The sequence below is a fragment of the Molothrus aeneus genome, chromosome 1 (genome assembly GCF_037042795.1).
Source record: "Molothrus aeneus isolate 106 chromosome 1, BPBGC_Maene_1.0, whole genome shotgun sequence".
Lineage (NCBI taxonomy): Eukaryota > Metazoa > Chordata > Aves > Passeriformes > Icteridae > Molothrus > Molothrus aeneus.
In genome coordinates, this window is record NC_089646.1 from 90,789,036 (window position 1) to 90,849,983 (window position 60,948).

Genomic DNA, 60,948 nt, shown 5'->3' on the forward strand with positions numbered 1-60,948 from the left:
GAAAGCTTAAACAGTGAAGCACGTGCTCCAGATAACTTCAGGCAACTCGAGTAGCTCCATTACCAACACTTCAGACAATCCTGAAGTAGAGCTTTGTGGTAAAAGGACATCCTGATACAGAAGTCTTAGCAAACCTAAAAAGCACCAGTGCTGTTTCTATGTACAACTTGAATGACTGGACTCCCTAGGAGATGAAGCATGGGAGACAGCACTGTAATACAGAATGTACACAGAGAGAGTGTATTTATTTCAGAGTTTTGTCAAGAAGCAACAGGACCAAACACAGTCTGATCTCAATACATGAGCGTGTATTCTCTTATCAACAGCTGTGTCCAGCTTTCTTGAAGAGCAGCTCTCAGTCACCCTTCCTGTGTGATGATCTGCTAATCTCCTGTGCAGATGCCACATGCCTGATGTACCCCAAATACAATGCCTTGCTCAACTTGGAGCAGTTTCCACTTGTCCCACAGGAAAAAAGGGATTTGGACATTTCTCCCAGACTACAGAACAGAGGCAGTAGCTTGAACTACTTGCCAAATGCCAAAACCCCATCATAAATGACTACTGTGTGTATGCATGGCAACCTGGATTTACTAGTCAGGTGCAGAGGAGACACTCTGGGCACACGGTGGAAGCTCAGTGAATCCAGAGTGTGTCAGATTTGCTGCACACACAGAGCCTGCATGCTTGGCAAGACCGGCATGTCCTGCTTGTCAGTCACTGCACGTGCCCAGCATTGTGTATCTGGGTGCTGAGCTGTTGGGCAGCTGAAGTCCGTTTGCAGGGTCACCATCTGTGCATACAACTGACTTGAGGGTAGCAGTAGGACAGCCCTTTGGAGACAGCACAAATCTACCTGTGAATCCCACCACATTCCTGATCCAACAGCCCTGCAGCCAAAATGATCATGGAACTGTAGAGAGTAGCAGGTATCATTGCAGGAAACAAAGGGCTTCCCTGTTAAGAAAAATAGGGATGGACTGTTTGTGAAAGGAAGTGTCAAATTTCTACCCTCTTTCCCTCAGTTTCATGAAACTGCTTGAGTACATGGTGAGTAGATCTCCTTAGTTTTGCCAAGGATATAAAATCTGCAGAAATATTATGTCACTCTCAACCTCACAGTTTAAAATTACAAGGCAACAAGTACAATGGAGATGGTTTAGTCATAAATAGGCTGTCCCAAATGAGTTGGTCCATCTACAGGAGCCAGTGCTATGCAGAGACTGCCCTGAAAAAGGTGTACTTTCATTAATCCAGCATAGCCTTCTGCATAGACCAATTGTGTCTTTATGGAGCTAATCAGAGCAGAGCACATTAATCCAGACACTCTTCTTATCTTGCCAGCTGCTCCACTGAGATGCAGAACACACTTGTGCCCCCTCAGTCAGCCACAAGACAATCGCATGAATGTCTGCTATGAAAAATTCATTTTTAATACCCACTCTGTAGCTGGCAAGCTATCATTTGTTACCAGTCTCATGGAGTGACTTCAAAAGATGAAGAAAAAGTCCTTGCAAAACAGAGAATCTGGCTGCACATTTAAATATGACAAACACAAAGGTGGATGTATTAACCAGACCTTTTCATGGACACAAAAGCAGAACGTGCATCAGGGAAATAAAGCTGGTATCCAGTCTACCCAGTTGATAGCAAGGTTGCTACATGAGTCAGTTCAGATACTTTAACAGGGCATTCACATGAATCAGAAAATAAAAAGAGCTAGGGAACACAAAGTTCCTTCTTACTTGAAACAGCCTCTTAACAAGTGCATCTGGAGTGTGAAAGTAAACCTCTCCTGTTGGGGGGACAAAAATCACGAACTCTTCCTTCATGAAACTGCTGCTGGAATTTGCTCAGACCCGGCCTTCATATTTGATTACACTTCTGGAAAATTATTCTATTTATATACAGTGGGAGAGGTAAAACTCACTTCAGTTTCCATTTGAAAGTTGTCCTGTTAATGTCAGTATTGGCTTTTCTTGTTTCAGAAGTCAGACTCTGAGCATTTCATGGCTTTGCTATAGTGGTCTGTTTAGGAACAGTGATTTAGGAAGGGTATTCTCCAATTTAGTTCTCCCAACAAAACCCACACCACTACCCCTCTCCTGTGGTGCACTTGAGAGGGGAGTTGGAGGCACAAAAGGCAGAGAATAATGTGCAAAGAACAATTTCCTGGAAACAACAATGAGAAAAGAAAACTAACAGTAACAGCAACAATATTATTAACAAAAGTGTGCAAAAAAGTGATTCATGCCAAAATGCTCACTGTGGAGCCCACAATTCCAGCCATGCCACCCTGATGGCAAGAGAGCCTTTCCTTTCAGAAGGGAAGTCCCTTCCCTTAGGCCCCGAAATGAGGTACAGAATAACCTCTAGGTCCTAGTCATGCTCCCTCCTGGCTACTGCAAAATTAACCATGTCCTGGCCAGAACCAGAATATGCTCATACTGGAGAAAACTGGGGTTTCAAAGTAATAAAACTGTAAAGCACAGCAGCATTTTCTGATATTAAACCTTACACTTAAACATTGGGTTTGAGCCTTTTAAAATCTTTGGATGGCGTATAAATTTTGAAAGTATTCTCTCCTTGTAACACTACCTTTTGATAGTTTTGTCAGGATTAGACTGAAGCAATCTTAAGCCTTTTTTTTCTCCTTTTTACCCAAAAGGAGCTGGAATCTGTTCTGGAGCCTCATTTGTTACATCTGGAGCTACCATCAGGCTTTTGATCAGACCAAGCCTTACAGATGGAAAAGTTCTACTTTAAAACTCCTCTCATGTTTGGAGATGTCAATAAAGTTCTTTTAAAGTGTCAGAAGTGATTGCTCTGTTTGTAGTTTTGCTAATACCAATTACAATGGTATTGTCTCCAGTCAGATGAAGGTATAAAGAAACAACTAAATAAGCCCTTCTCATTCCCCTACCCACTCAGACACTAAACTGCACACAAACACCTAGGCACAGAAAGAGATGCACAGATACACATACATGCTACTCTGCTTCTTTGGAAGGAATACATTAAAGTATTGGCCCTGTGGAATAATGAAGGAAGTATGTAAATACAGCACTCTATTCTTTCAAGAAAAGCTTTAAAAATGCACATACTCCACTCCCCCTAAATTATGGTAGAAGATGGGTCATAATAGCTAATGTAGTAGGCAAGGAGGGAGAATTGAGCACAATTCCCTAAACTCGATAAAATAAGCAATTACTCTTGTTATCTGAATGGCTCTGTCAGTGGAGAAGTTGTCTGTGTCATAACAGAATCTAACAAAGGCTGTTGCCTTTAAGCATCAAAGGCTTTGGCCTTATTATCTTTCTAAGATGTGCATGTATAATAAGTTTTCCTAACAAATGGTGAGGAAGCATCTCTGGCAAAATATAAAATGGTGATAAACTATGTCCAAATGATTAATTCACAGAAATTCTCCATCACACTGCAGCTACATGTGCCCGTCTCTTCTGTTATGCCCTTGGAGATTTTCATAATAAACGTATGTGCATATTTTTCATGGCCACTGATATTTGAATTGCAACCTGCTCCCATGCAGAACATAAAACACTTCAAACTGCATAATGCTGACTAAATTATAAGTTCTCCAGTGGCCTGAGGTAGCAAGGGCCATAATAATGAGTGTGCTTAAGTGGATTGTGTAGATTTTTTTCCCCTTTAATTTTAATGCCCTAACTTGCTGCTGCCTTTTCTAAAACTAGAGATTGTCTCATACAATCATAACAACAGGGAAATAGAAACTACATTATGCTTTGAAAAAACGTGGCATGCAAAGCAGAAGCTCCACTCATCAAGCACAGTGATAGCTGATTCAGCCCTGTTGGTCACATGGATAGAAAATGCTTTAGTGATTTTGTCCATACTTGTAATTATATTTGAGCTGTTCTATGTATAAAGTCATGGATAGAAAGCTGCAACCCTTCCAATCACATTCATATTGCACATGTAAAAAAAAAAAAACAAACAAACCCACATATGAAGTATCATTTGATTAAAAAGATAATGAAACTAGGTAAATGAAGCCTGCAAAATACTGAGAATTTTACTTACAGTATTTCAATAGGTCAAAGTGGACAGCTGTATGAGCTGTAACACCTAGCGATTTTGCAATGTTTATAATGTTCTAGTATTGGTTATTTTTCTTTGGTTTACACAAAAGACAAATAGATGAAAATGCTTACACTGCAGCAATGCTTACTTCCATGGTAATTGGAAAAATATATACACACCATGCTAATATCCACAGATGTTTACAGTCAGGCAGATAAAAAAAGCCAGGGCACATGTTAACTGCTTCTATCAACTTCCCCCACCTCTAAACAGAGACCAGTTTTGGCCAGCACATTGAGGAGCAAGGAGCTATTGACTTCACAAATCAATGCAAAGGAAGACAGGCTCCTCAGAAAATCCTTTTCAAGTGCCCCTCTTTTGCTCCACAATGTTTTGAGAAGTTCATTTCTACATTCCCTGCTCTACAGGATTGAGGTAGATGTTTAAATTCACTTCTCACAGGACTCAGACTGATCCCCATCTGCACCTAACCACTTCACCTAGCCTAAGGTCTGAGCCTTCTTTGCAGATGACTGCAAACTTATGCAGTTCAAGTCAATATAGCTACACAAATCTTCCTCTGGCAACAGGGGCCTCTTACTCTGAAAAGGAAAACATGGAGTAAAATACTTTGGAAACAGTATCTAGCAGTACCTTAAATGGAAGAAGTGAACATGATGGCTTTCTGCCCCACCTCCAGAATTTCTCCAGAATCCAGTGTGGAGCTCCTAGGTCAGCAAGCGTGGCTCTATCAGCATAGCATCATGACATACATCACAGCCAAAATAGCCACAATATACAGAATATCACCATACAATTTCAGAAGGCTTCAAAGCATCCACTCTTTGTAGCTCTTCAATCCAACCTTTTATACCCTCCATCTTACATACCTTACACCTGTGTGCCCTCTGTGCCCTTTGGTGATTGGTCAGCACACCTCAGCACTCCATGTCCCGTTACCTTCAATGCTGCTCACCTGTCCTGCACAGCTGCAGCCCAGTGGGGATGAGGCTCCATCGCAGCCCCACTCCCAATCACCACAAACTGTGTGCCTACAGCAGTGGCTCTGCCAAATCTCTAGAACAGGTAAGAACTCCTGAAGCAACACTAAGACCTCCCAGGAAGAACTGTCTCACACATTGGACATATTCTCCTTCCATAACAGAGAAATGAATACATTTTTCATGTGGCTGATTAATTCCCCAAAATGATTAATATCATTTTGGATACTGTTCAGCTATTTTATTTACTCAAAGTGAGTCCAAAGTGAAAAAGTAAACTACTTAGTTGTCAGAGTACAACCCTACTTGTTGCAGTGTCTTGACCTTCTGCAGCTCTTTTTCTCACTTTCATTTAATATTTTATGATTCAGTGATTGGGTTGCAAATATGAATTAGATTTATTTATTTATGTATTTGATCTGTCTTCACCCCAAAATGAAAGCATGGTAAATTCACTGAGTAATAGCTTGGCTGAGGTTGGAAGGGACCTCTGGAGGTCATGTGGTTCAATCCCCCTACTCAAGGAGGGACACCTAAAACTAGCTGCCCATTACCATGTTACCATGACTGTTGAGTACCTGCAAAGATAGAGACTCCCCAACCACCTGGCTCTGTCTTCTTTTCACCTTCCATTCAAATATTTTATGTGCTGACAAAATTCCCTTAGTGGTCCTCTGCTGGACTCACCAGTTTTCATCCCAGCTCACTTTCTGTTCAGCCAACCTATACTTCATCACCTTCTGCGTGACAATCTTGTGAGAGCCGAGGTCAAAAGCCTTACCAAAATTGAGGCAGACAATATCCACTACCTCATCTACCACAGCAGTCATTTCATTATAGAAGGTTATCAAGTGGTCAAGCATGACTCCCTGGGGTAATCACTTGTCCTTTATATGCCTGGAAATTGTTTCCAGGATTAGCTGCTCCATCACATGCAAAGGAATTGAGGTGAGGCTGTAATCGGCTAGCAGTTCCTTGGGTCTTCCTCTTGCCCTTTCTAGAGACAAAATGACACTTGCTTTCCTCCAGTCCTCAGACACTACTACTGACCATGTCATTCAAAGATTATCAAGAGTAGTGTCTCAATGATGACAGTTCCCTCAGATCTGATTGGTGATCCCACTAGAGCTCATGGACTTATATATGTCCACTTTGATTAATTATTTTCTAACCTGAACCTCTTCCATTAAGGGTAAGACTTCTTTGCTCCAGTCTTCCCTCTTGGTCTCTCAGTCCTCAGATTTCTGAAGGTAGGTCTTTCTGAAAAGACTGAGGTGAAGATGGCACACTCAGTGACTCAGTCTCTCCCACAGCTTGTGTCACCAGGGCTCTTGCCCCATTCAACAGCAAGTATGTATTTTCCCTAGCCTTCTTTTGCTAATTATGTACTGTGAGAAGTCCTCTTGCTACCTTTAACATCCCCCACTAAATTCAATTTTAGACAAATTTTAGCTTTCCTAACATAATTTCTGCATGTTCAGACAGTCTCTCCTTTTTATGTTTGAGTTTTGCCAGGAACTCCTTGTTAACTCATATAATCATCCTGATATTTTTGCCTGACTTCCTGCTTGTTGCAATAGACTGTTCTTGACCTTGGAGGAGATAATTCTTGAATATCAAACAGCTTTCTTGACCCCCTTTTCCATTCAGGGCCTTTTTCCATGGGAGTCTGCATGAACAGTCTCCCTGCAAGGCCAAAGTGTCCTGATGTCCAGGGTCATGATCCTTACTCTCCTGATATCCAGGGTCATGATCTTGCTTTTTGCCCTACTCTTCTCAGTATTCTGAACTCCACTATCTCATGGCCACTGCAGCCAAGACTGATTTCAATTTTCACACCCTCAGCCTTCCTCATTTGTAATTATGAGGTCCAGCAGAACACCTGTCCCCTCTCAATCCTCTATCATTTACATCAGGAAATACTATCCAGCTCCTAAAGCTGAATAAAATGTTTTCTTTGTCATACAAAACCTTGATTATCCCCAGAGGTTTTTCAGAGAAGGTTTGAAAATAAAGGTGTGTTTCAGGAACTCTCATTTACAAAACAGTATGTAAAATAGTCAGGTTTCAGTACCTTTTAATGAACTTTGTTTAGTCCTGCCTTCAAAAGTGGAATATTTATACCACCTTCCCCAGTAAAACAGTGCACCACTTATCTCTTGGGCATTCATATGTGAATCTTGTCAAGATCTACGGCTGAGTTTTCAAGTGTCAGATTTAGGATGAAAGATTTTCAGAGAAGTATCTCACAAACAAACTTTCAAGAGCTGATTGATGTTTGAGACACCTTGCTCTCACTAAGACAATGTAGTTTGTTCAAATTAGTTTACAAGATTTCTCATTTCAGCTCATTAAAAACACAAATGCTGGATGATAATAACTTATGGAGGGTGCTTTTTATGTATCACTTTGGAACTTGCCCTGTGTTTAAATGCTAGCACTCTTAGCATTTATTATGTGAAAAGGGTTGAGTTTAGAAAAGAGAAGGCTTCCACATAGTACTTCAAAAGAGTATTTAAGTCATGTCTTTAATGTTCTACCTATAGAAGACACAGAAGTCTTAGTAAAGACTGTGCATGTTTTAAACATGCACATTTTCAATCCCATAGAACTACATGTGTTTTGAGCACCTATCTCCTCCAGATAAACTAGATAAATCCTCTTCTAAATCCAAACCTGATGACTGTGATTATTCTTCAGATAAAAGCTCATAATAGAACAGAAACATATTTTTCAAGCAAAATATTACACAAAATGGTTAAACCAAAAGGCTTATTTAACAAGGCCCTGTTTGCATGGGTCAGCCTCCGTGTTAGAGGATTTCCTTCCTGCTAAGAAATAAATTCACCTTTCTTCCCAAAAGCATCCTGAATGAAACACTTATCAAGAGCAGGAAACAAGCTGATAACCTGGTGGCCACCTGTCAGTTGGGCACTGGTCCAGTGTTACTGACTTCACAGAGGCTGCAGAAAAAGCTGTAGTAGAAGCCGTAGGCCACAGAAATCGGCTTGTAGTAACTTTCAGGTGTAACTGACATAGGATTAATAGATCAAATTTCCCAGATGGAGTAGTTTACTTATGGTGCAAAATTTTAGGTGTCCCCATCGCGGAACATCATCTCTTTGCAAGCTGAAACAAACTGTAGACACATGTTCCTGTTTCTTAAATTACCCTTGCTCTGATGTCATCCATGACATGATTTTAAGACTGCATAAATAAAATACATGCCTGAATGTTAACCAAGCACTGAGAAGAAATATGAGTATGAACTGGTTCTGCTCGTGACTCTAAGTAAATGTAAGCATTGTAAGACTTAGTTTCTAGCCTCTGTGTAACACCCAGTAAAACCCTTGGCCTGGGTCTGTGAAGAATTACCTAGAGCCAAACGGAAGACACAAAAGATGGGTACTTAAATTAACTCCTTGCACATGCCCAAGTAGTTAGGCATCTCATTCTGCTTGGATTTACAGTAATGCCTCCCACATGCTAGAATTACCCAACAGCTCTCCAATTTTTATCTTAAAGCCAGTCAGACCACTTCTTTATCCCACATCTTGCCACCAACTGAACAAGTTTATTAGCTACAGCTCCTATGGTTCAAGAGATGCCATTGTCGCTATAAAATTTTCATATTAGCATAATCAAGCAGTTTCCAGAGCAGTTTGGCCCACCTTAAGGAGCCATTCCTGAAAGACAGGAAAAGGAATAACTGCTGCATACACCAATATTCTATTGTCAGAATTGTATAGAGCACTTGCTCTTTATGTTGTTTAATTCAATTTGGAAACTGCACCCTTCTGATGATGAAGACAGGTCACAGAGCTTTAGAGATGAAAATGAGCACCTTCAATCCCCTTAATTTATAAAGTATTTAAATCTTTGTACTTCTGCAAGAGCTGTCACTTGCATTATTTGTCCTTCTCTCTTTAATGGATAGTTGTAGTTCCCCTACGTTGATCTGAAATCTGACACATTCTTTTCTAATTAAGGACATCTAATGGGAAAGTTACACTTTCCCATGATGCCTACTACAATAAATCCTTCTAATTATTAATGTATCTAGGCAAGTGACATCTCATTATTTGGGTGAGTTCACAAAACCATTTGACAGGGAATAATGATGACTCAACGCCAAACCTAAATTTGGAAGAATTTAAGCAGATCAGAGATTTTTCACTACCATAAATATTTTTGATTCAGATGGTTTGAACTAACAGATACTCAGACTGGAGGGTTCAGAACAGTTATACCTCTTCCCACTGCAATGCAAATGCTGACTGCAATGGAGAACAACACTGGGGTGTTTTGAAGCATACCTGTGAATATGCTGCTTCTGTCACAGTTCCCTTTCTTGATCTTTCTGTACCTTATTTCTACAGCAAATACACAGCATAATGACTGGAGCAGAGAAGGCACTAGGGCAATTTCAGATAATACTTAAAACTTGATTTGGCATTCACCCACTGGTATAATTTTGTGAGTTCTCCTTTCCTGTGTGCAAACAGGAGAGGGCTTGGATGCCGGTGCCTGTTCACTAAGTTGAGTTCACCCACTATTCCATGGAGCTGTCAGGGCATCAGCCTACACTGAGCAATTGCGTTATGTGGGGAGAAGCTGCAGAGATGCTCCGAGGGCGGCCTTAGTTGTGCCAGTGCGGGTGGGCTCCTCAGCCGCCCTCTCCCAGTAAACTTGGGGGCTCTGCTCAGGGCACAGCAAAAACAAGGCCTTGCAGTCGCTTCAGGAGCATCTCTCACCACCCAAGCCACGCTGTTTCTGCCGAGGCAGCCACAGTGCCGTGTTCCCAGCCCCCTTCCCGGTCCTTGGGGCACAGCTCAGGGCCGGAGGCCGCACCAGTGCCCTCTACTTCGGAGACCCAGAGCGCTCAAACCGCCCCTGGCGCTGGGGACGAGGCCTTCGCCCCTGCTGGGAAACGCGGGGATGAGGCAAGGCAAAGCGAGTGGGAGAGCCCATTAGCTGCACAGCAGCTCTCTGAGGAAAGTGCCACACCGACGGCAGCCACCCTCCGGCCGTGCCGCCGCAGCTCCCGCCCAGCCCGGGCTCCGTCCCTCACTCCCGAGGTCCGGCGGGCGGCGGCCAACGCCGAGCCGGCAGCGCCCCCTGGCGGGCGGTCGCCGCCATGGCGCCCCTGGCTGCGCGGCCAGGCCGGGCCGTGGCGCTGAGGGGCGGCCTGGGCAATGTCACCTCTCGTCCTCTGGCTGTGATCATTATTATCAGGGTGCTGCAGCGCGCCTCGGCTGAGGGGACTGAATTTCTGGGATTGTCGATAGCAATGAATAATTCAAGGCGCTGCCGCGGAGGCTGAGGAGGCCGAGATAAGGGTACCGAGAGATCAGCGGAGGCTCCAACTTTTTTTAAGTGAAGGGGAGAATGTTAAATTCGATCCCTGGCGCCCGGTCCGCCTGTATGAGGCGGTCCTCGCTCAGCAGTTCGCATCCTGGAATGCTCTGTGCACCCCTCCGGTGCCGGTGGGATGCTGGAGGATGCAGGGTCCAGCAGCTGACCTCAGATGGTCCAGTGCTCTGGTCCGGCTCAAGGCAGGGTCAGCCGGGAGGTACAAGCTGTCTGTCCCTGGGAGGTGCGAGCTGTCTGTCCAGGGCTTCATCTCCTCAGGTCTCAAAATCCTGCCAGACTGGGAGCTGCACAGCCCTGTGGACAACCTGCTGCGCTGCTTGGCTGTCTTTGGGGAGAAAAGAATCCCTGATCGGCTGTCTTGTTTCAAGACTGTGGCAATTGACTCCTGTCCTCCCACCCTGCAGCACTGAGAAGAGCCTGACTCCATCTTCTTGACAGCCTCCTTACAGGAACGAGAAGGCTGCTGTCCTCACTAGCTGCATAACTATCAGAGGGTCACATGTAGCCCTCTTTACACCATGCTGAATAAACTCAATTCCCTCAGCCTCTCCTGAAAGGGCGAGAGCTCCAGTGCTCAAGTATTTTAATGCCCTTGCTGGATTCATTCTAGTTTATTCATTGCTTTCCGGCACTGTGGATCCCCAGATTCAATGGAGTGGGGCCTAATAAATGGTAATCAGAGAGGGATTGTCTCCTCTCATTCTGTGGCAGCTGGCCTTCTTTGCAGACAGTCTGTGCTCCTGTCTTATGTCCACCAAGGCCCCAAATCCTTTTCCACAGAGCTGATTCCCATCACTCTGCCTGTATTGTTGCTCAGGGCTCTTCCTTCCCAGGTGAGGGACTTGACATTTGTCTCTGCTGAATTTTGTAAAGTTTCTGCTGGATAAACCACTGAGGTACTATTACTACTATTATCTAAGCTTGACCATCCAACCAGTTTTTTATCTGTCTAGTTATCCACTTATCCAAACTGTGGTATCTCACCTTGGATATAAGAATACTGTGAGACAGGGTGTTAAAAGCTTTGCAAAAGTCAAGGTGCTGCCCTTGCATCCATAAATTCAGACATTTTGTCATAGAAGGCAATCAGATTGGTCAAGCAGTTGGCAACCTTATGCTGACTCTTGCAGCTTTCACCATGAATCTTAGGAAGGAGCATGATCCAAAGCCTGGGGATGGTGGTGCTCCTATCTGGGCACCAACAAAATTGTGACTGTTTTTGTAGTGTTTTTAATCTCTCTTTTCACTTAGAAAATATCAAGAATGTCAAAGAGCAGTCTGCAACTGATGCCAATGTTAATTGTTCTTGGAGCTTTCTGTTGACAGTGTTGGTGGCTGCATAACCAGCTAAGGATGGAACATTACCAGCTGTCAATTGGTGAAGGGAAACTCTGGCAGAAAAGTGATTTATTCAACATCACACATGTTGTTGTCAAGCAGGAGCAGAACTCAGGATGTACTCCCTTCTGGTCACATTCCCAAATTCACCACATAACTAATGCCAAGAACATAGTTTTCCATTCAAACTTTGAGAAAAATAAATACTTCTTCCATCCAGTGACCTCAGCTTGAGGTTTCATTGCATTATAAATATACATGTCTAACACGCATAACAAAAAAGCAACACAATGGTGAAGTGAATTATCTGGATTGCAACATGCACTTGACTCTGATAATAAGCACTTACAGGGAACATGAGCTCATTGGGGAATGTTAAGAAACCTAGGATGACAGACTGAAAAAAGCAGGGACATGAACAGAGACAGCAAAGCTGGCAAAAATATTTTTGTTGCAAACGGAAAGTAAATATTTATTTTATGTTTTTAGGGGAAATTTCTAGATGTGTGTGGTTTTGTTTTGATTTTAAAAATACTACATTTTAACATAAATATAGCTATACAGCTCTCATTCATGTTTAAAACTTTCTGTGCAATTTTTTTAACTTTAAAATGCAAAAAGCATAGGACGGTCTTTCCCCTCTTCCCTTCCTGAATCAAGCTTGTTTCACCTAGGAAATCACTGGTGTGTCTTTGCCAGGCGTCTTAAAGGTACAACACAAAGAATCTAGATTTTCTCTCTGTGTTAAGTAAACTAAAAGGAATTTAGTGCAACATGGGGAGCCAGACACAGAAGGTGAAAAAAGCATAGTATGGGTTTCCATCCTATCATCAGCTCTGCCTTCTGTATTTGCTAGTTGTTTGGCATGTTCTGCTTCTGAAATGGCTGTGCAAGGCTTCTAATGTTGCATATTGTCTCCAGGAGAGAAATGAGGAGTTTCTCATGCTGTGCTTATGCACAGTTCTTCCAAATTAATTTAAAGTAATCACATGTACATAATAGCTAACATATGAGAAGGCTATTGCTAATTTCCACATAATAAACAGGCTACATCATCGGCTTAGTTTTCTTGATATATCTAAACAAGTGAGGGTTTTCTAGTGTTTTTTAGTGGTTTTTTTTTGTAGTTTTCTTTTGTCCTCCTTGTCCCCTCATCTCTACAAATGAACTGCTCTTTGTGTTGCTTTGACCCAGCAGAAAAGGAAGGTATTATGAGTCCATTAATAATATTTGCAATATTTATCAAATAACTACTCATCAGATTAAAATGGCAAGGCCTTCTAAGGTATAGGTATAATGAATGGTATAATGAATGCCAACAGGGAGGCGACTCACCAACAAAATTAAAAAGATATTTAAAGCAACACAACAAACATGTTCTGCAGCTCCTATGTCTAAGAACATACCTATGGTTTCCTTGCATGTACACCGTGCTTGCACAGAAATTATGCAACCAGACATGGTAGGTGGGATACTTAATTTCTAGATTATTTTAGCCCAGATTCTTTTGCAGTTCCCTGCACTTCAATCCACTGTGGCTTGGATGTGGTAGTTACACAGGTACAAATCAGGCCAGTATTTGGCTCTTTAGTTTCAGTACTTATTTACTGAAAGGTAAAAAGGGACATTTCTTTTTATCACAATGTCTCAGCAAGCATCTTGCCACAAGTAGAAAACAATTATTATGTTTAAGCAGTGCTATCACAAAACCCAGCACATTTAGGAGCTGTCATGGGGCACTGCCTAATCTGAGACCATCACTGTCATCTAAATTGAGCAAAGAATAGACACTACTAATGTTAGAAGTCACTATCTTTGTCTGATCATCAAAGCTTACATTTTAGGATACTTGAGAATGTGAATCTCTCCTCCCACAGAGGAAATAAGGAGGAGCTTGGCTGCAAGTAATTATTGCTGTGCAGAAAACAGCACTTGGAGCAATTGGCTTCCCTGGGAGTTGGACCCATGTCTGCTGGCTGGCTGGCTGAATCAAGGACTAGTCAGCATGACTTCACAGTCATCTAGATAAAACACAGGAAACCACCCAGGCCTACACTAAGGAGAGGCATTCTGTTATTGCAGGATTTGCTATCTGTTTCTACATCTAATAGCCTGTTTCCTAACTGTGCACTGACTTGATTTAGTTTTATCGCACTTGGCAGTGTGATGAGTGGCAAGAGTGAAGTTATGTGGGGCTAGGAAATATAGGGTGTGTTGCAGTCTTCCCTATATACTAGGTCCTTTTCCTCAGAGTATTCAGAGCCTAACAAACTCTCAGCATTTTAAAAGGCCATTGCCCACTTCATCATGATGCTGGATTTGCTTGAATGCTGATAACACAAAAGTGCTGGCAAATTTTAGCAGAAACCTGTTCATTCTCTTTGTCCAAGGAATTAGAAGGAAAACTCCAAAGTTTATGTATCTCTGTGTAAACTGAGAAGCAACACAGCATGCCCAAGAATGGTAACTATGAATGCTGTTGCTGTGCAATGAAAACGATGAGATGCTTGGAACAGAGCTGACAAACCACTATGAAATTCACTGTAAGTGGATATCTATAAAGCACCAAAGGACTAACCAGGGTGTGGTATTCATGTCATCCATTGTTTGAGGGGCACATGTAGATGACAAAATATCTTTCCATGGCATTCCAAGAGATGTTGTATGACACTGATAAGTCCATGGGACCTGATGCGGTGCACTCTACAAGTACTGAGGGAGCTGTTTGGTGTCATTGCAAACCTGCTTCAATTATCTTTAAAAGGTTGTGGTGAGTGGCCAAGGTTTCTGCACAATGTCTGCACAATGTAAGAAAACATGTTATCCCTATCTTTATAAATAACAAGGAAAGAGGATTCAGGGAGCTGGACCTTATCAGTCTCACCTTGACTTTGGGGAATGTGATGGAGAAAATAACCCTAAAAATAACTTCCAATTATTTTAAGATGGTGTTTGGGAGTAGTCAGCACAAATTCACAACAGAGGAAATCATGTCTAACGAATCTGATAGCTTTCTATGAAGAGCATCTCACTGGATGATGGGACACCAATGGACAGGGTCCCAGACAACCAGATCTAGGCGGTCTGCTTCAGCAGGGGGACACTGGACAAGATCTACCCCAAAGGCTTATTCCAGCCTCAGTCATTCTGTCATTGTGTAAAACGTATCTGTGGCATTGCTAAGGACTACAGTTTGTGTGTGTGCTTGACACATACACCAAACAAGCAATTCAAATGCATGATAGGAGATAATACAATGTTTTAGGATCATCTATAAACTCGAGCTCTCTTTTGTATTCTTTGGCTCAAGCAGCTGGAGAAGTGGATCTCTGCTTACACTTTGAAGAGAATGACACTTTCTGTTTGCTCTAAGTAAAGGTATATGAGCAATAGATTTTGAACTAAGTCTGTGATAAACAGTAAGTGCTTTGGCGACCTGAGCTGCTGTAGTAAGTGAATCCCAGGGCATTCAATATTAATTCTGAGTACTGAAGAAAACCTGAAAGAGAGGCAGATCCTGGAAAGAAAACCAGAAATCCCAATCTAGTAGTTGTACTTCTATCTCTATCTTTTATTCAATTTGTTTTCCATTTATTAATTCTTCCCATTCTCAGGAAGAATGCCGTTCTTAATGGCAGCAGAGAGTGACTTGGAAAAAACATACGGAGAAATCTGTGGAGAACAGTTGAAATCAGGCCTGTTGTGATCAAACCTAGCACATTGTTGGTTGCTGTCTGTGCAATGGTTTTGTTCCACAACTCAGAAAAACAGGAAATCTGTGTACCAACTAATTGGAGGCTACCAATTCTGTGGGGTAAAAAATCACATCGGCTTATTAAAAACAAGAACTCACAGCCATGCATCAAGTGTATACATGAACACAGAATATTTTTAGGTTATTTATAAGGAAGTGTCTTGAATGGGCCTGCTTTCCAACACTCACATTAACCTGTTTATCACCTTCAAGAACCCTGCTCCTGTACAGGACTAGCCTGTGCTTCTACTGACAGTGCTGATATTCTACTCATCCAGACAGACCAGACAGACCTATTTTGAACATACTTACAAATAAAAACTCAAGAGAAGTAAGAGGCCAATTAAAATGCTATAGGTGCAATGCTGGGAATATGGAAATCATACTTAAAATATCTGTTTGCTTTTGTTTTTATGACTGCGTGTTAACTCCATTAAGTTTTAATGCACACTGTAATGCTGTGAATGACAAGTGGCAAAAATTGCTTTGAAACCACTCCTTGCTGTGACACTTTAGGGAGGACATTGCATTAACAGTTTATTTCAATAATACAAACTTCTGAGAGACTGGAAATTAAGTGTTCCAAATGAGCTTTAAATATAGCACAAGAAGTTTCAGTTTTAATGGACAAAGCCTGTTCCCACTAAATGTACCCTTGTACTGCCAAGAGGGCTTTGAAATAAAATAAAGTGGCAAGTTTGAGGCTATTAGTGTCAGAATCAGACAAGCCAAGCAATTGTAAATTAAGCTGATCTCAGAATTAAAGAAATCTCTTTGGATGAACTCTTATGTTCCCCTTCACTCTGGAAACCAAAGTTGTTCCCTTGAGTAAGTACCTGGCTTCTAAGGCTTTTGTTGAAGCATGAGAAATATGATAGATGACTGCTTGAATAATTTCCAGATAACAAAGTATCTTTATTTAAAATCAATTCTTCATTAATGCTCAAAGTACAGAAAAAGAAAATTAAATTCAAAGACACTTATAAAAGCTTCTTGTAAAATAACAGAACTCCTCAGCAAAATCTTAGGCTAATAACTCCAGATTAGTCAAGCCTATAACACTAGACTGAATCATAACAAAAACTGGTTTTTGTAGGATTTTCTTCTTTGGTAAAACCCAGAAGGTATCACTTTTTATTATGAGGTAAGCAAAGTTTGCCAACAAAGATTTTCATTTAAACTGAAAAGGAGGACACAGAAAATGAACAGTAAACAGGAATAAAAAAAAAAAGCTTTCACCTTTGAAAGTCTGTGACAAATCAGGACAAGTCAATGAAATTACAGTCCCCATCTCTGAATGGTCTCTTTGTCCAAGTGGCTGCAATGAATAACCTGATCATAACCCTCATGTAGTGTCATGTCTGGCATCCTTTCTGGGTGCTTTGGATGCCTTAGGGCCTGGCCAATGCCAGTGGAGGTCTGAACAACTGAATCAAACTTCTGGTCTAGCCCAGTGAGATACTGGGTTTTGAGGCCCTGGTGATGGTACCCACCAGACCTCCGCTGCCTACAGCAGAGTTTAAAGAGCTGCCCGTGCCAGCCCTGACTCACAGACACACAATACAGGACTCTGTCTCAAACTTACCTCCTCTCAAAGGCAGAAAAAGCAACCATGAGCTGTCAGGAGCATGGAGAAATGTAAAATCTTTAGTTATATACTGAGAGCACTCAGGTAATTGGAGCTCCAAGATCTTCTTGCCCTTACTTGCAGAACTTGAGTCTTCAGAAAGATAAATATAGTGTCAGAGGCTTCTGATGAATTGTATTTTAACTGTATGAGGCTTCTGATGAATTGTATTTTAACTGTTTAACAAAAATGATATTTACTAAGCAGAAAATTATTTTTACTTGTAATTACTGTAACTTTCCTTTCAAAACTGCTACAAAATCAAGTTATAAAAATGTATCTTTAAGGATATGCTAGTGTTACTATTAAAAAAAAACCCAGCCAATATCATGTAAATGGTTTTATTCTCAAAAAAATAGTCATCAATATAAAATATTTCAACATTCTTTCTGTTTAAATATTGGTGACAGATTATGCATTTACTCAAATAAAGTGCTGTTTTTACAAATAGGTATTTTGTTTTTACTTTTACTGCTGTTTTAACTTCATAATATTGAATAGATTAAATATATTTTGGTTATTGAAGAATGCAGCATTACTTCTCCTTTGTATTTCTTCCCATGAAATCATTACATTTTCAATCTAGACTACTTTATCTACTTATCCAATCAGCTTATGTATTTCCCCACGTAGAAGGTGGTCACAATTTGCGGTGTCCTTCTTGCCTTCGTCCATGCTTTTGGTTCCTCTTGACTTGTGCCCATGTTGGTCTCCTGTGGGTTCTTCATCTATGGGCATGAGTGGAATGGAACATCCATCTTCTTGCACGTTCACCCATTCTTCCTGCTCTTCTGACTTTGCTCTTCTTAAATTCAGACCACTGATGCCTTGAACAATTCAACACTTAGGTTGAACTATTGAGGCAATCTCTTTGTTATTTTCTTTGCCTTTCTGTTTGTTTTGTATTTTAAACATGTTACTGCAGCAAATCCTATGTCAGTGTAGTCAGGACTAACTTTTCAAATTTTCATTTGTATGGATTTACTTAGTCAGATGCCAAGGTTCACCATAAAAAATAAAACCCACTTTTGTTCCAGTAGCTACCTTTTAGAAGAAACGGCTTCTTGTGGTTTTAAAGAGCAGCCAGGAGCTGTAAGAGGGGAAAAAAAAAGAAGTCTGAAAAACTGTAATCAGCAAGACTCACAACTGTAAACAAGTACTGGAAACAGGCCCACATTTCCCAAAGTACACATTATACCAGTATCTAACAGTTTGATCCTGTAATTCGTTTTACTCATCTTAAGCCATCTCCTTTAAGGAGAAGGTATAAAAAGTCAAACTCATGTGTGAAAAGGTCACCTACTGCCACAAAGTTTCAAGTATCCCTCTTTTCTCAATGTGCACTTTTCCAGTAAGGGATTATCTGAATCCTGTATGATTTTTATATACAAGTCTATATTGACTTTGCTCCTATTTTTACTTCTCTCTCTTCAATCTCTAACTTCCTCCGCTGGATAATTTCCACTGGATATTTTTGAGTCTGAATCCAAAAAAAGAAAAGTAAATGCACAAACAATTCTGTATCTGCAGATACATATGTATCTATCAATATATATATAACATACTATAGTATGTGAAAAGAAACTGGAGGACCAGAATTTCCACTAACTATAGACCGCATGGCATCATATTCTTTTTTCATCCTAGGTATAGCTACTCTTCATTTAAACTTTTGTCTGGAGAATATTCAGTTTATTCTCCTGCCTTTGCTCATTGCCACGACCAGATGTTTGGATTTTCTCTTTTCTTCCCACCTCTCAGAAGTGTTGTTTAGATGGGGGAGAGCAGTTGGATGCCTGTACTAAAAGACAAGGCTGATCTTTCTCTTTCAGACATTTCAATAAACTTGGCATTAAAAGACAAATGAACTTAACTGGTAGTCAGCTTTACCTCCAACCAATCTTAATGGGATTTTTCATAATGAGTTTAAGAAATATCCTAGCAGAAAAAGATTGTGTCCTTCTGAGTACAAACCTTGGATGCTCTCTTGCATTTTTCATGTAATTTTTGTAGAAATGGCAAATTCTGTTGCAAGCCATAAATGGGCAAGGGAACTTCCATGAAGTGTTTCCATTTTTTATCAGAGGATTTACCATGTAACACTTCCTTACACATTTATTATAACTACAATAACTAGCACATAGGATTTTATGTCTACTCTTCTGGAGGAAATTATTTCAGTTGCTTTTCTCCCCCCCCACCCTCCGCTTTTCTTTTTCATATGAATTCACATGACCTTTTTTCAGCTTTTCATTTCTGATTTGGCAAGTTTGTGTTGAAATGCAACTCCGTCTTCTTCGGTGTTGTTTGTTTCAATTAACCTGCTGACCACTGCCAGATCTGTTCAACCTCTTGATTGCACTCAGTTAATGGGAGCATGAATCTTAACGCAGCCCCCCAAAATAAACTAAACAATTAGTCCTGGCAACTAGGCATTCAGAAAGTCCAATTTTCCTTTTTACCAGAATCCTCTAAGGTCACCTCAAACCACAAACAGAAACTCTTCCTGGGATGATATTATTTGTTAAATCCCATTCTCTCAGAAAGCTGGACTTCATGCTGCCACTTGCTGTTCCACTGAAGTTGGAATCCAGACAAAGGATCCAGACATTTTGTTCCACAGAGCCTCATGCCTCCATGGGTTGGTTATCTGCTCTAAATGGCAAAGCAGCACAGTAATTCTCTGTTTGCCGGACACGTTCACTGGGCTATAAAGAAGCAGTATGTTCCTAGTAGTTTCTCTTATCATGGCCAGGGTGCATTGTCAATTTTCCAAGACGTAATAGTAGTCAAACCACCAAAGTGTCCAAACCTGCTAAAACGTTCACTCTTGGAATGAATAATTTTATCAGTATTTTCTAAAAATGACCAACTAATTTCTATGAAAAAAAGAGATAGAGGCAATATTCCCCATACTGTTTGCCTATTCAGAATTCATGGTGCTTCCAAACCTAATGGCTTGGGGGTCGAGTAACCTCTGAATCATTTACACTCCTCTGCCTTATGCAGGTCAGGCAAGGGCTGGAGCAAGGAATTCACACAGCCCAACCTAGTGTCCCTGGCATGGGGTGGGGTGGAAGGATTCCATTTCAGAAACCTTTATGTGGGAGTCCAAGACAGCTTAACCTGAAGTACTAGCAAAAAAGAACATGAAACGAATACACAAAGGAAGTAATTGCAAATTTCTGAGGCAGATGTCCTAGAGAAGCAGAAGGACCAAGCAGCTGAACTGCTTTGTACAGAACACAGGTTGTTGTTCAAATTGTCACATAACTGAGAGGTGATAACAGTGATGGAAATCTTTTTAATGGTTCAACTGGAAATGGAGGGAAACAGAGACCAGTGAGTTGGACAGTAATAGCAACCAGATTAGTAAAAACTGTAACAACCTGAAATTTTGTTGGAAACAGTCAAGAAGGGATTTTTGAAGTCTTGCCTCACCAATCTACTAGAATTCCTTGAAGGTGCCAACAGTCTTGTAGATTAAAGAGGTCCATTTGATGCTTGGATTTTGACAAGGCATTTCACAAGGTTCAAGGTCAGCCTTTAAGATAATAAGGAGCCCACAGGGTAAAAATAAAATTTCTTGTGTGGACAAATGATCTGTTAGGGAGGCAGAGGACAGAGGTTTGCAGTAAATAGTGACTTTTTTCCCATAGTAGAGAGATTCACCACTAGTGTTTCATAGACATCTGCATGAGGATATTCAGGATATGAATAGTATATTCAATATATGATTTTGAAAGGGAATACAGAGTGAAGAGAAAAGCCTTCTTAAGTTATCCATGTAAATAAAAAGACAGGTAAACAGAAGACTTGCAAAAAGACTTCATATAACATCTGTGCCTAAACAATAAGATAGCGACAAAATTTGGTGAAGATAAAGTAATATGAAGATAAGTAATACGAAGTAAGGCAAAGGGAGAAGATGATGCATGTGTGTTTATATAAAATTATAGGTTGTGAGCTCAAACTCAGTAGATCAGTTGAGTTGTAAGAGGTAATTTGAATTAATACCAATTCAGTCTTCAATGATAGCCAACACAGCAAAGCACCAGAAGTAACTAGGAAAGAGCAAGAGAATGGAAAGCAGAGAACACAACTGAAAAACAAACATCTGTCTGTCATGTAAATCCATAATATGCCTATATATTTAATACTGTATGCTAGGCTGGTATCTCCCAGGTCTGAAAAGATAACAGCAGAAAAGGAAAAGAGGTTAGAAAACCTATGGTACAGGGAATGACAAAGCAGCCTATAAGCCTTCCCCTCAAAAAAAACATGAATGAAGAAGGACATCACAGTGATCTGTAAAATCATCAGTGGCATGGAGGCAGTGAAGAGGAAACAACTGCTCACTCTATCTTCTGATCCAGTATGATGAAGTAAAAGAAGTCAGGACATGGCAAGTTCACAGCAAATGAAAGCAAGTAGCTCTTCAAATCAGTGTCAGATGAGACTGGATGAAAAAGTTGAACACAATTGTATGGACCTTGGATCTGACTTAGTACAGCTGCTCTTATGCTCTAAAATATTACACATTCCTGGAAATTACTTCAAGTTCCAGAGACTGCATAAGTATTCCACTGCTACTTTTTACAATAAAAAGCAGCTTACCTGGTACAGAAACTTCTTTTAGCTATATGTTGCCTTCCTCTTCTCTGTTAGTGCTTCTGTTTCTGTTTCACAGCCAAATCTGTATCATGGAGCTCTCATACACAAAAATCCAAAAGCCAGATCTCTGATGGCAGCCTTCTTGCAGCCTCTTGTCAGAAGCTCAACAGGAGTAACTGTTGCCTCCATTCTTACAAAAGGATGTTCTCCCCAGCTCTGAGCCACCATTCTTGTCCTTTTATGTCTTCAAGACAAGTTGCTTGGAGCTACATTACACCTCTATGCTTCTTTGGTTCTTGAGTAATTCCAGTTCTTTGGGATTTGATTACATGGTGCAAACAGCTTCTGCTCACCTAGTCATACCTACAGAAGAGGCTCTTCATCTCTGGGATGTTACCAAGAGACATCCAGAAGTTCCCACACATGCTGACTATGCTGAGAATGGAAAGTTGCACAATGCAAACAGAGACACCTGATAGTGGCTTTCAGCCAAGCAGACTACACAGAACACTGGAAGTGGCCCACATTCACTAACTACCCCAGCAATTCCCAGTTTGCCCCAAGACATTAGTAGGTCAACAGCTAACACCTGCTTTTACATATCTGGTGAAATGCAGCTGGCTGAGATTGGAACAACTGGGACTAGCTTATTATTAAGGTTTCCTAAAGCATATAATACCTGAATTATTTAGCATAGCCCCTCAACAAATGAAATTATTTTGTGAGTAGATGAAAGCAGCAAAATAAACAATTGAAGAAGAAGCACTTTTAACATGGTTGAACTTCACAAGGCTATTCAATGGCTTTCGTTGTTTCTACTAAAACATGGATACAGAAGTACATGTGGGAATAGGTTACACCCTATGCTTTAATCTGACAGATGAGTATCTGCCTTTGTTTCAGGCGGCTGGCAGGACAGAGATTTGCAGTTTTTATATCTGAGAGTAGGAAATGTATTCAATTATTACAGGTCAGCAACACCTTCCTGTATGTTTTGGTTACAGACAGTACATTTTAAAAGGCAGTTTTTCTAGCTTTGTTAGCAGATAACACTGGTGCTTGGAATACATGTATTTCAAAGAAACCATTTATATGATTATAAAGAAACCATTTATATTATTATCTTTTTATAGATAATCATATGAAAATATCACCTATGCAAAATAACTAAATACATACATACATAAATATATAATTAACATAGCTGCCTAAATTGTTATGTTAAATTGTAAATCTTGAATATATTTATTCTACCTGGTCATACTAAAGTGTGTCCTATAAAGAGTATGCTAAAGTTAATTATGTATCATACTTCAGGAACACCTCCCACTTATGCTACATATTTACATAAAGACACTATAGACAGTATACTGTATACTCTGGTCTGCTATACTTACATCCATTTTCTATGTTTAGTAGTGCACAACAAAAATCTTATCCTCATTTCAGATAGCAGTGAAGGGTGCATAAACATCTTACAGATACTTCTACTTTTTATACTGAAATCTTCTCTACAGTCACAGCAAGAGACGCACATCATTAGCCAGGAAAGCAGCTAACTGTCTTGTCACATTCTGTCTTCCAGCCAGTACTAAATAAAATATCCACACATTTGGACATTAGGAGGATTTCTTTCAATAAATGAGTGATTAGACATTTCTTTCAATAAATGAGTGATTAGACATTGGAATGGGCGGCCAGGGAGATGATGGAGTCACCATCCCTGAAGGAGTTTAAGAAAAGACTGGACTTGGCATTCACTTCCATGGTCTGGTTGGCATGGTGGTGTTTGGTCATACATTGGACTGTATGATCTCAGAGGTGTTTTCCAACCTAAATGATACTGTGATTCAACCTGCAATACATTTTTTCATTAATTTCAGGCGCTACTTACATTGGGAATGACCTGGTGGCCGTGTGTTACTAACACTACTCTCAAAGGAAGAGTGGAAGTTGTGTATAGTTTCCTGTAAAATCTGTCTCTCTCGACCCTGTAAAAGAACAATAAAATAAAATAAGGTATTCTTAAATTTCTGTTTAAAAATTAATTTACTAAGAGTACACAACAAATGTGTAAATATATGTGTCTATGTTCAGTATACTATCAGAAATAATAACAAATCCTTACCTTACAGACATACATAGAAAACCTTGTAGTAGTCTTTTCCTGAAACTACCAGACAACAATAGAAACATTTCCATTATTTTCTTCCTATCTTTATGGCATATCTTAGTACAGAACATCATCCACCTCCCCTAATTTTTAGCCTCATCACTACTGTTGATACTGACATAGAGAAATTGTCTTTATGTTTTGTTTGTCTGAACTCCCACTATCAGAGAGGGAATGGGCCTCAAATCTGAGAAAGCTGCTGAGAAGCATCAGCAAGCCTAATCAAAGATATGTTCCAGTATAAAATCCCTCTGGCAAGAGCACTGTTTACTGTACACCATTCTTAGCAAATTAGTTCATGTTGACATAAAATTCAAAGGCAATAAAAGTGTAAGAAATGAGAGAAAAGCTATTCACATAATCACAGAGGAATCAAAACCTTTTACGTTAACCAAAGGACACCCTTCCTCTTATACTGCATTTCCTAGCTGCACTAATGCAGCCAGATGATTTATTTTAGCACTGCTGAAATCAATATTCAGAAACTGCAAAATTGCTCATATTTACAAGTAGCTTGTTCACTGGACTAGGAAAGTTATTGAAAGAGAACAGGAAATGCCACAAAGGAAGACTTTTTACTAGTCAAATACATGAAACACTAAGTTTGGAAAAAATATTTTAGCTTTTCTAACTAATATCTGTAACTGAATTTCAAAATGTATGTTGTATTAATTTTATAAGAAACTTTGAAATAATTTACTAAGTACAGTACTTTAAAATGTACCTTTCCTGCATTAAGTTCAGAAATAGCTGCCAAAATTTGCTGCCTTGATCCATCCGTTTTAATACCCAACTCTTTCAAATCACCATCAGTAAGTGTGAGGAAAGCTTCCATATCCACCTGCATATTAAAAAAAATAAAAAGAAATAAAAGAAAAAAGGTAAGACAAATTTACCTATGTGAAGATTCATTACTACAGGTTAAAAGTGGTTTCTTGGGTTTTTTTAATTGCATAGATTTAATGTAAATATTGTGCTAAAAGAATTTTTAATGGATTACCAGCACCAAATGGTACACACTTTGTAAGGCTTCTAATCTGCTGGTAACCATTCAACTAATCATGATAGTACATCTAAAATTTTAATGGATTTTTCTCATCAAGTTCTATTAATACAGAATATATAGTCTCCACAGAAATTGCTCTGCCTATAGTAGCAGCTACTTGAATAAACCTAAGGTTTCTCTCTTTTATTCATCCTTTCCCCCTAAGTATTTGTGGAACTTAGAATATTGTGTTTTACTTTTCTCCTGTCTTCTAAGGAAAGTCTAGGTTTTGTTCAGGTAACAGCTTTTATTATTACAACATATCCATAAGGTTGTGATAAGAACAAACATCTGAAACTTTTCATATTGACAGAACCTTTCCACAATAAATATATTAATTTCTACACAATCCTCCATTGCCTATCATGCAGAGGAACAATAATAACACAATCTATTGTGATGAAGCTAAATTGTCTGGGCTTGTGCTGAATTTTGAACTCTGTAGCAATGTCAACTTAGTGCATGTCCATTCACGACCCTTTTCTTTGACCAAATAAACACACAGTATTTGTTCACATCTGATCCTGCCTTAAACATTATAATGAATTAATTTTACTTATTTTCAGCAACATTTCCTGTCATTGCATCCTTCAGCAAGCTCTCAATGTCACAGCTCTCATCTATCACGATGCCTACGCTCCCCACTTTAATTCTCCTATTGCTTATGCACAGTGGATAAAGAAGATAAAGCAGCCATCTCAGTGACTCACACCCTGCTGCTCTCCTTCTGAAAATGAGGTTCCAGCTGTGATTCCGGGGATGATACAGTATGTCCTATGAACTGCTTAGCCACATTGGATACAGACATATATAGAAAAAGCAGAGTGTAAGAACAGAGAGAAAAAAAACCCTATGTATAGAAAAGCTGTAGGTTAAGTGTAAAAAGCTCTGCTATTTACATTATTCTGGAGAATGCCACAAATACCACTTGGTCCCTGTTTCAAGGTTCTCTCTGCAACCAGGACTGGTTGTAGAACTTGATTCTGGATCACAAATCTGATGCAACGTCTTATACCCTACTTTCATTAAAACAGTAAAAGATCTTTTAGAAAAGACATACCTCCTGTTCCTCAAATATAGGCTGATATTTCTCAAGTGACAATTTTTTAAGGATGCCAGTCAGCTCATCTGTAATAACAGGAAAAAAAAAAGTCAACTCCATAGATTAGAAAATATTGTAATGATCTCAGCATTATAAACTGAATATATATATTTAAGCCTATATTTCCCATAGTCATTTATGGCAAGAAAAAACCAACCCCATTTATTCTCCATCAGAAATTGAAACATTGGCTTACTCTGTTCTCACCTACTTACATATATTGTAATTCCATCTAGTCTTACCTTGCTAGGATAAACACCGTTGTATTGCCCTTTCTACCTCATTAAAAGGATCTTACAAAACCAAACCAGTAAGGGCAACTAAGGCACTTCAATGCCTAAAATGCAGGTGCTTGGCCCCAGATGGCTGATCCAGATTGTGCAGGTTAGACAGCAGAACTCCTCAAGCAGGCAAGGAACTGAAAGGCATATTTCTATGTCATCATCCAGGAAGGAAAAGAGTAGAGCAAGCAACCACACACCTGCTCATTCAAAACACTGATACAGCACAGGTCTTTCTGAACCCTCTTCTCTTTATGTGCCCAAATCCAGACACCTTGAACAAAGACAGCTGAAGTCCAGCTAAGATGAAAGCTGGACAGAATTTACGTTTTACAAGGCCACCTTCCAAGGCTAAGAGCTCTGAATACTGTCTTTCCTCTAAAAGCCTAAGAAAATTAAATGTTGCAGGACCTGACAGTGACTCTTCCCACACATTTAAAATGTGATTAGCTAAAGAGCATAAGTGCACTTTCAGAATAACCTGACATTACCTTTGTTAATTACACATTATGTGTCTCAAGTAACGTTTTCTTTTTATTACTTTGCTGTCACAAATAACTAACTTTTTTTTCCCCTTAAGTACCTAAGTGGTCAGTTAAACTAAGTCGTCAGAGTCCAAATGAAGAACATGAATTATACATTATAAAACAAGACTATATTTAATATTCTGCATATAAACTCACTTTCATTTTAAAGACACTACTAGTCCATTACCAAATATACTTCACTTTCATTTATTTCACTTCTTTGTCTTTTGACTTTCCCTTTTCTTTCATCATCACTAGAAACATGAAAGAGAATCTCTTTCATGAATATTCTAAGCTTCTCCAAAGACATCAAGTACCTTGAAATAAACACACCTCTGTGTACTATTCTGGAAGACTTCTTTACATAGGAGAGTCCACAGACAACTGAAGAGAAAAATTCTACTTAAGTCTTATTTTCTGCTAGGGTTTTGTTGGGTATTTTTTTACTTTAAATTCAACTAACTTGGTATGCCCAAAATGATTCGCAAAAGTTGACACGTTCTCAGACTAAAAGCTTTAGTACCCTGACATTAATCCATGGGAAAATGCAATCAGTTTTAAAAATGTATCATGAGAACTTCTCTATATTGTTTGATGAAGAATATCATCTTAGAGAAAGAAAAGAGAATTCTCATTGGATGACTCTTAGGTATATTGTTAATGGCCTTTTCTTATAGGTTGTTAGTTACCCTATTCATTTTTCATCATGCTGGCATGATTAGAACTGTAGGCCATGATATGGGAAGAAACTTTAAGGGTGTCTGAGCTCTTATTGTCATAAACAACTATAACACCAAACACCTTTCAGACACACAAAGAACGCCTTCAGAGTAGGCCCTTCATGTTTTCTCTTCCTCTATCCCTCTTCCAGTTCCTGTACTATTAAGGCTGAAAAAACCCTGAAACCTCTCAGTTTTACAACTCTTGTTTAATGTGTTTGTCCTGTACTTTACCACTCCATTTGCTCTACACTTACCTTGTCTCATTACCACCATGCCAGAAGCAAGCTAAGGTTCTTGGAGCTCTTACTGCTTTTGCCACGTTACTTCTATTTAGCACCTCCTTTCATACTGTTTTATAGTAGTAAGGTAAGATTACCTTTTTCCAAGTTTTCAGAGCCCTCTTTTACTCTCACGTGGTTTCGTCTTTCAAAATTCTCTACATCACTGGCTCTCAGAATAGTGCCAAGTTGTTGATGGTCCACCAAATGGTTGCCTAAAAAGAAACAAAGAACACCTCTGAATGCTTCTGCCTACTGCTCCTTCACAGTAACAGTCAATGTAAATCAATTTTCTTACTCATTTAAGTTCACTTGAAAGAAAAGTTAACACTACAGACCTTCTGTACTTACTCTTCTGATTACTGCTTGGCATATCAGCATTTGTACTGCTGCTGCTGAATAGAACATCAGTAAGAGAAGCCCTTGAATTAAAGGAGCACTTAACTACAAAAGCACTTAACTAGAAAAGCTTACAAACACAATGAACCCAGAGCTACTTGGGTTTCTGACAAACAACCTCTGCTACAAGGGAATTCACAGTATCCTGGCATCAGTGCACCTTCACAAAAGCGAGCTTCACTGAGTGAGATGAGAGCAGTTGATGGCTTGGGGAATTTGCTTAGTTATCCAGCAGTGAGCTCTCTTGCTTTTATGCATCTCTAAATCAGCAACACTTATGTTATCAAGATCTCATTATAAAATGGCACTAAACATGAAAGGATTTGCTCCAGAAGTCACTAGAATATGTTACAGCTAAGCCATAAGAAGAGGACAGAAAGAAGGTCAAGTATCACCTGTCTTCAGTGTCAAATGGAATTAGTGTTAATGGACAAAGCTGGCATAAGTGAAAATAAACCAAAATCAATAGAGACAATTTCAGAAAAAACAAAAATAGTACAAAGTGCATCCATTCCTTATTTAAAAGGTTCTGAGTCATGTTATTTTCTTCACTTTTTTTGAGATATTTACAAGAGAAAACAAAGGTATTGATACCCTGTTTCCAATGCAGTAAATGACTTTAAAAAAGTTGTAATCTAGACCTAAAAGTCTATTTTAAAAGATACTAATCTTACAGGAAAAGTAATAACATCACAATTCTTTCTTAGGACTTTAAGTTAAAAAGAGGTTGTAATAAGGTTATTTTCACAAAAAATAAATGCACTACAGCTCTTAACTTCATGTAGCTATGACTTGCTGTGGATGAAAAATGTATCTCTGTAGTGATGTGCTTCTCTGCATTTACTAATAAAAAAAATCTAGTGTGGAGAAAGTGCCTTTTGTACCCTCAGCAAAAGGTAGAAAACAGGACTTAAGCCAGGAAGGGGGAAAATGTGGCCGCTTAAGAGTGGCCAACCTATATGCTAGCTTTGAGGTGATAGCAGTCTCTCTGTAAATGGAAAGAATCACATGTTTTGGGAGAGAAGAAGGCAGTTAGTGCAGGAGCATCAATCTCACTGTATGAAACACCACAATATATTTTCTAGAAAGAAGGGAGACCTCACTCTCATGAAGATACACACTAGTCCAGGGCAGTTATAGCTTTAAATACACAGTATTCTCAATGAATTAATCTGCAATTGCAGTGAGCTACTCACCATCCTCTGTAATAGTACCACTGCTGGAGCCATTGCTCTTGGCGTGTCTGTGAGAAGAAGAGACAGAAGACTCTGCGTTTTGGACCTTTGGAGATGGGGAAGGTGATGGAGAAGGTGTGAGGGTTGGTGATGTGCTTTTAGATGTAGATGAAGTCCCAGATGGAGGTCTTTTGTTCATCTCCAGTTTTTGCTGCAGTTAATGATACATAATCATTTGAGTTAAAGAATAATCACAAAAATGTTTACTTTTACATGATGCTTCAACATTACTTAAGTTGTGTATCATTTCTGAGAGCACGTAGTCACAACCAGAAGTTTCTGCTTGACCTTTCTTAATATAGAAACTTTCTGCTTTCTATATTAAAATAATAGAAGCAATAGTGATTTTATTCCAGATTAAAGTCTCTCTCCTCAAAATTATAAAGAAAATACATTTATTAATGCTGTAATTTTGTAACAAGAAAATTATTTCTTGTGAAGAAATACTGCCCACAAGCACTACAATTTTTCTTTTTCTGAAAGGACTATCTTGGTTTAAGTATAGGTGGCACTTATGCACCACACAGTCTCTCACTCACCTCCCCACCTACCTTGGAATGTGCAGAAGCAGAAGTAAAACTGGCATTAGAAATAAAAACAGTTTAATAGCAGAAACAAAGTAAATTACTTTGACTTGAAAATAGTGATTTTCATTCATAGATTTAAGTCTCAATTAAAGATTTTCAAAACATATGAGATGCTAATTTAAAGTAGCACTTCATGCTGGATTAACCAGAAACATGTAGCAAGCACAAATTCAATTCTGAGTGCATTAAACCCCTTGCTGAACTGGAATGGAAGTTTCCAGCCAAACCTCAAATTTATTATTACCTAACAGGACTCAAGTGATTTATTAATAAATTAGCAAATATTTAATATATTTGTAGCCATGGAAAACAGGAAAATACATGAGTTAAAAATGGGTAGTAGAATATATATATTTGTACACATATCAACAGACTTTCCCAAAAATCATCAATGCACCTCATTTCCTAAATTCTTTGATCTACATATACATTTTGATGCCTGCACTGTATGACCCAAAAAGAAAGTGATTTTTTACTGGATTCCTGAATTCAGAGTTTAAATACCATTTGTCACTCAGGCTACTACAACAAACTGATAAAAAAATTGATCCAGGTAACAATGCAAGAAATGAGAATGACAGTGGTTCTTGTCTTTACAATTTTGCTTCTGTGCTGTGGCATAAATGGAACATTTCTAGTTAATGAAAAAGATGCAGATTTAAAAGATAAAACTCATTTGAGTGGTAACATTCTTCAATTACTCTACCCTATGTCAGAATGTAATACTTACTTAGCCCTGCACTGAGTTGACTGGAAGTAATGTAGTATGATGCAAACTTGAGAGCTCCTTGAAGAGCATCATGAACTCATTTCAACTTTCTGTCCCAAATTTCCATCTAAATTGTTATTGGTCATTTGTGTTGCAGAATGGTCATCCCTCCCTGGCACACTGTCTGCATTTATTTAAATTACATCATCCTGTAACATGTTATTCATTTTTTTCTTTTCTTTAAAGCTTGCACCATCTCACCCCTCATGGGGAAGTTTTGCAAAATTGATCTGTGTAATATTACTGCATTTTTAGATCAGCTATTTCCAAGTTTAGACAGCATGATCCTAATGAGAGAACACAAGGCATTCCTCAATGGATATAGACATTACATTTCCACCATTTACATTGCTGATTACAATAACACACTGCTAGCCTTAGCAGCCAGTGTGGATCCACATTTGACTGCATTTTCCCACCAGGAATCTCCAAAAATCACCTCAGTTGTGTGATACATTAATATCTATAATGAGATCCACATTATGACATGTTTTGTTACTGGTGGATAGAAGGAAACTTGTCCAGACATCTAAATCAAGAGCACTGAAAAAGCTGTTGGCTTTCCAAAACAGTGGCATAAATGTTGTTTAAAAATCTTTTCAACAGTACAAAGAACAGCCTTTCCAGAAGATGATCTGCAGCACATTACACTTCACTACTCTTTTATCCCCTAATGTATCCCACTGTGAGTGGAAACAGTAGATAAACTTCTTAGTGGCAGCATTGTTGCAACAAAAGGTCACAGAATCTGCAGCCCAAAGCTCACAGGCACAGGTATTACCTCTTGGTGGGATGAACAATATAACTGGAGAAAAATTAGACTTTTGGGGGGCACACAAGGAGCTCTTTGGAAATTATTTCCAAGTTAAAAACAAGCTGAGAGGACATGCTGAGAGTTTAATTAAAACATACTGGCCAGACCACCTCTGAAAGAAAAAGCATTTGGTAGCTGCTCTGCAGACAAGACTTTAATGAGGGAATAGGATGATAAAGGGGTTTTGTCTACAGGAAAAGGAGATGGATCATTTATAACTCAGGGAGCAATTACACAGGATAGAAAGGGAGGAAAGACTACCATATGCCAAAAAATTGGTATAAATCCTCAGACTCTGGTGGTCCAGCTGAGTTAGAAATTTTAGCTCCCAATCTCATCTTTTAAAAGCAACCAGTAGCTCCTCCAGAATCAGGACTGACGTATCAGAGACAAGGTGACTATTCATGGAAACTGTTTCAGCACTGGTAGTTGCACCTTTTCTTTTTCTGATTTTTGTCATTCAGAAATTTCCATGTAATTTCTGAACAACTTTGCAATTTCATTTATCATTTTTATGTACGGATTAAATATAAATATCACGTACTGTTGCTATATAAGACATCACAGAATGAGACTGCAAAAGTATTAATTTTATACTCTGGTCATTTTTGTTTCCTCAGGTAAAATTTGAAGAATCTCACTGAAAGATGCAAACAAAGCAAAACAAAACGAGCTGGTTGGAGATTACATAAGCAAAAGTTGTAGAAATCTTGCTCACGTATTCTAACATTTCCAGAATATCAGGCATTTAGAACATAAACCCCAAATTTTGTGTTTTCCTTCTCTTGCTCTCTGAAATGCAATGTTTCTCTATGTAAATAAACCCATCAATTTCTCAATAGTGTGTCACATCTTCTGTTATGATGCTGCTTTCTCGTTTGTGTCTGCAGATATTGAAGATTTAAAATCTTAACCATCAAAAATGTACAAAGCAGTTAAGAACTTCAAATATGTGCGCAAAAATGTGCAGGTTGTGAGAGCAAAGCTATTCCAGGGAATTGATAGGTGAGTCAGCACAGACAGTATGGCCTCAGAAGCAAAATCTGACTTTGGTGATGACCTACTGTTTAAAAATAACACCAGTGGAGCAGACTGGTAATGTGCATATTGCTGTGGTCACCATATCCTGGTACAAATTATGTCATACTCTGCATTCAGGTTGAGCCTTTGAAGAGAAAATAGCTGGAGAAACCAACTATACCACTTCAGGGTAAAATCCAGGAATAACTAACATAAAACACTCTATCTGGTCCATAGAAAGAAATAATGAGAAACCGTAATAGTGCAGGATCAACCCAAACATCAAGCATTACATTTTTTTTTTACAGAGTGAAATTATTAATAAAGTAAAATCATGTTTTATTATTAGGTTTCATCTTCTGTGGACTTGCACTTAAAAGTAAGGTTTGTAGAGCTGAAAAGCTTCCACTAACATAACAAGTGTCCATTCTTTTTTGGCTGTGCAATGTTGTGCACCAGACACCTATGACTGAGATACGACCTATTTGGAGTGCAAAATTTTATATTTCCCATTACCTTTACAACATTTCCATTGCCAACAATCTGAGCACATTGCAAATCCGACACAGTAGATGGAGGAGTTGACTGGACTGGACTGTGCTGCTGGCTGGGTTTCTGTTCAGGTAAGCCTGCTGCTTTTCTTCTTTGGGCTGCAATCTGAGACAAAACATTATCTGCGCTGCCACCTAGAAAAAAAAAATAGAGTAAACCCAGTAAAGGAAATCATAATTTTGAAATGTTTGTTAACTCTCAAACATTCACTTTCATTTAAAAACTGACTGGATGAAGGATGAGACAATTGCAAGATCTCTCCAGCAGCTTCCAGAATAAAGAACAGAAATCAGTAGCAGAAGAGGGAAGCCAGCCCTGTCTATACACACACAGAGCTGACTTTCATACCTTTGGACAGTTTTCATAAGCCACTTCACCATATTGTCTTCAACTACTGGGTACAATGCGTGCAGCTTTGGTTTTAATTGAAAACTGTTTTTTATTTCAAATAAAAAGTAAGCAACAGGCATAGGAGTCATCTCCATGACATGCATGGTGCAATGAACCAGCATCCACCTGATCCACCACGGATGAATCCAGTAAAATCTGCATGAGATGGGCTGACCACTGAGAGTTCTGTAACAGATGTGAGGCTCTTCTTCCCTTATGTAGGTATTTGAAATCCAATCCCGTGTCCACTAAATTTACAGAAGCTTTGCTTCTACAATGGTAGGAGCACTCAGAAAAGGTTTAGTATCTTCTGCCATCATCACAAACACTAATTTTTTAACTGAATCAGATAGAACTTACTTTCTTATTAAAAATGGTACCTGATCTGTTATGCAGTTCTCCTCCATGCCTGTTAATTCCTGCAATGTTATTAGATCCACCAGAAGAATGGGGAGAATGGTTGAAGTTATTGGAATTTGAAGGAGATGCTGGTCTTCTTGCAAATGTTGGCAATTTGACTGGTCTAGTAACTTTGCTAACAGATGTCTGGAAAACAAAATGAAAAATAATTTGGTCTTTCTTGATTGAGAAAAATAAAGAGCAAACTTCAACTGCTATTTTCTTTATCCCAAGTTCTGAAACTTGCACTGAAGAACAAAGAGGATATCAGAAAGAATCTTATTCTACATATACATATATACTGAATATATACCTATATAAATATATATATACTGAATACATTTATTGAATGGAATAAATTACATCACATTAAGCCATTAATTCTTCTTAATCTTTGACCAACAAAAATGAGCATATATGATGCACCTGAGATATGATATACACAGTATTATGAGCAGTAGGGAAGAAAAAAAACTATCACATGTGAAATTTCTTTCCTGCAGAATCCTGGCTTTGTCTCTCCCATCTTACAAAACAGCTACCACCTTCCCATCCATCATATATTTTTTTCTTACAAACTAAGCTGCAAGAAGTGATATAAACTTTCTCTCCACCAGTTGCATTTCTATATTCCCTGCAATACAAACAGCCAGCTGCACCACTTTATTGAGTTCTATTAAGTGAGGCACTACTGATCCAGCTATACACTACCCAAATCCTCAACCACATTCTCCTTAATTTCTTTTGCTTTTACACAATTAGCCACTGCCAGCCACTTGCAATATGACTTTTGCAGCTCAGCTTTTTAACGTTTCTTATTCTGTTGCTCAAATCACTTCTTCCATCTCTGACTTACTTTTTTTCTCCTTCCTATACCTTCAGCAAGACCCTTCATTCCTCACAGAAGGACTGATGGCTAGTCCTCTCCTACTCTCCCTGTTCCTCACTTTAAACACATGCCAGTTATCCAGCTATGTTATTACAACCATCTTTTTTGGGATGATAAACACATACCTTCCTGTTATGTCACTTTCCTTATTCTGCCTTATTCCACCTAAATCACCTCTACTGGTATTAGGCTAGCTATAAAAAAGGAAAGAGGAAAAAAATTCCTCCTAAATGTCTTCATTGTTCCATGTCTAGAACTGACATTGAAACACCAGTCCAGTTCTGGACTGGTCTTCTCTACATCTAGTTATTACAGTCTACAGTTAGGGGAGGAGGCACTTCTCCTTTTTCTCCAACTATGAAAGAGAAGTCTGTCAAGGTTGTTTAATTTCCTATCTCAAGATTTCCTATCTCAAACCACCTATTTTTCTCTTGGTTTGCATTTTGACTGAAAACATTTAGAATCAGGCAAGCTCCTTCTATAAAAAACCAGAAACAATCAAGACTTTTTCCAGTTTTACAGTACTTCCAATTTAAAGGTGTGTGCCTTCAAGTCCACTTGATGTCTACTTGCTACAATTTTATCTATTGCTAATCTTTCAGAATATTATGTCTGTATATTGGTCTTACTGATATTTCTTCCCTCCTGCTCGGTTACTAAAAATTGAGCAATTTTCATTCTTTTCTACTGTCCCTGGTCTTTTTTTCAAATCAGGGCAGTTTCTACCACACTGTTGGTGGTTCTGGTTAACAGCAAAAAAAAAAAAAACCAACCATAAAAACCAAAAAAAACCCAAACAAACAAAAAAAACCCCCAAACAAAATCAAAAACCCCCCAAAACCAAACCAAAGTTGTTGCACTTCCTACAGAACTTTTGTTTCATTATGCTCCTTCCATACAGATGGGCACTCTTCCTAAGCAGCACTGCTTAAATGGACAAGCCATTGCTGAAACAGTGGATTAAAAGAAATTTCTAATCAGAAACAGACTGGCTCGCCAGTCAACAAGGCCAAGGCATAACACAGTATTTTCATACACATTTAGTTTGCTTACTATATCAGAATTCCCACTGCTGTTAAAATCGTGCTTGACTGCTCTCTGTGGCCAGGCAGTTCTCATCTGTTCAGCTTTGCCATCCTTGCTGAGTCGGGTTCGGTCAGAATTCCAAAGCTCAAAGCTTGAGGGTGGTAAGAAAGGTGGTATCACTGCTTTCAGCTTATCACTGGGCAGCCTGGTAAATGGAGCACTACTCCTCAGCTGACAAAGGGGAACAAAGAAGAGGGTGGGGGGAAGAGTCACTTCTTAAGAAAGTTTACTGGGACCTGGTGATGTAGCTTCAAAATATTAAGTTAAGCAAAAAGATGAAAACACATTTAAAAAGAACAGAAATGAGACACAAAAGTACTATTTGAGAAGTACAACACATAATAACAATAGAGAAATCAATGAACATCATGGCACCCCTCAGTATTAGGCTTATTCATTTGATGTAATGAATATAGCTCATTAAGTGGCAGAAAAATGTCTCTTCCTTCACGGGGCTAAATATTGTTCAAGTTGACTTTCACAAGAATAACTATGAATTTCCAAAGAAATAATAATGTAGTCCTGAATACAGGATGACTGTAAACAGTGAGCAACTGCATGTTCCTGCTGTATGTGTACTGCAGAAAGAGACAAAAACACCTCAACTGATTTTGCTCCCTGGAGTTCCGTCAGTCAATCATATCAAAAGTTTTTACAAAAGAACTCGAACTTCTTACAAAAGAACATAAAGATAATAACCAGCCGAATTTAATGACATCACCAGGGAGTAAGCTGCAGGGGAATATAAAGCTACAGCATAAAAAAAGAAGAAACAGAATAACACAAATACACTTCCCAAACTAAATATTTCATGGTTGCCTCTACTAGCAATTTCACATCTTCATTGTACCATGTTCCATCCATGTTTTCCTCACTTCATACTACTTGTCAGCAACTAAGCAGCTGTTCCATCTATTTTACTATTTCATTGCTGATCAAGCAAAGGTATGGGTAATTCTTGAAAGAGGTCAGTACAGCTTCCATATCACACTACTTTTAGTACTTTCTAGTCTAAGAACTACTGGTATATCAAAGCCAATCAGTTCATGTCTAGTGACTACAAACAAGCTCTTTTTCTAGAAGTGACTTGGACGGGAGGCAAAAAACTGTAAAAATTATGGAAGCTACATGACACTCTGAATTAGGCTGAAACACCAAAAACACTGTAACATACCATAGTTTTCAATAATTCATCGTCCTTTTCTCCTTTCACAGTGTTTGCACCTGAAAAATACATAAATTATGTTTTGTTGTTTAAATGTTTCTACTTCAGTTTCTAAGGCTAGCTCATTGTTTTTAAACAATCAACAGCTTAACCCTCAGTACACACATAGTATGAGGATTTCCAGTGACACTCTCATGCACCTCAGCTAAAGTTAAGCCAAGTCTTACTTTGCATTGCAGACAGTGGGGGATTTTTATGGAAGATATTAACACTTTTCAGTGACCAGTCTTAATTTATTGGTGTTTACTAAAGAACAGTAACATGGTTAGGTTAGTATTTTCCTGTTTAAATGCTACTGCATTCAGCATAATTAACAATGAGCACAAAAATCTCTCTTTCTATAGACTACAAACACATTACGTTTTTTCACTTATATTAAGCTAAAGCAGAACTAAAACAATAAATCAGAAATAATATCATCCTGACCACCCCAAAAGAACTCATTTCCCACAAGACAACTCTGCTTTTACCACTAGCTTTGTTATTTGTGTTCCAAGCTGCAGCAGCATCAAGGTTTCCAGACATGTCTGTATCACTCTGTGAGGCTACTTTTATAGTGGAATTTAATGATGGTTCAGTCTCATCCGGAAAAGGCACAAACTGATTAGAAGGAAATCCATGGCGCAATGTCTGAGTCAACTTCAGCTTGCGGAATCGATTGGACATCCTGCTCCACCAGGACTAGATTGAAAAGAAGACACAACAATTTAATTCCAACTAAAAGGAAAAAAAAAAAGGAAAAGAGATGTATAATTAAGCAATCCTTACAGAAGCAATAATTTCACCAAGGAGTTTTTGAAATAAGCTAAAAAGCAATGTTAACGTGGTTCGTAGTTACCAACAGAATCCTTCAGTGTAGTTTGCATGTGTAATAATTATCTCTTCCCTTATTTTTCACCTGGAAAATATTTTAAAATGTTTTTCCACAGTATCTGGAAGGCCAAAGTAGATAGAAATATTAGGGCAATTTGAATAGGGAATTTTTGCAGCTACATAGAAAATACTTAATTTTCCCATTAACTTCCAATTTCACCATCAAGTTTTACTCCCTCTGGAATCAAGGAAGGGCATCTCTATTTTATGCTTTTTAGAGGTGTGCATATGAGTTTATGTTATCTGCATCAAAGCTTCTCACCAAGATTTTCAAAACCAGTGACAAACTGTAAGAGTTCTGATAGTATTTCTGTCAAACTAAAGATCCACAATCCATACAGTGCTGCTATATAGATAATTTAACCAGACTGGGAAGACTATAAACTGAAAAAGAGAAGGCAAGGAAACAGCAGCTGTGAAAACAACATAAACCTTAGGACTATGTACCTATAACCTCCATCCATACACATATCACATATATGGAAACTGCTATGCAAAAGGACTTTGCTCAAAATAAAATTTATTCAAATATTCACATTTTTACAGACAGTGCAAGTTGCTTCAAATCTTCAGTAAGATAATTTCTAGACTATACAAAACCTATGCCATTTGTACCAAAAATTATGTAGCTTCTAGGTAAATCAGATTGTAAGTACCTTCTGATTATTTATTAAGTTTCTCCTTCTCTTTCTGGAACACTTTTTTTAAAAACTAATGTTAAAATAACAACACTTCATCAGGGTAGCTTTAAGTGATAGCAAATCCAGGTAACAACCACCATATCCTTCTCTCTTCTTGGCATTTAATATTTTTCAACTACTCACTGATAGATGTCTTTGCAACTTTTTTATACTTATCTTCTACATATTAATCCTTGTAGCAGAAGACCATTAAAAATATTTTAGATCTGCACAGAGCATTAGTAATGTATGGAGTTCTCAGACCTCTGTATCTCTTTCGTGTCACAACTAATAAAGATTTCCATTACTTTCAGCAACAAAGATCTGATGAAAAAAGGCAAGAGAGACAAATAGCTCTGAGAAAGCAATAAAACCCACAGTTCAGCATTTATTCACCTTCCAAAAGGAACTGGAAGTTCATCTAGTTTTAACATAGACTACAATGAGTTTACAAAAGAGAGTGCTTGCACTTCTTGGTTTTGGTCACTGAAGCTACCTTGCTTTTTGTAAGAAAGATCAGTTCTAATTGCCCATCATCTCTGTTACTCCTACCCACAGTGCTTCTGCTCCCCAAATATACACTCACACCACAAACTACCCCAAAACAGAGTAAATACAGCCACTATGTTACCAGACAAAAACCACTGCTCTCTGGCAAGAAAGTAATGGCACTGGAGAAGTTCACCTTGACTTCTGGTGTTCACAGTATGATGGTCTGATCTCTGGAGTTTTTAGTTTGCTGTTGTAGGAGTTTGCAGCCTCTCCATATATCCCTACCACATCACACATGTACAGAAGCTGTAATAAAGGGCTTTAAATAGACTGAGGAATTCAAGTAACAAAAATTCATTCCTAGTTAAAAATAGTGTCTATAAAAAGGCTGAAATCTAGCAGCAGTGGGAGAAGGCAACAGTATCAAAGAACTAGAAAAATAGTGTTTCCATTTTAGAAATACCTTACACATTTGTAAAAATGCTAGGAATAAAAGATTAAGGGGGAGAACTGGAAATCTCTGCCCTCAAACAATTTTAATCTAGAGGAGAAACTGAATGTGGTAATTCACACTGCTTTAATACTGACATTAAGAGTGCAATTCACTGAAGAAGAACCGGCAAGAAGAAAAAGAAAAGGAAATAAAATTTTTGCATATGGAAAAGGGATAACTTTGGTTTTGAGGCTGTTGGGAGGAAAGGGTTAAAATCAAATAAGAGGAGGGAAGGGTTCCTGCTCAAAGTGACCTTTCAGCTGGGAATTCAAAAAATGTAGGTGTGGAAAACTCCATTTATTATGCCTAGTGTCGTTTATCCTCTGCCTGACTGGAGAAGTAGAATTTCTGTGTAGAGGTAACACACTTTCACAGCCACACCTGAAGCCCTTACTTATAGGATGAACTAAGCCTACTGGAGCCTGGGTCCCTGTGTGTCTCTGGCACCCAGCCTTGTGGTTCAGGTAACAAAATAAATCTTCTCCTTGCATTTCAGCTGTGGCTTGATGGTTGCCTTGGTTACCCACCCCTGTTGATTCACAGAGGCCACAAAATGGTAAGAAACAAAGCAGTTAACAGTTCTCGTGTGATAGAGGTGAAGAATGAGATCGTGAATATCCACTATGTTATCAGCAAGTAAAGGAACAGGGGCCAATATTGCACACAAATTAAAAATAAGAGAAACACATCGCAAAATAAAAAGTCTACTAGTTAATGACAAAAGTGCTCAAAGAAAAGGTGAGACTGAAAAGCATTTATTTTTTTAAACTTCATAAGCAGCCTACCTGTGATCAGGTATTTTAGTATGAGTACCATTAACAGGAGGAAGACAGGAATATATGTGCATTTGCTTAACAGAGTAAGAGTATTTAAATGAGCTTACACAAATTAGAACTAGACAATATTGATTAAAATTACCCCAGATCAATTATAGGCAACATGACCTCTGAATAAATATTGATTATCTTCACTAAAAAGTATGGAAGAAGTTACAGAAATCAGGCAAAAGGCAAATATACAATCACTGAAAAGGGAAAATCTGAAAATTTACTGATCAAAATGCTTACCATGAAAAAGCATAACTGAAAAAACTTCATATGTCATCACAGCTCATTAGACACAGCCAGCAGAGATTTGTTGAAAATAAACTCTACCAAATGAATCTCTTTTTGACAGAATAACCAGTCAAGTGAGCAGAAGGGAGGAAAAGCTGGAATGCAGCTTGACTTAATTAAAGCTTTTATTGCTATTTCATGTAGCATTCATCAAACAATTGAGAAAAATAGGGTTCAAGTAAAATTAATAAAGGGAAAAGACCACAGCCAAAAAATGAGACAAATTGTAAATTATTTGATCTCAAATTGGGAGATCATACTTTGTGCAATAGGTTTGGGAATGCTCACTAACAACTGCAACAATGAAACACAACATATTTTTCTGTAGTCTAACGAAGACATCCATCTAGACAGTTTTGTAAGCACCTCTAACACTCTAAATTTAAACACTGCCAAACTGACATTTTTCAGTGGAGGTTAAAGCTGGCATGCAAGAAGAAATCAAGTGTACTAATGCAGGAAAAAAAGCAAGGAAATAAGCAAGTGTACATAAGAAAAAAAATCAATCACAACATAGCAGAAACTCAGTATAGATGCACAGTGTTACTGCTGCAAAAAAAAAAAAAAAGTGAATTTCACTGGTAACAGGAAACACATCTGTGACGGAGTTTTTGTATGCCACTAAGTGATACTGTGACCCTGGTCAGAATCTCACCACTCATCATGAGGATTTTAGAATCCTCATCTTGACAGATAACATACAAACTAGAAATAGTCAGAAGTTTAGGAATCAAAACATAAAAACAAGGAAATTTGCATTAATCAATTTTGTTTAGACTAGAAAAAAAAGATTGAATATGATAGTTCTCTAAGTATTTATACAGTTCTTACAAAAATGAAGGTGACCACTGAACAAGACTCAATCAATTTAATGGGCAACAAAAGAAAAAATGCAGGCTGAGAAAAATTCGGACCCAAAAAAGCACCAAGCAGTGGAACTGGGTGCTGATGGAGAAACCATGGGATCAGGGGATCTTCTTCACCACAGTGAAAGAAAAGCGAACTGAGTATCTGTCAAAGATGCTCTTGGTACATTTATTTTATCTCCTGATGCTAAGGCAAGTGAGCCTCATGAATTCCCTCTCACTCTCACATTTCCATGATCCTGCAGACCCCACACTCAGTCATTCGCACTGATCTAGACAAAAAAATGCTGTACTGGTCAAATTGCCATAAATATCTTTTGTTTACAGTTCCAGCTCACCACAGAGCAGTTGTCCACACAGAAACACGGCTGCTACAAATCCCAGGAGAGATCCCCTCACCACAGCCCTCTCTTGACATGCTGGCCCAAAGAAACATGACTGTTATGACATTGCCCTCCAGCCACAAAATCTGAAAATACCATTTTTACCCTTTTGGAGTATTTGTAAGAAGAGTAAGACAGGTAAGATAATCATGGTCAGACAGGCTGATTACTAAAGAAGTGATGGAAGAATGGATAACATAAGCTTATGGGTTGTATTTTTAATAGAACTATACAGAATACAATTTCTGCTGAAAAAAAAAGTTTGATAATGATTAGTAAGCATTGTAATACTCTAGCTTTGAGGCCAAATACTTAAATATTCCAGAATATTAAATTTGTGTCAATAATTGTGTCTATCCTTCCCCTATCCTTATCACTGGCAAATAGTTAGGGTTTTTTTTCACCTAACAATCTTTTATGATCCTAATTCAAGCCTTTGTGTCATAACACTGTAAGGGTTGCAATCCAATCCATTGTTGATCTGTATTCCATAGAGCCAAAATCTATTCTGACAATTTCCCATCTAAGTAAAATAGCTCTGTTTAAATTGACAATGAAGTTGTATCATATTGAATAATAGCATAATCATATGAAAACAATGTTCCTTCATAGTTAAAATGACAAAACAGATTTGAGCCGAAGCAGAACTTTAAATGGTCTTTAAAATTCATGTCAAAAATAGCCTGGAAATTAACATTACTTTTTTCAAGATCCTGGTAATATTTATACTTAAGGGATGACATCATGGACTCCAGAAAATTCTGAGGTACACTACACATACACCATAATTAAAGATTATTCACTAAATAAACTGATGCCCCAAAACAGGCAACAACAACAACAACAAAACTAATTCTTCTTCCTTCTCTTTTGCAGTCAATGAAAGTTGGAGTATCTTTGTTTAGTTGGCATGCACTTATTCTGACTCCATGTTGTTTCCCATCAGTTTTGAGTTAAGGATACAGCATATCAGATGACATGTAAGCTTGAAGTGCACACTCCTCCACAACTCTTCATATTAAAATCTCTGCTATAATATTTTAAATTTTCAATGTCAATAGCCTGCTACCATTTATGGCTATGAAGGAGTCTACCCTCTGTCCAGATTTAAAAGCAAGATCATAATGGAAATTGAGTTCCAAAGTTATGAACATGGTACCTTCCACTTAATCATGAGTTTTATTTGTGGGTACTGAAATGCTTCAATGCAAATGCTTCAATGCCTTGCTACCTGAAGTTGAATATGTGCTACACTCCACAAAACCAGAACACACTGTCAACAAGGAATTCAGAAATAACACACAACTCCCCAGCAAACCCAGTTACATATTAGATCCAAAACACTTCTTAGCAATTGTTTTTTCTGCTTATACATTACAGGAATTAATGAGTTTTTATCAAGAATGAATATATTTACCTTTAGGCCTCCTTTGTCATCTGGCAAGATTGGGACATTTAAGGATTGCCTACTTCTGGAACGAGGAAGAGATGATCTGTTGTTCACTTTATTCTTGTCTTTATCTACTTGCATGCATGCTGATGCCAGTAACCTTACAAGCTCTGTATCTAAAAGGAAGCAAATTGAGATAATGTTTGTCCTGTTTTGTGCTTTCCCAAATTACAACCAATACACTGACATTTTCCCTGTAAATCACATATAAGTAGTAACTGATCTATCTCACACACAAAGCAGATGGACCCCCAAAACATTCTTTCTTGACCTATTTTCCCATGTCTTATCCTCACAATTTGGGCTGCAGTCTTAGCATCTCTCTAAAGGTATTTATCAATATAAATAAGCATGCTACTCAGCTGGAATCAGTCATGTGTGACCAAGTGAACTGCCCATTCTCACACTTTGTACAAGTTAAGAACAATATTGAGACGTTCCCTTTTCTCACCTGGCACAGAAGAGAGTAGAGAAAAATGAATATTCTTTCTTCAAGCATAGGTTGCAGAAAAGAAGTTCGAAAGTAAATCCCAAAGAGAAAGAAGATGTTCAGCCTGGACAATGAAGGGACTGAAAAGAAATGGTAAGAAAAAAGATGGACAAAAAAGAAGTAATAAAAAAAGTAAGAGGATGAAAAAAGAACAAGCATGACAGGAGACAGGAAAGCAAAAAAAAAAATTCTGTAAATCTGCATTTTGTACAGGAGCCAGGTAGGATTTTCAGAAAGGCAGAGAGAACTGAACAAGAGGGAAAGAAGTAGTGAGACAAACTATTCTGTCACAGAAGTTAGTTCTAAAATAATTCTCTGTATTTACTGTCTAGAATGTTGTACTATTAGTGATCTACCTTTACCATAGAAAACAATCTGCTAGTAACCATGACCACCATAGGTGTAAATTCAGAGACTTCATTAGCAGTCATGGGTTTTGGCTTCAGATAAATCAATTCAGGTACCAAGGAAGGTTAACGGTAACAAATTTTATATGTAAAACAAACTGCAACAAAAACTAAATGTGTTTCATTCAAGCCTCCCCAAAGCATGCTGTCTTGTCCTACAGCACTCCCACACAAACAACCGGAACCGTGAGGTGTGATTTATTCTCAGCCTGTACAGAACTAGCTGGAGGTTCAGTCAGGAGTTCCCTAGTTCTGTTCCTACTGTGCTCTCTCTGTCCTGTCCCTTGGCTGCTCTTTGTCAAGGGGCAATTTCTAGCTCCAGCTCATAGCTCTGTGTTAATGACACTTCAGAGTACCAGTGCCCCCACAATCAAATGCCACACAGTTGGCTCTGGTGACACAAACAGAACAGTTTTCAAGCATCTTCAGAACCAAAAGCAAGAGGAATGCACAAAATCTGTTATCCCATAAACGTACACACTCATCTAACCAATTAACTCAAACCCCACCACTTTCAGACAGTGTCCTTTCTTGCTCCAGTCCGGCCTAGACATGAGAGGATACTTCCTAGCAACTGCAATGTATTTTCTCGATTGGAAGGAATGTATATTTGTTTATATTGTACATTTCTCCACAGCATTTTGAAATAGCATACCTGGATCATTCAGAAGCATTATCAGGTCAAACGCTGTGTATCCATTTTTCGCACGAAGGTTAACATCAGCTCCTTGATTTAACAAATACTTAACAACATTTTTGTTTCTTTAAGGGAAGAAAAAAGGCATTGATCACATTAAAGAACAAGTAAATGAAGAAAGAAGGTCCCAATATTCCATTTGCAACCTTTTATAACATTGTTCCTGAATCAGAGATCAGTTTTACACATTCTACAGATAACTTAGTGTAAAATTTGTTCACAAGCTCTTCAAAAGCTCCCACAAATCCTTTGTCAGTCACGTTTTTACTCAGTACGACTTACATTAATCAACATGCAGAAAGTTAGCCTTAAAAGCACCATTTTAATATCATTAAAAGCACCATTTGAATATCAGCTTCCTAAGCTGATCCTTTGGAAGTGACTGCAATATGTTGCTAAACACCTTTCCAATGAAAGCCATTAATGCCTAGGGCAGAAAAGCAGATGGAACGACAAAGGACATTTCAGTAGTCATCACATGCCATCATTAATACTTCAATGCAACCTCTTTTTCACAACTTGCACAGTAAGAAATTGCATACAGAAAAGCCAAATTGACTGAAGATAACTGATAAACTTCAAACAGTACTTCACCTAATTATAGCTATAAATTTTATAATTGAGAGGGCACATTATCACTTCCCTGAGGTGTTTAAAATGCAAAAACAATCAGCATCAACACAAACACCTCCAACAAAAGCTCCTCAAAGCTAGCTGCATAAAAGACACTCACCATCCTGCGCTATTAGCCCCTCTCCCCTCTGATACACCTGAGTAAATAAGCAGGACTAGCCTTGTGAGTTAAAAAAAATACTTCAATTCAACCTATGAAATAACTGAACAGAAAACAAAGCTAGGGAAAATATATTTAATATTAAAACTCTTTAACAGTGACTGACCTTGTATAAAATCAAACTCTGACATGCATCAGCAACACAGAGAAAAAACATTCTCAAGCACCAACAGGTAACTGCAAATTCTAATAATGAAGCTGAAAAATGGATCTCAACATCTCCACTTCAGAGCATCATTTCTTATTCAGATTACATTTCCACTCCTGAAATCACTCCATACAAAATCAACCTGAAATGGAGGATGACTGTTACTCCTCTCTTCTAACAAAAATTCTGCTTATCCTCACCACAGCTCCTCTGCATATTTCCTATTACTTTCCTACTCTTCTTTAGAACTATCATCCCTCCATCCTGGTCTCCAGTCCTGCACCTTGTGAGCACACAGAGACACCACTTTTTAGTGCCTCGGGCTCAGAGAGACTTTGCCCGCTCCCTCCTTCAAACCCTTCACACTACTGGTGGTCCTGAGAAAGGGTTAGCTGAGGTTCTGTGGAGCTCAAAGATTTCCAGATGTTATGAAAATTTTCAACTCTCCATGCTAAGAAAAAGACTCAGATGCAAAGTATAGAATTATAAGTATTATGCACGTGAGGTACTCCACCCACACTGGGGCAGTGCGAACGTGGCTTTACACAAACGGCTCTTGTGTATTTCAAGTGTACCACCTCCACTTGTACTATGATTGCTCATCATAGTAAACTTAGCACAGCAATTGTACTTCTGCAGCCTTCATGCTGCTCTTCTATTGATCCAGATGTCCCTGGAGTCAGTCTTGCTGTCATTACTTACTATGACACCATACAACACTGAGAGGGTTTCATAGCTGGCTGCGATGCTGGGATTATCTTGGGTGACTAGGGACATCTTTTATCCTTCATGGATAGTTCTAAGTTCCCAAGAAGTCACACCCTTATTTCCAGGACTGGGATGTCCTTCTGGTCTTTTTACTGAGCCAGTGTCCTTTAGACAGCTTACTTAAGCATGAACAATATCAAACACTCCTAAAATTCCACTACCTCAAATGTTAAGCGTATTAACAAAATTAACTTACAAAGTTTCAAACTTACAAAGTTGACTGATATATTAGGGAAAAGACTTTTCATAATCCCATCCTCCAGTAAACTGAACAGCCAGTATCTAAACACATGCAGGACTAACTTTTGTATGTGCTTCCACAAACAAGCACCCGAGTACCAGCAAGGGGACATGCTAGCAGCCCTGCCCATCACTTTGTGCTGGCTGCTCCTATTCCAGCTGTGTACTGTGTGACTGATGCTAAGTGAAACAGCTGCACCAGAAAATCTGATCTTAGTGCACTTCTGTCACTACGATCAATAAAGGTCCCAAGAACTACTTCAGAAAAGTTTCACAAGGCAATGACAACTTGACCTCCTATTTTTCCTCTTTGTTGCATTTACACAGTCCAAGGAGATCTGCTGACTAAAAAAAAAAAAATCTGGTGCAGAATACCTGCCTTTATACAATTAATGCACTACCACTTAAGAGAACCTTCACCTTGCTGCGGGCCTTATCTACAAAAAAGAAAAGTTCACCTTCCTGAACTGAATATCCTGTATTTAAACAGTGTTAAGTATATGATAGATATCACATATGAAGTACCAGCCAGGGCAATTTCTGAGGTCTGACTCCTAAGCAGCTACTTAGATTTACAAAGGAGCTTTACAGAAAATGACAATTATTTTGGCTGCATTTCCAAAAACTCGATGAAAACTAAAGGCTGAACAGAAGAACACAGAAATGGTTTTACGACTGGAAAATGGGTGCATGGAAAGCTGATTGCCTTGAAGTTTCATAACTTCATGTAATACTTACAACCCTGGCAGGAAGGGTGATAGAATCTTTCACAATACTGAAAAACATCAAAGGATGGAAGCTGAAGTGTGCACCAAGGCTCCTGGGGACTGCCTGGAGCACTATGTTCCCAGTAGTTACTGAGCTTGCTTCAGGTTCCCAAATGCTTTACTCATTCTAAAATCCAAACATCACAGAATCACAGAATAACCGGAGTTAGAAGGGACCCACAAGGACTGCTGAATCCAAGACTGCTGAATCCCTGCACAGCATCATGCCCAAGGGACACACCATGTCTCTGAGTGCTTTGTTCCAACACTCCTTGAACTCCGTCAGGCCAGGTGCTGTGACCACTTCCCTTGGGAGATCTTTCCAGTGCCCAACCACTCTCTAAGCTAAGAACTTTTTTCTAATATCCAACCTAAACCTTGCCTTGAGACTTCTGGCCACTCCCTCGGGTCCTGTCACTGGTCACCACAGAGGAAGATGTCAGTGCCTGTCCCTCCTCTTTCCCCCATGAGGAAATTGTAGACGGCAATGAGTTTTCCTCTCAGACTCCTCTTCTCCAGGCTGAACAGGCCAAGTGACCTCAGTCACTCCTCACACAGTTTCCCCTCAAGGCCCTCCACCATCCATGTTGCCCTCCAGTGGACATTCTCTAATAGTTTAATGTCTTTCTCATACTATGGTGATCAAAACATAATTCAGATCTGCTCCAAAAAGCTGAGGGCAGTGCAAGAGTCATGAGAAACTGAGGTCATGAGTCTCTTAATTTCTTTTAAGACCTTTCTGCTTCTAGAGTCAGTATCACAGAGGATTTTTTCTATTGGGACATAAGAAAAATTAAACTTCTTACTGCTAGACACAAAGAGAGCACATATCTTACCCATGGTACGTGGCCTGCATTAGTGCTGTCCAGCCATGAACATTATCCTGCTTATCAATATCAGCCTTTTTCTCAACAAGGAACTGAACAAGGGGCAGCTGTCCAGTTACAGCTGCAATCATTAAAGGAGATGCACCATCAACAGTGGTAACATTAACCTGACTCAGATCTTCATCAATGATCTCTTTAACCAGCTGAAAGTTTCCTGTAAAACAGTGATAAAACATAACCTAAATGTTAATTAGTACATATTTCCAGCCAACATAAAATTGCATGAGGCACTGTATTTTCCTCATTTTCTCTACCTGTACACTTATGGCACAATCCCATTACAATAATTATTTTCTGAAATGAACGACTAAGGAAGGTTGTATAAACTGCAGTGCATCCTGCAAGTGAAGACACAAATAGGGAATATTTCTATTAAATTGCCATAAGATAATGTCCTGCAAAGAAAATTAATGATGCTCAGGCACCATGATTTTTCTTTCAAAGATCCCTGTTCCATTTCCACAGGCTGCAATCACAGAATCAACGATTTTAGAATCAAAGTAGCTGGGTATAAAGGCACTCTACAAGGTGGTGGAGATCATTCCTTGCCTTAAACAGGTAGAATAATGCCCTGTCTCACACTGACCAGTAAGTTCCTCTTACAAAGATTCTAAAAACCTTTACTGATGGAATTCCACAACCTCAAAGGAGTTTACTCCAGCACTCAACTTTCTTATATTCCTAATGATTTTTTTTCTGCCTCCAGTATTCGAACTACACCTCCAATACAAAACTTCCCTACTCCTTGCTCAAGAGTAAAGTCATTTGCTGTCATTAGTCAGCTTTACAGTTCCTTAAAATCTATTCTAATTTTCAAGTTTCCACATAAAGAAGCTGGTAGTCACTTGAGTTCTTGTCTAGATTACAAAAAGCAGTATGAAATATGTTACTGAATGTATTTGAACAAGGTTGAGGGTTTTTTCCTAAATCTTGAAGTAGGGCTGCTTTTAAAAAATGTATGAGGTAGTCAGGACTGTCTTAAACAGAGAGCTTAAGCACACCTACATCCTGTATTTTTTTGATGTCCTATGGCAGGCAAAAGCAGGGAAGAAGAGAAGGAAAAAAAAGATCTCTGTGACTGTGTGTACCACCACAGGAATAGGGGCAAGAACAAGCAAATCATCAACTGCCATGCAAATGGAAAAATTTTCACCTTTAAAAAAACCCTTCAGATGGTAAACTGCTTCATAGCATAGGCTGCTTTCAACTCAATCACAGAAATGAACATTTGCCTTGGAAAGTCATTCAGAATCCCAGACAAACCCTGCAGCCACTTGAATGCACTCACTGAAACTCACATCCACGAATGCCACTCAGCTAATTTCTTGGAACAGGACTACTTTTTGTACGTTCCAGTTTGGTAAAAGACAGTGGGTGGCTTTTTTAACACAGACCCAGAGCAGACTTTGTTAAACAGAAACCCTGGAACCTACAGAGACACCAGAATTTACTTTGGATCCTGGACACTCCTTAATCTAATGAGTTGCTTTTTTAACAGTGCTGCCATCCATAGCCAAATAAAAAAAAGCCAAAACCCAATGTGCTGACCAGTATTCATTTGGCCCCTCCTATGCTACTTCTTCTGACCCAGCACTAACATCTGTAAATCTCAAAAATCACAGGGGTACAAGAAGGGCACACGATCACTCTAAAAATCTAACAGACTTGAGGCTTTCCCAGGAAGATGCTTTGGTAGCTCACATGTGAAGAGCAGGAACAGAAAAATCATGTTTCCCACACTAGCAAACAGACATGCTCTGAAGTTAGAAAAACTCGACAGGGTGGAAGAATCATGACAGTACTTACCCATTTTCAAAGCATGAAAGACATCAGGTTGCCTCTTTTCTGCATCTGAAAGAAATATAAACATTTATATTAGCAATCAAAAAGAATAGCAAAAATCTCTAGTAGAATTTTTATACAAAAAACTATTAAAAATTTAAAGTATTATAAAACACATGTTTAGGCATATACTTAATAAGAACAAAGAAAGTATTGACAAGTTCTGTATTACCTTTGGGAAGAATGAATCACCTGTATAGTTCTTTGAGCAGAGCTAAAGCTAGAAACTATAATAAGGCACCAGCACAGGCTTTTCAATTTCCATTCTCCATCAGGAAACTGTATTTGGAAACTCTTTTTTTCCTGCCTGGAAGTCTAAAATATCCACTAAAGAATTACAGTATGGCTTTGTGGTCTGGTAAAATCGCCTGTACAACAGTGAACACTCAAATTGTATGGGATTATTTTGAAAGGTGACTCAAAAGGAGTTTTACAAGCTGCTCCAGTTTTATTTCCTCTTGAGTATTTCCAGGTTAATTTGTAAAGGTCACAAAAATAATAGTGTCAATTTAACTATGTGGCTTGTTACTTGTGAATTAATATTCTTCAGCTCCCAGATAATCATCCCCATAATAAGAACTGTAATTATTACAAATTGTAATATTTTGAGCGAAGAATCATTCTTTTTACCTGGCTTAACAGTACTTCGAAAATTCCGACACTATATAAGATGAGGAAAAAATAGTGACATATTTTTCACCTTCCACTCATGCCAGAAAATACCGTCCTCTATCTTCGAAATTATTATGGACAAATTATTACCACGGAATCCATGGGGTAACAAAATTTTATGGAAAACAAGGAGACACTGAGAGATTTCGTGAGCCCAATTCTGGCATTTTTATGAAACACAGAAAAGGTTTATGTTCACAGCTTTACTCCAAAGGAAGTCACCTTAATATGATGAACAAAAGCAATTGCTGAAAAGCCCAAAATACTCCAAGAAACTCTTATTTTAAGCCCAGGAAAGAGAGTGATGGGTCCTACATTTTCTCCTGATTCAGAAACTGCTCTTATAGAAGGAACTGTGTGTATGAGCTCACCACTGTAAAACAGATTTCAAAAGACTAGTTTAGGAAAGGACCAGGCTCCATTCTTGTCATGTGAAAACTCTGGAGGAGAGGCAGCTTCAGGGAGCAGGAGACCATAAGAAGATGCCAGAAGGAAAGACTGAGATCTGGGTAAGCCTAAGTAAGGACAGGGACAGAAGGCAGGTAACACTCAAGCCATTCCAGGTAGTAAATCTGCTGCTGAGAACAGCTGTGGGAAGAGAGCTGCTTTCTCCTAGGAGGCAATTCACCCTATCTATGGCAATGGATCAGAAGAAAAGTTCCTTTTTTCCTGTCTTCCAGACGACAAAAATGATCTTTCTTCTTCACAGGATATTCAAGACTCCAGCACTAGGAGGAGACTTGAAGTATGATCAAAAACCAATGCAGAAATTTGTGTGGAAGAATAATGTTTTTACCCCCCTCTCTGCCCAAGTGAGTTACTAGCCTCCTGATGATGGAAATTCCCCCTCAGCAGAGGTGACAAACATCAATCTGCTTTAAAGCAAGTCCAGTCTTCTCACTTAAACAGAATCCTTCAATACTTTAAGTTGAGGCCAACTCTGCCTGAACATACACCCTGTACATGCAAACACATGGACACTCATGAATTCCATGGATCTCTGATCCTGTATACTGTAAGCAACAGATGTCTGTTCCTCAAGGTCATGAGCAAACATCTACAATCAATCAGTCCTGCCTGGCAGCATGGCTGGATGAAAGCTCTAGAGTTCCAACTTAACCTATAAGTCAATATCTGAGTTCACACCTTCTCTACAGCAGAAACAGATGTCTGATTTTTGTTCTTACTTCTTCAAGTACAAGGGAAGCTTGACCTGCAGAAATGACACCAAATGCAGACAACAGTTTTGGACATGTCCATATGGCAGTGGAAAATGATCTTTCTAGAGCTAGCCACATCCTTATCTTTTATAGCAAACAGTACAAAGCTGGAAAATCCAGCTCTTCCAAAACCTCTTGTTAAGCACTTCCCAGTGCTGGCTTGCATAAATATCTTGAAAAGTGTCCCCAAAACAGCCACATACAGACAGGAATCTTATCCTGCTAACATGGAAAAAATTTGCTGAAGTTGGGCACTTGTACCTCAGCTGAAGTAGGTGTGCCTACTCCAACATTTTCAAAATCCAGCTGCAAATTACAAAGAACATCATGCCCATACAAAGTAAGCTCCTCAATTCCTAAAGAGAAACAAAAAAAATAATTCCATACCTGCCTGAGGCCTAATCGTTGTGAGAGATTCCAAATAGTCCTTCATGTCTTTGTGTTTGAAGCCAACAGAGATTTCAAAAGGTGTTTTATGCAGCACATTCAAGTGATCAGGGTTGGCACCTTTCTCCATGAGCTGCTGTGCCAAGCTCACCTTTCCACTAACGGCTGCCAGCATTAAAGGGCTCCAGCCCATTGTCTTTATAGTGTAGTTACAATCAGCTCCCCAGTCTAGCAACAGATGCACCACTGCCTCATGTCCATGCTGAGCAGCTGCCATCAGTGGAGTGATATCGGGAAGATCATCTCTGCTGCTGTTAAGTACATTTGTGCTAAAATGGTCGTAATTGTCCACAAAAGCTCCAGATTCCAGCAACAATTTCACCATGCTGACATGACCGCCTCTGGAGGCCATTGTGAGGACACTGGCTCCTAACTTGTTCTGTGCATTGAGATCAGCACCATTCTCCAGCAAGATATGGGCCACGCTTAGATGTCCAAACCTTGGAAGAAAGAGACACAAGGGAGAATTAACACCTTGGACTGCAAAAAACCAACATACTCCGAACCTAGAAAACTTCATTACCAAATTTGCCAATTGACTAATACATACACTGTGAGGGACCATACAAGCATCTCTGATTGTGACAATGGGCACCTTGCTGGAGGAGACCACTCATCAGCTGAGGACTGTAAACTAAACCATTCCACATGCACCAGTGACCGTGCTCATAAAGCAGGCACCTATTGAAGAGGGTGGTCTGCTCAAAGCAGCAAAGTGCCAGCCTCATTTTCTGCCACAGGGCACCAACTCATAACTTCCATAAACCAGTGTCACTTTCATCCTCTTATTTCCACAGATGTATCACATTAAAAGATCAAAGCCAGTTTGTTTCCAGAGATCTTTATTAAGTACTGCCATTACTACTGAACAACTGGAGTAAAAACTGCAGAGTCAGTGCTAACTAAGGAAGAAAAAGACCATTATAAAAGACTGACTCTCCAGTTGATAAATCTGCAGTATCCCTTGTTTTCCAGTTGTGAACCATCAATGAACTCCCACAATGTAAGAAGACTTAGGGAATACAGATGCGTCCATGAAGCTCAGAGAAGAACACGGTGAGTGGCCATCACTGCTGTAAAGTTAGCTGAACTTCCCTCAACACCAAGGGGACCAGAGAGGATCTTTAAGAGAAATGGTTTACCAGCAGTGGGACAACTGGCCATGTGAATGGCCTTCCCTAAAACAATCAATGGAAATTATTCTGCTCCTCAGTCACACACACCAGCATGGGGGGAAGCATCAACACGGTTCAGCCCAACACCGAGCACCAAAATGAAATGAAAATAAATTTTAAAAAAGTAAGGTGCTTGAGTTGGCTTCCAGCCAGGTACTCCTTCCTGGTAACTGGGGATACCCAGTGAGTAAGTTGACAAAAGCAGGCAGACAGAACAACCACAAACTCACTCAGCTAGAATGCAAAGAGTAAATTTATTTGTTACCTCGTGAACCTGGGGATCCCCAAAGCAACACACAGGGAGAGATACAGAAGTGGAGAAGCAGGCACCATTACCAGTTCATGCTAAAGGACCAATGGCCTGCAGTTCACACAAGACTTATCAAGAATTATTCCTGGCTGCAAGGTCACTTAAGTGATTTAAAATCCTCCTCAACAGTCTTTAGGTTTTTAACCCATTCCTTCCAACACCCAGCACTGCGATGATGAGCATACAGGGACTGGTAATGGGTGTGCCATAGTGTCTTGTGATTCGACTGTCTGTTGCAGTTTCTAGGTCAGGCTTGTGCTATGATTTCAAGAGACTGCTGTATTACAAGGCTAAATTAAAACCCTGTGTAATATTAAGTATCTGCCAATAATGAAATATGGCACCAAACCCTCCTTGTGTGAAATATCTACAAGAACTTGCTCAGAGTACTGAACTCTGACACCACCTTTACCAGAAACCTAGCTTTGATATCACTTGACTATCAGAGGCTCTGCTAGTTCGTCAGTAAGCAAAAGGCAATCAGACAAGCCACACCCCCAACCAGCCAGTTATCAGTGAGAAAATGGCAACCCCATATTTTAACAAATATAATACCTTGACAAGACGTGTGCGTCGTGCTCTTGTTGCAGGCATCATGCACTACTGCATGCTCATGCACGTTGTGCTTAGCATAGCCCAACTCTGACCCTGAAGGCAACTTTTGTACATTACAGCAAAGCAAACCTTTGTCGAGGAAACCACAGAGAATGCTACTAACCACTTAAAGCAACCACAGCCTCAAAGTCCTTTGTTTCCTCCAGAGAGTATACAGTTGCAGGAGGAAGCCTCTGGAGCTTGTGTACTCCCTAAATCTATCCTGTACCCTTCACTGCATCGCCTCAATAGAGCCTGCAACCCCTGCACACAGTAATTTTATGCATATTTGCAACCTCCTGTCCAACTGCAATAGAGCTAATCACAGCCAGAAAATGAAACAGCTACATAAGTCTGAAGCTTACCTTTGTACCAACACCGGGCTTCCTTTCTGGTTATCCATTAAAAAGAAAAGAGAAAAATGCTCTTCTACTTTATGCTTTTCGACAATATATACAGTACTTTTCAAACGTCAGCCAGTCATTTCTTGAAATCAGTGAGAGGGTTTTAGTCATCTGACTTTATTGTTTTTAGGGAATGAGTGTATGGTTTTCATTAAGAGGGAAAAAAAATCTGTTTCTGCAAAGTTTTTTCTTTTTTTTAAAACCTTCATAAAATACCCAAATTGTTGAACCATGTCTTCCTTGTTCTTACTGGGAAACCAGCTGTGTGACTCATTCTTTGGGAACTTTCTATGGCTATTAATTGAAAAGAGAAATGTTGACTTTGAAACAGATTATTTGTTTCCAAGTATTTTAAAGTTATGAAATTTAAAAAAAAAGGCAACCAACAAAAAACAAAACAAATACCAGCAAACAAACAAAACCTCCCCCCTCTCAAAAAAAAACCAAAAAACAAAACAAAACACCACTAGAATAAAAAAAAAAAACATTTATTCTCCTGATTAAGCATTCAGTTATTATAGGACAGCAATGCCCTCCAACCATGCAAAACACACCTGTGAACCCAAGGTGTGCTTGTAGGAATAAAGACAAGCACCAATACCCAGCATCAGCAACACGGGAACCTCCCATGGCCCATCAGTGGGTTACGCAGAGGACAGCATCACTGATGCAGAAAACAAGCGTTTTGTCATTAAAAACCCTCAGCAATGATTTTCCCTATCCTCCAGCAAGCCATCAAGGCAAACATGGGCAAACTAAGGGAAATTAATTGTTTCAGTTCGCTTCAGTATGTTCTACATCAAACGTAGTTTTCAACAAGTAAGTATGACACACACAGATGAAAAAAAAAAAAAACCAAAACCAAAAAAACTCCATGCAAATTAAGTAAGGCTACGTGCATATACCTATTGTCACAGAGGAGAGCAGTGTTTCACGTTAGCTCCAATTTTGCGCTGGCTAAACCAAGGAATAGCATGCAGTGCTTCAAATACCACATTCTTAACATGAGAAGTTTCTAATGCCCCAGGATAACACTTAGCCAATTCTACACCGGACAGCCCCTCCTCACCCCCACCCAGGGACGGGAACAGGCGACCACTCCGATCCCCCCGGGACAACTCAGGGCTCCGCTGGCACCAACCCACCGCGGCCCTCAACATGGCGCCCGCCCTCTCTCCCACGCTGGCTCGCCCGGAGCTCCCCGGCGCCCTCCCTCGGCCCGGGGACCGCGGTTCGGAGAGCGAGGGAGCCGAGCGCCCGCGGCAGCCCGGGGGCGGGGAAGGCAGAGCCCCGGCGGCCCTCCCTCCCTTCCCCGCCCCGGGACTGCCGCCGACTAGGCCGACGCTCCGCGGCGGGGCGGGATGGCGGTGGGAGACCCGCACCTCGGCCCTGATCCCTCCCTCCCTCTCCCGTACCTGGCCGCTTGCATGAGGGGGCTCCATCCGTAGTGGTTCCTGCTCTGCACCGAGGCGCCCTTCCGCAGCAGGAACCGCACCAGCTGCTCGTGCCCCCCCGCCGCGGCGAACTGCAGCCCCGTGTTGCCGGCCTCGTCCGTGCAGTCCACGGGCACGGCGGGGCTCGGCGGGGACGACGCTTCGCCGCGGGGCTCCGCCGCCGTCTCCTCGGGGCCGCACGACAAGGAGGAGGGGGCCGCGGGGTCGCCGCCGCCGGCGGGCAGCCCCAAGAGGCGTCGGGCGGTCTCGCAGTCGCCCTGCTCGCAGGCGCGGAGGAAGAGCTGGACCTGGGGGGGCACCCCGCTCTCCCCCATGGGCAGCGCTGCCGGGCCCCGAGCGGCTCGGCCGCCCGCGACCGCCCCTCAGCCGCCGGGGAGGCAGCGGGGAGGAGGGGACTCGGCCGGCAGGAGGAGGCCGGCCCAGGGCGGCCGCAGCGCCCCGGCCGCTCTCGCACGGCGTGAAGGGGGAGCCGGGCTGGGCCGCTCTCCTCGGAGCCGGCGAAGGTTATCCCAGCCTGGGCCGGGGGTCTAAGCGCCTCTCCTGCCCCGCTGGCAGCCCCAGTGGTGTCCCCCCGCCTCGCCCAGCCAGCGCCTGTGTCCTCACGGCTCCTGCCCCCTTCGCCAGGGATTTCTGCGCTCTGGGCTGCAGCCGTTCCGCGCCGTTACTGGCTGCCGCGCAATTAAATGTCCCCGCATTACGTGTCTTTCTGGCCGGGGTCATGGCAGCACGCCTTCGCTGTGGGGCTTATTTTCACCTGACACAACAATCCCTTTTTCTTGCTTCACAACGCGACTTCCTACAACCTGGCGCGGTCCCTCTGTCAGCCCCGCTCCGTGTACCTGATACTCCAGCCTTTACTTGCGCCGTCCTACTTTGTGTCTCCTTTAGCTCCAAAGCAGTCTCTCTCTTCAATGAGATACAGGATTCGAAGTTCAGTCTTTTCCCCTACAAACACCCATTTCCCATCTCCTGACAGTGCTGATTAGTCTTACAGTTTAAAATCTTTGTGCATAACTATGAATTTCTTGCGTGTCTTCTCTTCAGTTTCAGCCCCCCAGGAAATCCTGAAATCTTTTCTAGGTTAAACCGATTTTACAACATCTAAAGCAGAGCAAAAAAGAAGAGAAAAATCTTGAACTTCATAACTCAATATCGTGTTGTGTCCCTATCTATAAAATCAGTGACTTCAATGGCAGGACAGGGCACTTGTTATAGGGTGGAGGATTTGGGGATGAGAAGACTAGGAAAACTTAAAAGGAGTATAAAACTATCAAATGCCACTAAAATGTAGCAATCCCCTGGTTTTAGGCAGTGCCATTCTTATCTTCCAAGTTATACAGCTTTTTGGCTCTGATACACAGGCAAATCCAGATTGCCAGATCATCATGGCAAAGGGCCAAATTATTACACTTTGAGAAAGTCTACAGCAAACAAGAGTCCTGGCTGTGGTTATGGACACTTTTCCTTTGGGAAAGTACCATTCATGGCAAAAAAAAAAAAATCATATTTATCATTACAGAAATAATAGAACAATTTCCTGGACAGGGCACGTATTCAGGGATACTTCTTTAATTATAGATAGCATGTAGAATATTTAAGTATGTGTCGCCTACATTTATGTTCAATAATTTTCTTAAGCGTAAAGAAGCTTACAGTGGCCATCAGCAGAGTGAAGATGCATGGCTAGGGAGAATTTTGGTCCAGCCAAAACAGCCTACAGCCATCCTTACATTATAACGGTGTGAGAAGCTTGTTGTTGTCAATAAAGCTGGATGGTGCAAATCACTCTTTGTAAGATTTCGGAGCCTGGAAGAAGGGAATGGCAAGAGAGATTAATGCAATACATTATTCATGATTGAAGAAAATTGGGTCATACTTACCATATCAAAGTGCATGCTTGGATATTGTCAAATTAATGACAGGATCACTCCAGTTTATCTTTGAGATAAGCTACTCAACATGGTGATCCTACAAATTTATGTTATATAGCTGATAGTTATGCTATCAATTTCTACTAATGGTTTGAAACTCCAGACAAAAATATCATGAATGGAATGAGAAGCCTATCAGCAAAAGATGCAACACTTATTTTAAGAAGTTTACAGGACATAGGAAATATTTGATGGGGTTTAAAAAATGAGAGGGAAAATTATTTGTTCTGAATTCTGCTGCTGTCATCTGATGGTCATCATCTTCAGTTGGCATCCTCAGCATTTATGCTGGTATGATCACTCAGGGATTTCTGTCACTGACCAATGACCAAGGCAAGGAAAAATAATCAAATTTCTTCTGAAATGAATAAACTGCTATGGAATATTCTCCTGGATGATGCAGTACCAAGCTCTTTTGAAAACACAGGACTTGATTTCTTCATCAATGAAAGATCAACCTAAGCCTTTCAAACAGTTCATTAGGATAAGATAATGGAGAAAGCTTAGGTTGGAAGATAATATGGGACAAAATAAAACAAAGATTCTCAAGTGCAGACTGTGTGTTAGTTGTTCAGAAGATTTGTCCAAACTGCATCTTTGTCCAGTCAGTGAAAAATGCATTGCTTTTGATAAGAAATTCATTTACATCAGTTCTGTGCTAATTTGTATAAGTCAATGTTAGATTGCTCCAAGGTTAAAATAATTTTAAATGACAGAAAAAACACTAATAAATGAAGAAATTACTTTCAAATAAAGATGAGAAAAGTGCAAGGAACAGAACAGGCCCACCAAAAAGGGCAGAACAAATAAGGCAGGAGTACAGATGTCAGGAATCAACATCTGTGAAACTTCTCTAACATAAGTCTCCACTGCTGATGTTCTCAAAACACCAGCAACACCACCAAGGAGATACAAGTTTTATTGATGCTACTCATCATATAATGTGAAATGAAAGAGATAAATTACTTAGAGTCATTGTTCTTCAAGACTCAGAGCTAAGCATTTGTCAAACAAAGCCTAGGAAACCATTAGAGCATGTAATGTACCCATAGAACTAGTAAAGTAAGTATAATATCGCAAGTGTGCAATGATGTAGAACCACAAATTGGCCAGGTAACAAAAAATTCCGTTGCTCTTACAGCAGTAATAGGATGTAATATATTTGGACATATACCATGATACATGAGCAAATCTCTACCTGATATGTAATTCAGGATCATGTAATATGGAAAACTGTAAAAATGCCATCATAATCAAAAGCCTCTCAGAAATGTAGAAATGCAAGTAGACAAGCAATCTGTTCCAAAGAAATCTATGAAACTAGAAGTAGCTGATTCACTCATAATCTGCATTATCAAAGTGTGAGGATGGTGGCATCTCAAATCCCCAAGTATGATGGCTTTTTTCATGGCAATTTAAGAGGTAAAAGATTATTTCCTACTGTAAAATCTTACTGATGTGAATCACAAGAAAGTCATACTTCTGAGAAAAAGAAAACTGAAACTTTTAGTATGTCTTTTGTGTGAAGACACTTATCCCTGCCTTAATGAAAAGGAAGACACATATATTAGAAATACCATCACAGAAAAGGAAATGCTTCCCCAGTATCACTGTACTTATGTATGTTAACTGTGTTCCTTTCAGGCATAGAAACAGAAACAACCTTGATAAAATTACTAAAAACCAAATGGTAATAAGTAGCTACAGTGTAGGGTGACATAGATTAATTTCACAACATAATATCTGCTTGACTTCTTGGTTCAGAATTTTAATCGTGGTCTTCTCTTTGTCTACTGTGACAAGCTGCTATACCTTTATGAGGAATTTACTTCATTTATTTGTTTCAGAGTATGCCATAATTTTGACAAACTTTCAAAAAATATTTGCAACTCAGTATTTTAATTCATTGTGTCCACATGAGACTGTATGAAAAATCAGTCAGGTTTCCAACATATATCTTCATTAACGTGTCACATCATACCATAGCTTGTGAGCAGAACTGCAGTTTTGTTCCAATACTTTCTGACAGCTAAGCTTCCTGGCCTAGGTTTCCTTTATGTTCCTTATCTCTTCCACTGCCTGCAGTTC

General features: G+C 39.5%; 1 protein-coding gene across 1 annotated transcript; it reads right to left on the bottom strand.

The window, feature by feature from the left end:
- Nucleotides 1-16,419: 16,419 nt before the first annotated feature.
- ANKS6 (ankyrin repeat and sterile alpha motif domain containing 6) lies at nucleotides 16,420-57,243 on the bottom strand. The gene is made up of 17 exons (XM_066560553.1): nucleotides 56,891-57,243; nucleotides 52,933-53,432; nucleotides 50,618-50,662; nucleotides 48,761-48,965; nucleotides 45,167-45,273; nucleotides 43,582-43,730; nucleotides 37,733-37,943; nucleotides 37,212-37,261; nucleotides 36,005-36,208; nucleotides 34,044-34,209; nucleotides 33,238-33,407; nucleotides 29,493-29,682; nucleotides 27,996-28,112; nucleotides 26,048-26,115; nucleotides 24,667-24,783; nucleotides 23,664-23,760; nucleotides 16,420-18,245 (listed from the first exon to the last, which is right to left on the bottom strand). Exons 1-17 carry the CDS (start codon nucleotides 57,241-57,243, stop codon nucleotides 18,196-18,198), a joined length of 2,799 nt encoding a protein of 932 aa, XP_066416650.1. The 3' UTR covers nucleotides 16,420-18,195.
- Nucleotides 57,244-60,948: the final 3,705 nt, after the last annotated feature.

Excerpts from the sequence above, each read along its gene's own strand:
- ANKS6 (XM_066560553.1), bottom strand. The coding sequence starts at position 57,243 with ATGGGGGAGAGCGGGGTGCCCCCCCAGGTCCAGCTCTTCCTCCGCGCC. Across the intron at positions 37,944-43,581 it reads ATGACAAAGGAGGCCTAAAG|TCCTGGTGGAGCAGGATGTC; the intron begins GTAAATATATTC and ends TTTTCAATCTAG. Across the intron at positions 26,116-27,995 it reads CTCTGAAAACTTGGAAAAAG|ATGAGCTGACTGGCATCCTT; the intron begins GTAATCTTACCT and ends CTGTTATTACAG.